The following is a 72,089-nucleotide window of genomic DNA, read 5'->3' on the forward strand; positions in this document are numbered from 1 at the left end:
GGTGCACAGAGCCCAGGCAGGAGGAGGAAACTGTGGTTGCCTCTGTGAGTCTGTAACTGGCTCGTCTCTGCGGGTTCGCAGAGCGGTGAGACTAAAGGAAAAGGGAGCTAGAAAAACATCCCTTTACTGAGCAGATCTCAGTGTGAGGTGGATCCACTCTAATAGGATCTTTGTTCTCCGGGTTCCTTATCTGGAGAAAACAGTGCCCATCTGATAAAGTGATGCGTGGGAGTAATCACACAGAAGTTACTGTGCATAGTAGCGGGAACATAGTAAAGACTTAAAAATATTTACTGCCATCATATTGTTTGTTGCTTACATTTTAAACATTTAACTAATTCGTCATAACCACAATTTTATTCTTTTTAATTTTTTTTTTTTTTTTTTTTGCTTTTTTGGGGCTGCACCCACGGCATATGGAGATTCCCAGGCTAGGCTAGGGGTGGAATTGGAGCTGCAGCTGCCGGCCTATGCCACAGCCACAGCAACATGGGATCCGAGCTACGTCTGCAACCTACACCACAGCTCACAGCAATGCCAGATCCTTAACCCACTGAGCAAGACCAAGGATCGAACCTGCAATCTCATGGTCCCTAGTTGGATTGTTTCTGCTGAGCCACAACGGGAACTCCCTTAAAAAAAAATTTTTTTTTAATACAGATGATTTACAATGTTCTATCAATTTCCGCTGTACAGCAAAATGACCCAGTTAGTCATATATATTCATTCTTTTTCTCATATTATCTCCTATCATGTCTATCACAAGTGATTGGATATAGTTCCCTGTGCTTACAGCAGGACCTCATTGCTTATCCATTCTCCACGGAATAATTTGCATCTACTACCCCCAAACTCTCAGTCCATCCCACTGCCTCCCCTTTCCCCTTGGCACCTGCAAGTCTGTTCTCTAGGTCTATGAGTTTGTAATTTTATTCTTTGGCTCAACAGTAATTTGATGATTGAAATGAAAGATGCTGTACATTTTTATGACGGCATCAAAACACCAGATATTATTTAATTGGAAACTAAATTTTGTGGAGTTTTCTTCAATTGAGATGAATGCTCAAGACCTCCTTGTAAACAGTATGCCCAGGGCCCACTTCTCAGGGCTTTTATTTACTAATCTCTTTTACAAAGTATTCAGTACTAACCTACTTTTTCCTGAATTTCTCTCTACAGGGAATGGTATTACCTGGCGTTTGAGCACAATGTCTTTATTTTAACCTGTAGAAGAAATAAAACCAGGCACAGTCCCGCACTGAGAACAAGTTCCGTAACAGGCTGACCGAGTGGCCCTGTGCTCGGGGGGCTGGAGAGGAAGTTAATATACACAACAGCAGTTTGTATCAAAAGAAATACCTTTACAAAATCTTTTAAAAAGCAGATTTCATTTTCCTTCGGAAAGAGTCACAATTTCCTACTACTCTTAAGAAAACACCTCGAAAGCCAAGTTTGCTTGTCATAGTCTCTTGTCACTCAGTGTGTGAGAAAGCTTATTATTTCTCTCCCTTTAATATGTCTGGGAACATTTCCAGTTTGGGCACAGTTACCCATTTAGGGGCTTCTCCTATCTTTATACTTATTTCTAAGACAATGTTTATTGTTTTTCTATTTATAAGTTAATACATGCTTCATGTAGAAAAATATAAAGAAGAAAAGAAAAACATCTGTAATCCTTTCATCTGGAGATATATCCTGTCAACATTTTGTGTTTTGCTTTCAGTCTTTTTTTTTTTTTTTTTCTTTGTCTTTTTAGGGCCACACCCACAGCATATGGAAGATCCCAGGCTAGGGGTTGAATCAGAGTGGTAGCTGCAGGCCTAGCCACAGGTACAGCCACATGGGATCTGAGCCACATCTGTGACCTATACCACAGCTCATCGGTCTTTTTTTTTTTTTTAATTCCTTTTGGAAAAAAGTGTGGAAATCCCTGAGTCAGGGATTGAACCTGAGCCATAGCAGTGACAATGCTGGATCCTTAATTGCTAGGCCACAAGGGAACTCTGCTTTCAATCTTTTTAAAAATACATTCGGAGTTCCCATTGTGGTGTAGCAGAAATGAATCTGACTAGGAACCATGAGGTTTCAGGTTCGATCCCTCGCCTCGCTCAGTGGGTTAAGGATCCAGCATTGCCGTGAGCTGTGGTGTAGGCTGCAGACTCGGCTTGGATCCTGCGTTGCTGTGACTCTGGCGTTGGCTGGTGGCTACGGCTCTGACTCGACCCCTAGCCTGGGAACCTCCATATGCCAAGGGAGAGGCCCCAGAAAAGGCAAAAAGACAAAAAAGAAAAAAAAAATACATTCAGAGTTCCTGATGTGGTACAGCAGAAACAAATCCGACTACGAACTATGAGGTTTCAGGTTCAATCCCTAGTCTTGCCCAGTGGGTTAGGGATGTGGTGTTGCTGGGAGCTGTGGTGTAGGTTGCAGCCATAGCTTGGATCCCGTGTTGCTGTGGCTGTGGTGTAGGCCGACAGCTGCAGCTCCAATTCCACCCCTAGCCCAGGAATCTCCATATGCTACGTGCATGGCCCCAAAAAGCAAAAAAAATAAAAAAATAAAAAATACATTATTTTAATGTTACAAAGGTGAAGTTAAAGGATACATGCAATTTTTAACCTGTTTAGTTCCCTTAACTTTACATCATAAATATTTTCCTAGGTTACTAAAAATTCTTCATATTTAAGGGCTGCCAAATAAACCAATGTACAGATGTGTCATTATTTATGGAATTAGTTCCCTATTGCGATAGTTGAGTCTCAATTTTTTGCTATGGTAAATAAGGCAGTGGCGAACATTTTTGTGCCTAAACTTTTTGTCAAATTATTTCCTCAAGGTTGGTTTCCGAAAGGGGAAGGAACGGGTCAAACTGTGTGAAAACTTCCAGGGGTTTTGATGTACAAAATCCTTTCCAGAAAGATTGAATCTGTTTGCCCTCCTTGAGACTTCAAAGCACCATGGGCTCCCTGACAGTTATTGTTTTAGAATAAATGAGTTTCTAGGGTTCCTAGGGTTATAGGTGGAAATGGGGAGAAAGGTAAGAGAAGGATCCAGAGCACCGGTTGAGATGGGCCTAGTAGGACCCTGGGAGATGTTGCAAGCTATTCCCCTGTAGAGAAATTCTGGGAAATGTACAAGACTCGAGGCGCCAGGCACGATCTTAAAATATTTGAGAGTTGTTTTTAGTGCCCTCTGGCTTTCTCTCCCTAGGTCTGTGTTTTCTGTCCATCCACTTCCGGGAATGTGGGTGATAATTAACTTATCGCTTGCTGAGACCCTGTCCTGCTCCCTCTTGAAGAGCTCAGCGGGAATTGCACCATTGAATTCCACAACTATAGGAGGAGAATGTGGCCTTGTAAGAGCAACTAAGACTCCGAGAGGTAAAATAACCTGCCCCACCTCGCGGAGATAAGAGTCAGAGGCAAGTCAAACCAGCCTGCCCTGATTCCGGAGGCTGTGCTCTTCCTCGCAGAGCAGCGGTCCCCAGAGGGATGTCTTTAGGCGCCGCCCCCGGTTGCCAGAACTGCCTTCCTCCGGCCTTAACCAACTCCCCTCTCTGGCTTATGATCTTCGATGCTCCTGGCTCTGAGGGTGGGGCGTGGGCGGGGGAAATAGCTCCAAGGGGGCTAGTGAACATAATCCAGGGTAACCTCTCTCAGGATCGTTTGTGCTTAAATGCAGGAAGCTCAAAGAGGCATTTCTTCACTTGGTAACAATTTGCAGGTGGCTTCTCTGGCCGTATAGCAGCTGATGGATAAGGTATTCTGGAGTGGATTCAGGGAATCTTTCTTTTTCTTTTTAAAGTTTTATTGGCATCTAGTTGACTTACAATGTTGTGTTAGTTTCAGGTATACAGCAAAGTGAATCAGTTATACATATATCCATTCTTTTTTCCCGTATAGGTTATTACAAATTATTGAGTAGATTTCCCTATACAGTAGGTTCTTGTTATCATCTATTTTATACAGTAGCATGTATATGTTATTCCCACCCTCTCAATTCCTCTTTCTCCCTAATGGTTTCACTTATGGTTACCATAAGATTGGTTTTGAACCATCAATAACTTTTCAAATCATGCCCTTAAGGCAACAGCCTACCCTGCCCATGCGTAAGGACAGATTGCTTATGTGCTTTGGGCGCGTGTGTGCGTGCGTGTGCAAGTGTGTGTGTGTGTGTGTGTGTAAAGGGATCATTGTGTGGCTGATGAAGATTAACCAAGAGTGAAAATTAGCTCTCATTTTTGTCAGCCACTTCCTCCTCTTAGTCCTTGTGAGATTAGCATTCACAGAACTAAGAAAACACTGAGCATTTGCTAAGCACTCAGTAATGGGCATTGGGATACAGAAACTGATGAAATGAAATGATCTAGTAGGGAAACTAACGGTACCACCCTGTGTAACTTTGTTGGAACAGAGATGGCCGTGTTCACAAAGACTTAGGGAAAAGAGGAAAGGGACCCCCATTCAGCTTGCAGGTTCTCAGAGGAGGCGTCCCAGGTGGTGGAAGTAATACGCTGCTTATTTTTGAAGAATGGCTGCAGGTCGGGGCAGAGAACATGGCTAGAGGCACTCAGGCTGGGTGTGTGGGGACATGAAGCATTTTGCTGTGGTGAAGCCAGTGGGGATGCAGCAAGTGGGAGGCTATTAAATGCTTTAAGAAGAGAAATGACCAGAGTTCCCATCGTGGTGCAGGGGTTAATGAATCCGACTAGGAACCATGAGGTTGCGGGTTCGAACCCTGGCCTTGCTCAGTGGGTTAAGGATCCGGCGTTGCCTTGAGCTGTGGTGTAGGTTGCAGATGCGGCTTGGATCCTGCGTTTCTGTGGCCCTGGTATAGGCCTGCAGCTACAGCTTCGATTAGACCCTTAGCCTGGGAACCTCCATGTGCCATGGGAGCGGCCCTAGAAAAGGCAAAAAGACAAAAAAAAAAAAAAAAAAAAAGAAGAGAAATGACTAAGGCATTTTAGGTGTATAATCTGACAAATGAGTATGAAGTTTGAAGAAACCAAATGAGAGGGAGAGATACTGCAGTTCATCATTGGTGATCAGATCCTGGGGACAACACACCTACAAAACTGTCATTATTTGTATTCTGAAATCTTGAACTCTTCAACCCACTAATTTGAATGGCTTTTACTATACTCTTAATTTTTTTTTCCTTTGTATGGCCGCACATGCGGTATATGGAATTTCTCAGGCCAGGGGTTGAATCAGAGCTGCAGCTGCCAGCCTACGCCACAGCTTGTGGCAACGCCGGATCCTTAACCCATTCAGAGAGGCCAGGGATCAGACCTGCCTTCTCACAGAGACAACCTCAGATCCTTAACCCACTGGGCCACAACAGGAGTTCCCTAAAATGTTCTTTAAAAATCAAAGATACGCACACAGTTATAAGCCATAGTACCCTGCCCTCCCTTACTCAACCACGTCTCTTTGAGTTATTTCTTCTCGCAGTTCTTTCTACACCTCTTCTGCCCCTACCTTGTGATTTATGAATTCTAGATATTATCAGTGACCTTCCTGTCATATTACACAAAGATAGAACATACCCTCTCTGCCTCTTCCATATTTCCATTATACTCGTATGACTTCTTTATTTCCTCTTGGTTCCCAATCTATTTACACAGGTCTTGACCCAAAGTCCTTGGCTTCTACTATCTAGACCCACTGACCAGCATCCCAGTGGTGGAGACAGAGCCTGGTGGGAGAGGAGAGGGTTGTTCTTAAAAGGTTTCAGCCAGGGCGCTTCCTACCATAGAACCGGGGAAATGTTTGTTAAAGAGCTATTAGATTATTCTTTCTAGGGTGACAAAGCAGTGACGAAAAGTCAACCTTTTGCTTGTTAAGGTAGGAAATAAAATCTCCACTAAAAGGTTTTTTTTTTCCTTTATCTCCAATCCTCCACCCCCGCCCCCACAGCCCGGATGGATCCCCTAATCTCCCCTAGTCAGTTGAAATTTATTATGAACCAGCAGTCTGGAATGCTTTTCTGTGATGTGTTATGGCCTGAGGTGGGTGGGAAGAGATCTTTTTTTTCAAGGCAGGCAATATTTTCTTTAGCCTGTATAACAAGAGCTGCTCCCCCTTAGCGTGGTGGCAAGCAGAGCTCTCTCGGGGTGTGACTAATTCACGTGACTCAGTCACAGTCTCGGACTTTGTTGTGGAAAGAGAGTCAACTCCTGTTGAATTCAGATTTGTCCTGATTTTTTGCCCTAAAATAGGATCTGAAGGGGCAGTGAGTAACTTTTTAATTTGCTTTTAATTTTTAAAAATGTTTTTATTTCTTTTTCTTTTTAGGGCTGCACCCATGGCATATGGAGGTTCCCAGGCTAGGGGTTGAATCAGAGCTACAGCTGCCGGCCTACACCACAGCCACAGCAATGCCAGATCCTTAACCCACTGAGCGAGGCCAGGGATTGAACCCAAAACCTTGAGATTCTTAGTTGGTTCATTTCTGCTGCGCCACGAGGGGAACTCCAGTGAGTAACTTTTTAAAGTCACACATTTAATAATCTCAAAGATTTCTCATTCCATCCTTTTAATTTCAAATTTAATTCATGGTAGTCAGAGAATATACTTTGTATGGCTTGAACCTTGAACATTTTTTGAATTTGTTTATGAGTCAGGTTATAATCTAATTTGCTAAACATTCCTCAGGCCCTTCAAAAGAATGTCTGCGTTGTTTTTGTGGGGGAGGAATGTTCTATAAATGTCGATTGGGTCAAATTGATGAATGATTCTGGTTGAATCTTCTATATTCTCCCTGATTTTCTATTTGTTCTATAAGCGATTGACAGAAGTTATTGAACTCTTTCACTGTAATTATGGACTTGTCTGTTTTTCCTTGCACTTCGATCACTTTGGCTTCATGTATTTTGACACTTTGCTGTAAGAGGCATAAAAATGTAGGATTATTATGTTTTCCTGCTGAATTGACACCTTTATCATTAAGAAATGACTTTAAAAAAAAATCTCTGGTAAAAATTTTGTCTTGCGTTGCTGTGGCTGTGGTGTAGGCCGGTGGCTATAGCTCTGATTCGACCCCTAGCCTGGGAATCTCCATATGCTGCAGGTGCAGCCCTAGCAAAAGACAAAAAAAAAAAAAAAAAAAAAAATTTGTGCTGCCATTGATTTTGCCAGATATTATTATAGCCACTCTGTTTTTCTTTTGATTAGCTTTGGCACGATGTATTTTTCTAGCATTTACTTTTAATCTTTTTTTTGTCTTTATGCATAAAGTATGTTTCTTATGGGACATATATACTTGTCTCACTTTTTTAATCCATTCTGAACGATGTTTGCCTTTTAATTTGGATGTTTAGATCCCACTTGCGTTAATATGACTAGTGATAAGGTTAGGTTTAAATTGGTCATCTTGCTATTTGTTTTCCTTTTGTCTCATCTGTTATTTAGTCCTTCCTTTTTTTTTTTTCTTTTTTCTTTTTCTGGCTTCTTTAAATTAATTACATGTTTTTATGATTCCATTCCATCTTCTTTGTTGGCTTGCTAGTTATAATGCTTTGCTTTGCTATTTTGGTTCCTTTCAGGTTTTTGGTATATACCCTTTCGATCTATCACAGTCTACCTTTAGGTGACATTTTACCACTTCAAATATAGTATAAGCACCTTACAAGTGTGTATTTTCACTTCTATTCCTCCCTCTTTTTGTGCTATTATGCTTATATATCTATATACAAGTTTTCATGTATCTTTAAGCTACATTGTTATTTTTATTTAAACAGTACATTAATTTTCTTTTAAATAATAATAGCAAAAAATCTTACCCAAGCAGTTATCATTTCTAATGCTCTTCATTCCTCTCTGTAGGTCTCTATTTCCATTTGGTAGCATTTAATTTTATACTATTAAGATGTTTTCAAAGAGTGTTGTAATTAGGACTAACTGTATCATAAACCGTGTCTCTAAAACTCCCTTTAGGCTGTTTTCAAGTGAAAAATATAGCAAATACCAAAATCATGAATATCATGCCTTTAATTCTGTGGTATGAGTCATTTAAAGGGAATAGATCAGAATGGAAGATAATATAAGAAAAGGAATGTTTATGTATGTGTGACTGGGTCACTTTGCTGAACAGCAGAAATTGGCACAATATTGTAAATCAACTATACTTCAATAAAAAATTTAAAAAATAAAAATAAAAATAAAAGGAATATAAAATATAATAACTAACTTATTCTGTACGGTGAGTGCATTTAGATTCTGTTATTTGAATAAGAGTTCTGTATGCTAATGAAGCAGGCTTCTATTTTTGACAAGGTAGAGTTTTTTTGTTGTTTTTTGTCTTTTTACCTTTTCCGAGGGCTGCTCCTGCGGCATACGGAGTTAGGCTAGGGGTCTAATCAGAGCTGTAGCCACCGGCCTACGCCAGAGCCACAGCAACACGGGATCCGAGCCGCTCCGAGCCGCGTCTGCAACCTACACCACAGCTCAAGGCAACGCTGGATCCTTAACCCACTGAGCGAGGCCAGGGATTGAACCCATACGTCATGATTCCTAGTTGGATTCTTTAACCACTGCGCCACAACGGGAACAAGTTAAATCTTTCATAATCTAGTTTTATGTCTTAAAAGTATAATATTTCCATTGACCAAAAGCATTGTTGGAGACATGAGAGGACCTCAGTCCAAAACTCAAAAGTGTGGTGGAATCTTGCACCAGAGCCCAGAACCAACAGTTTTCTGGGTGACATGAATAAAGAGCAGTGCGTTTGAATTGCTGAGGCTGGGTGATCCTGCCTTCGGTCATCCAGAAGTCTCACAGGACAAGCGACATCAGTCCAGCTTAAATTCTAATCACGTATCTCATTCAAAACTTTCCCACACCCCCACTGCAGGTCAGACTTTTGGCTAAAAGAGCTGTGAGCAAGGAAGGAAACTGTGTGTGGGCTTGGTCTGTCTGTTCCCTTTTTCCCATTTCATTTCCAGGGACAACGGGAGGGAGGGATACAAAGACCATCTGCTCGTTTTCTTTTCTGCTGTTGGTTCCTTTGCTAACATGATGCCGTCTTTGTGCCAGGCATCCCAAGGCTGATTCTCTCATGGGATACATAAGTCAGCACGGGAAGCTTCCTCCCTGCACAATTCCCTCTTAGGAAGGTCTGGCCCTGGCCCAACCTCAACCAGCCTCCTCTAGCCCTGCCCTGGCAGTCTGCCCTTGCTGGTAGACCTCACTTGGTAGCCCTATCTTCAGAGTACGGCACTAACAGGGCAGATACCTCTTGGCACCCGTCCACAAGAGCCACTCAAGTGTCTCTTCCCCAGGATGTAAGCCACGGGGAACTCAGGTATCGATTCCATGCCAGTGCTGCTCACTGCTCCTTCTTCTCTAAGACCTCTATCCACTAGATGACAGTTGCGACCGTCACAAGTGTCTGCAGAAATTGCTGAATGTCTCCTGGTGCTAGGGTGACTGACTTCCCTGGCGTTATGCCTAAAAGCCCCATGTCTTGGTGTGGTGCACCTGCTGTGGTGCCCCCAAAGCTGTCCATGTGAAAATCCTCCACACCTGCGAATACATGACCTTCCATGGCCAAAGGGACTTGGCAGATGTGATTAGTTGGGTGTCTTGAGTTGGGGTGATTATCCTGGATGATGTAGCCTGTTGTAATCACAAGGGTCCTTAGAAGAGGGAGACAGCCATGCTAGAGTCAGAGAAGGAGATGTGACGCCAAGAGCAGAGATCAGAGGGACGCACTCGCTGACGTTGAAGATGGGAGGGGGCCACGAGCCGAGGACTGCAGTCAGCCTCGAGAAGTGGAAAAAGGCAAGAGATGGATTCGCCCCAAGAACCTCCGGAAGGAACCCAATCCTGTCGCAACACCTTGATTTCAGTCTAGGGAGACTCCTGACTTCCAGAACTGTAAGATAATAAGTACGCATCATTGAATCCACTAAAATTTATGCTTATTGGTTATAGCAGCCATAGGAAACTAAAACATGCAGAAAGTCCTCAGTCCCAACCCAAACCAGGATTGTGGGCCACCCTACCCGGGGTGCAAAATTGCCCTGGAATGAGAAACACTGCTCTGGTTTTAGGAGTATTTTTTTTTTTTTTTTTTTTGAGCTTTACTCCTTTACCTTTGAGAAGGGACACAGCCTTCTCCCTTCTCCCAGGATGAGGAAGGAATTACCCCTTACCACAGAAAATTGCATTCCCCACAAGGCAATTACTCAACAACTTCCTCTTACCTCTCTGTCAACTCAGTCTTTGGAAGGTTGAGGGTGGGGCTGGAGGTGTGTAGTACTGGCTTGGTGGGGGCGTCTGACACAATTGATGCTTGGCTCCCTCTTTTATGCCGTTTTTTCCCAACTCTTTTTGCTCATTTGAAAGCAAGAGAAAAATCATCCATTCAACTTTCTATTAACCTCAGAAGTGACTTCAAGCAAAGGCTTGCGTAACTTCTGCTTTCTGGTTGTCCTGAGTAAGAAGATCTGATTTTAACTATGACAGCTCCATGTTCTATCTCTGGTGGATGGCTACTGTCCCCTAATATATCCTCTTCCATAGTAATAGAGTTTTAATGACACCACTTGGCTGCCCAGCTAATGAATATACTTTCAAGCCTTCCTAGCAGCCAGCTGTAGAGAAGTGACTAAGATGTGGCCAAGAGGATGTTAGTTAGTTCTGGGTCATTTCCTAAAAAGGAAGTGGCTTGCCCTCTACTTCCTCTTTTCCTTAGAGTAGGAATGCAGATAAAATCATGGTGAATGAGCTTCAACCAAGCAGAGGAAGACAATCTGCCAGAGATGATGGAGCCACAAGATTGAAAGAACCTGGGCTCTTGAATAACCCCATGCAGTAGAGCTGCCTACCCATTCTTAAGTAAGCTTAAGCTGTGTACAGTATGAACTAGCTCACTAGAGAAATGATTCACATCCCTGCCCATACTCTGTGTTCCACATAGCAGGGATTCCCAAACACTGTCACGCCAATGACATTCTTGACAATATTTTCAACTGTCCAAGTTGAAATGAAAAAATAAGAATAATGCATTAGCTAAGAGACTGAAGAGAAAAGCCCCAGATGGGGAGCTGATATTTGCAAAGCATATATCTGATAAAGGAATTGTTTCCAGAATATGTAAAGAACCCTTAAAAATCAATAACAAGAAAACCAAACAAGCCAGTTAAAAATGGGCCAAAGAGGAGTTCCTGCTGTGGCTCAGCAGAAGCAAACCCAGCTAGCATCCATGAGGATGCAGGTTCTATCCCTGGCCTCGCTCAGTGGGGTAAGGATCCAGTGTTGCCATGAGCTGTGGTGTAGGTTGTAGATGTGGCTCAGATTCCACGTTGCTGTGGCTGTGGTATAGGCTGGCAGCTGCAGCTCCAGTTCGACTCCTAGCCTGGGAATTTCTGTATGCACCAGGTGAGGCCCTAAAAAGCAAAACAAAGAAACAAAAAAACAAACAGAAAAACGGGCTAAAGAATTAAACTGACTTTTTTTAAAGAAGATATATAGATGGCAAATAAGCACATAAAAATATGTGTAACATTGCTAATCATCAGGGAAATGCAAATCAAACCGCAAATACCATCAAAGACCTATTAGGATAGTTAAACAAATGTATTGTTATCAATCTCTGCCTAGGATAGGAGCCATTGGCGTTCCCATCTATTGCTGGTGTGACCACAAAATGGCACAGCCACATTGGAAAACAATTGGCCAGTTTCTTGTAAAGTTAAATATACCCTTATCATATGACCCAGCAATTCCTCTCCTAGGTATTTACCCAAGTGAAATAAATACCTATGTTCACACAAAAACCTGTGTGTGAGTGTTTGTAGTGGCTTTATTCAAACACTGGAAACAAACCAAGTGTCTCTCAGTGGGGTAACAGATAAACATAATGTGATACATTCACGGAATGAGATACCACTTAGTGATAAAAGGAATGAGTTACTGATGCCTGAAACAACATGGCTAAATCGCAAATACATTACACTACGTGAAAGAAGTCAGACTCAAAAGTTGATGTCTTGTAGGATTTTCTTGTATGATAATCTTGCAAAGACAAAACTACATATCAGATGACAGAAAACAGACCTATGGTTGCCAGAGGCTAGAGAAGGTGTTAGGGGTTGATTGCAGAGGAATTTTTTAGGGTCAAGGAACTAGTCTATTAACCATTCTGCTGTGGCGGGGTCATACGACTCTATGCATTTGTCAAAACTTGAAGAAATACACACTAAAAGAGGGTGAACTTTACAATATGTAAATTATAATTTAAAAATGGAAAAAAAGGATCATTTGTAGTAAGTTTTATTTTTTTTATTTTTTTGTCTTTTGTCTCTCTTTTTTGTTGTTGTTGCTGCTATTTCTTGGGCCGCTCCCGCGGCATATGGAGGTTCCCAGGCTAGGGGCTGAATCGGAGCTGTAGCCACCGGACTACACCAGAGCCACAGCAACGCGGGATCCGAGCCGCGTCTGCAACCTACACCACAGCTCACGCAACGCCGGATCGTTAACCCACTGAGCAAGGGCAGGGACCGAACCTTCAATGTCATGGTTCCTAGTCGGATTCGTCAACCACTGCGCCACGACGGGAACTCCCCTGTAGTAAGTTTTAAATAAAACTACTCCATTTTAAAATGTTATCTCTTACACATGTGTTACAATTTGTAGCACTATGTTGTGGAGGGTACCCTCTAATATTTCTTGGCTTTTATTTGGAAGAATAAGAAGTTGGCCACTTTATACAGGAATCCCAGCCTTTGGGTGGACATCTTCCTGGCATACATAATCTCAGCGTAGGATTCCACTGCCTTAGAAGGCCAGGCACTAGAGATGGAATCAGGGATGCGATGCAATAAAATAAAACCCACTCGACTCATATCAAGAAAGGAGTTTATGAGGCGATGTAGAGAATGTATGTAGACCCCAGATGCGAGAGATCTTCCTGCTCCGTGGAAACGAGAAAGCCTCTGGCAGCTTTCTCCCCACCCACTGGCTCCCTTTTCTCTCTGTGCTTACCAGGTCCCTCCAACCTGCTGCTCTCTGCATACAAGAAGCTCCTCTGCGCTGGCTCTTCTGCTTATACATGGCCCAGCCTGGCGATCCGCCCCAAGTCCTAAGTGACCCCTGACTCAATCTCAGTTCAAAGGAGGCAGAATCTGGCCAGCTCAGCTCATCGTGGGTCAGCTTTTCACTTCAGTGCAGGCAGCTGTGATCAGAGAAAGGCTGTGTTATGAAGAACAGAGATGCCAGGGCTACGGACATCAGTTATAAGGGGGTATGGGGGTTGCCCCCGCTGGTACTTTTACTACAAATGACTTGTGTTTATAGTCTGCTCTGGTTAAATGCCTGGCCAATGAGTAAAGCAAACCGAGAACATTTCCAGTCTTCTCCCTAAATGTCAACCAAAGCAGGTCCCACACTGTGAAACTTCAGTCGACTGAAAGGCTGATATTTACAATATTTTCAGAGGAGGCACCATTTTTCTATATCACAGAGACAAAGGAAGGCAGCTTTTACTTAGGTGTTATGCCTCGGACTCAATTCTTGACCTATCTTAGATAAAACTAACCTGTTATGTCTTTATGGATCCAGTGAACACTAAATAATTGGACTTTCCAGTGTCCCTGAGAATTCTTATTTATTGCTCAAGGAACCTAAAGAGTCAGAGAGGTAAAGAAATTGCAAAGGCTAAACAGCAAGGGACTCTCAGTGCTTTGATAAGGAATTGGAAGTTTCTAGTTCCCAGCCTCATGCTCGGTCGACTAAGTCACTCTCTGGGAAAAAAAAAAAAAATTGACATTAAAGAGATTGACTCATTCTGTAACCATGAGAATTGGAAACAGCTACTGTACTGTGCTTTTAAAAAAAGTTTTTATTACTCGAGCAGTACACGTTCCTTATAAAGAAATTAGAAATTATGGATAACCAGATAGGAGGCATCACAGATGCATGTATTTTTATTTTCAATGCAGAAGGGAAGATTTGTTTTTCTAATCACTGTGGTAGATTATCTGGTCTACATTCAAAACAGCACCAGCAAATTCTTTTTTCAGAGACGGAGAAGGGAACATTCCCTCCTCTTCCCACATTAGAGCCTCTCCTTTGTCCCTTCAGAAAGGGGATCTCTCGCCTCAGCTAGTGGCAGCCACTGTACTTCCGGTGCAGGAGCTTCCAGTCTTCATGCAGATACAGCAAAATCACCAGCCAAGTCTGGAGGAGGCTGGAAAACAAGCACCATGAGAAACTTGAAAAAAGCAAACCAACCCCAGCATCCATATGTATTTATGATTCAATGTAGCATAAGCTAGGGAATAATAATAACAGTCTTACCCTATGCTGGATACTTACCCTAACAATTCAATGTGGAAGGACAAATCTGTTTTTTTTTTTTTATCTTTAATCTTTTGGGGGCCACACCATGGCATATGGAGGTTCCCAGGCAAGGGGTTGAATTGCAGCTGCCGCTGCCAGCCTACACCGCAGCTACAGCAATGCAGGATCTAAGCTGCATCTACGACCTACACCATAGCTCCCGGTAATACTAGATCCTTAACCCACTAGGCAAGGCTAGGGACCTAACCCATGTCCTCATGGATACCAGCAGGAATGGTTCACTGCTGCTGAGCCACAACGGGAACTCCTAAATCCGTTTTATTTATGAGGACACTGAGGAATTTGAGAGGTTAAATAACTTGACTAAGGAACCACAGCTAGTGAATAATAGGGACAGAATTTGAATCCAGTCAGACCCCAAAGTGGGCTACCTTAACCAGTATTCTCTGAAGGGACAAAAAGGAGTTCAAGAATGAAGAGGCAGAATTCTTAGATTCATTAAACCAACATTTGGGGGATGGGAGGAGGAATTTCAGAACCACAGAAAGTACAGTGGAGAGGTTAAGAATCATTCCTATCTCTACCACTCAGAATTAACCATGCACCATATTTGTTTTCAGGATTTTTTTTAAAAAAGGAAAATCACATGCTTACCATACATCATTCAAACAATGGGGAGATACACAAGGTAGCAAGTAAAAAATATCACCCACAGTTCCCACCACTTCAGATAAACATCACCGCAGACATCTTTTTTTTTTTTTCCACTGTACAGCACGCAGACATCTTTCTATCTGTGTATTCAAATAGGATGGCAAGCCCTTTGCTCAGTGCCTCTAAACTCATCCTGAAGCCCTGTTCAGTGATAAAGCATCACAAGAGATATTTTTCCTACCTTTTTTCCCCCAGTCTTCTTAAATTCATGTTGTGCCTACTTAGGGTAGAGTCATCTTCCTCTCTCACATCCCTCCCCCCCCCCTTCTTTTTTCCTCCCTTCTTTCCTTCATCCATGCACCAATTCAGTGGTTATTGTATACCAGGAATTGTACCCTGGTGGGGAAACACAGACACCTGAGAACAATTACAAGATATTAATGGTACTCTAATAAAATACAAAGTACTCTGCCAACACAGAGATAAAATGGCAATAGCAAAAATTTACGCCTATTGAGAAATTACCATGACAGGGCCCTATTCTAAGTGTGTTATATTCTATGAATTCATTTGCACTTGAGGAGGTCAAGGAAGGCTTCCTGGAGGAAGTGATGTTTGAGTTGAATCATGAAAGGTGAGGAGTCACATAACAGAGATTCAGGTGAAGAAAACATATCCCAGGCAGAGGGAACAACTCGTGCAAGACCAGAAAGAGTTCTCTGAGAACACCGTAAGTGGTTCGCTGGCACCATAGTGGCAATGGATGAAGCCAAAAAGGTCAAGTCATAAAGGAGCATCATGAAAAATTTCAAGGGAATGTATGGCATCATCAGATATGTAAATTACAAAGATCTCTCTGGCTATAACTGTAGGGTAGATTGTAAGCAAATAAGGATGAAGGCAGGAGAATGAGTAAGAGAGACCTAACAGTATGGAACCAGCTGAGAATTGACAAGGGCCTGAATGGAAGCTGTGCCTTGCTGAATGGAGAAGAGGGAGGAAATCTGGGAGCTATCTAGGGGTTAGAACAGTCAGCGGATAATTATAATAATAGGAAATATTTCTTTAGCACTTAACTGGTGCTCCACAATCTCCACCATAGCCTATGGGGCAGACCCCATCATCAGTTCCATTTGACAAATGAGAAAACAGAATTAAGTAAACTGCTTAAGTTTGTTTGTTTGTTTGTTTGTTTATTTATCTTTTTGCCTTTTCTAGGGCTGCTCCTGCGGCATATGGAGGTTCCCAGGCTAGGGGTCCAATTGGAGCTATAGCCACTGGCCTACACTACAACCACAGCAACTCGGGATCCGAGCCACATCTGTGACCTACACCACAGCTCATGGCAACGCGGGGTCCTTAACCCACTGAGCAAGGCCAGGGATCGAGCCCGCAACCTCATGGTTCCTCGTCGGATTTGTTAACCACTGTGCCACAACGGGAACTCCAGCTTAAGTTTATACAGTAAGCAAGTTCTGGGACTAAGTATTGAAACCAGGTTTTCTTTTTCTTTTTTTCTTTTTACAGCGGCATGGCAGCATATGGAAGTTCATGAGCCAGGGGTCAAATCAGAGATGCAGCTGTGACCTATGCCACAGCTTGCAGTAATGTGGGATCCTTAACCCACTGAGCAAGGCCAGAAAAGGAGCTGGCATCCTCACAGAGACAATGTTGGATGCTTAACCTGCTGAGCCACAATGAGAACACCTTGAACCCAGGTTTTCTGACTCCAGAGCCCTTGCATCTAACCCTGTGCTGTGCAAATGCCTACCATTTTCATCAGCATTGAAATCAAGACAGAGACTCACACAACACTGGATGTAAAAGTAAGAGGGTGGTGCCTATGGTGACTCCTTGAGTCCCACATTGGACCAATCCAGGGAGCAGCTGCAATTAGTGTAGCATTCTCAAATAATACCTGGAGCACTGTTGCTTAGTAAATCACATTTACCTTCTTCCTTTATATATGTGACGGAGAGAAAAATTATGCAATGTTCACTGTGACAGAGAGTGCCATTTATCTCTCATATCCATTCTCACCTTCTTTAGTAAATAACAGCCACTATTTTCAGGTGGGCTCATGGCCACAGAGAATATCATTTTGCTCGGCTATATATGGGTGACATGACAAAATGTAAAAGGAGGCAGGGTGAAAAACTTCTAAGTTCCCTAAAAGGATAAAGAACAGTAGTTCTTATTTTTTTCTTTCACCTGGCTGGAATGCTGATGTGATGGCTGGAGCTGGAGCAGCCATGTTGAACCTTGACATGGAACTGAGGGTAGTGGAAAAATGACAAAGAAGGAGCCTGGCTCCTTAACACCATCGAAGGCTACATCAGCCCTGGACTGATGATGTTTCTTGTAAGTGCTTCTTTGTTTAACTCACTACCATTTTGATTTTCCTGGTAGATGAAGCCAAGCTATTTCTAACTAGTACATTGATTATGATATAATTTGGAAAGTATGTTTCTCTATAGCCTTTAACTTTCACCTTTTGTTTTGGGTGATGATACTAATTCGCTTAGTCATTTGATGTATATTTATTGAGGTCTTGCCATTTGTGAGAGACTATTCTAGGTGGTATGGCAGTGAACAAAACAAAATCCCTACCCAGTTGGAGTTTACTTTCAAGTGGAGGAGAGAGACAATTAACAAAAATCTGTGTCTACAATATAATGCCAGTTATTAGGCTGTTGTCTCAGCTCTGGACCATCCTTCCTCAGCTCTATGATACTGGAGTGAGTTAGGACTTGACAAACCACTTTTCTGCTTTTCTTGTGGCATCCTTGTTAGGTTTTACCAGTGGGGGCCCAAGAGAGAATTTGGAATGCAGGAAGACTAAGAAGGGCTATGCAGGATCTCCCATTGTGGCTCAGTGGGTAAAGAACCTGACTAGTATCCATGAGGATGTGGGTTTGATCCCTGGCCTCGCTCAGCGGGTTAAGGATCTGGCATTGCCCTAGCTGTGGTGGAGGCCAGCAGCTGCAGCTCCAATTGGACCCCTCGCCTGGGAATTTCCATATGCCACTGGTGCAGCCCTAAAAAGAAAAAATAAATTAAATAAAATATAAAAAAAGGAAGGGATATGCACATTCTTTCCTGTTCGCCTGCCATGCCAGCCTCATCAGTTTCCCTCAGAAACATCAGCACCAGCAGCAGGTGTCCTAGTTGTCTGAATTCCAGCTTTGCAGGAACCCCCTCCTTCCTACTTGTATTAGTTTGCCAGGACTGCCTAACCAAGAACTACTTTTGGACTGGGTGACTCAAATATTAGAAATTGATTTCCTCAGAGACTGGAAGCTAGAAGGCCAAGATCAAGGTGTCAGCAGAGCAGGCTCCTTTGGAGGCCTCTCCCTGTGGCTGCCTTCTCCTTGAGTCTTCACATGGTCTTTCCTCTGCATCCACCTGTGTCCAAATCTCCTCCCCAGCAGGACCCTGTGGGGCCTTCCCTGCACAGACCCCCACCCATGTCCTTTGTCATGGGTAGTAAAACTGTAACCTCCTAGGCCTTCCCCAAGTTCTAAAGATTACTTTTGATCACGGAAGTGAGAGAATGCAGAGACAAAGGAAAACAATCAAGCATGACAAATTAATAATAGCTTAGCCATTAAACAGAGTCAAGGACCATCTTTGTTCCTTCTCCAGGGCTATTGATAATATTTTGAGCAAAATTCTTTGAGTTGTTTTTGCAGATATTGAAACTCCCACCAGGTGGAAGAAGTTAACTGTATGTGTGCTGCCCACAAGCACGTGGACCCCAGACCTATGGGGACCCGAAGGTTGATGACGTTGACTCTTGACTGCCTTACCTCCAACCAATCAGAAGAATGTCCATGCATCGGTCATGCACCCTTATCGCCCCCGTCCCTCACCGTGTCTTTAAAATCCTTTCCCTGAAACCCACTGAGGAGTTTGGGGCTTTTTGAGCACTGGCTGTTCCAGACTCCTTGCCTGGCACCCAGCAGTAATGCTGCATTTTCCTTTGCCATAACCCAAGGTCAGTAGATTGGCTTTATTGTGCACAGACAAGCAGACCCAAGTTTGGTTCAATGACATAAAAAGACACTAGTCATATCAGAGTAGGCTTACTCTAACTAATGAACTCAATTTTTTTTTCTTTTTTCTTTTGTGGCTGCCCTTAGGCATATGGAGTTCTAGGGCTGGGGGTCAGATCCTAGCCATAGTTGTGATCTAAGCCACAGCTGTGGCAACACCAGATCCTTAACCCACTGTGCTGGGCCAGTGATCAGACCTCTGCACCAGTGCTCCCAAGAGCCACTGATCCTGTTGTGCTGCAGCAGAAACTTCCTAATGGCCTCATTTTGACCTAAAGGCCGTAGCTACAAATACAGTCACTTCTTGAGGTCCTGGACTTTAACATGCAGATTTTTTGGCGTGGGGGAGGGCAGAATTTAGGCCATAACACTATCCTAACTTCTATATTTTAATAATTCCCATCTCTTTCCTTTGCTACCCCAGCCCTAGAGGTGGGAACTCCTTGCAGTTGTTACATCCATGAAAAGTTGGTGTTCCCTTTTTGCATTTCTGCTGCTTCAATATCTAGTGTTCAATTCTTTATATTAGTTCCTCTCTGTTGAGATAACTGGGGTGGGTCCTCACTCTTAACCGCACCCTGGCTGGTGTCAGGGAGAACATGTGGCAGTTGGAGGGACAGGAGGGTGGTGTCCCAGGGGGTCAAGCTGGCCTCCCCTCCCACACAGGGCTCAGGGGCACTGCCTCTGAGAATTACTACATTTGTGTTCTGGCTCTTAGCTTGTGAGATTGACAGACTCGATCTGGTCAGTGTGCCTCCAGCTGGCCAGGCTCTCAGCAGTGGGTGCCTGCAGAACAAACTCACAGAAGGTGATGGTGTAGAGTTTATACCCGAAGAGCGTTCGTTAGATGATGCGGGCTTGAGCTACACACGCTCTCTGGTTAGTTAGCCCTTTCTTCCTTGAGGAAACTTACCTAGGAATTCACATGTGACCAGAGGTTCATGGGTGAGCATGAAATTTGAGCAAAGGCAGAGTGGGTGGTCTCAGCATCTCCCGAGGTGGCCAGATGATGGTATTCTAGCATATGCATCTCTGCTAAGGGACAGTCTTCCAGCTGGATGAGAGAATTCGTGTCAGGCAGTGGAGATGCCCTCTCCCCCGGAGAGTGGGAGAGACACACGAACAGTCTGTTGCTCCTTGGGCAATGTTGAGCTCCCTCTTTCTATATTCCACACAGTGGATTGGTTTTATAAAGCAATTTAGATTATGGTGATTTAGCAGAATGCAGGAAAGCAAGGAAATGTGTTGCCCTTACCCCAAATTAAGGATGCGGGGTTATGTTACAAATCCATGCAACTCTGATTTTTTTTAATACTCTCTGCCAAAATAAACTTTATTCCCTATAACTTAAAATGTGTGTGGGTAATCCTTTTGCTATTGTTGTTCACATCTTCCTCCTGCATGTGGACCTGACTCCTGCTCTCTTTTACATTCAACTAACACCAGACAATATTTTCCATGCCTTTTGTTTATTTATTTATTTATAATGGTGCATCCATGGCATGTGGAAGTTCCTGGGCCAGAGACTGCATCTGAGCCAAGCTGTGACCTACGCCACAGGTGCGGCAATGCCGAATCTTTTCACCCACTGCACTGGGCTAGAGATCATAACCCGCTCCTCCGCAGCGACCTGAGCCACTGCAGTCAGGTTCTTAACCCACCGTGCCACAGCAGGAACTCCTCCTTTCCTTCTTTTGACGTAAAGATCTTTTAAGGTGATTTTTTACTGAAAGCTAAAATCCCTTAATACATCCTAGTTTTAACTGAGGGTGTGGAGTTCCGTGGTGGCCTAGAAGTTAAGCGTTCGGCGTTGCAGCACAGGCTCCATCCCAGGCTCAGAAATTTCTGTAGGCCGGCAAGTGAGCCAGAAAATAATAACTGAAGGTATAACCTTATTTCCGAGTTTTAGTGTGGTAACCCATCGTAACCCCCTTGAATGGACTTCAGGTCAACAGAATCTCTTCAGAGAGGGATGTGGCCAGTATTGTCATCCAGCGGAGCCTGGAGCCAAGCACAGAGAGCAGGGCTGAGCATGCCCAGTTTGGGGAACGACTTCCCAGTTGGCAGGAGAAGAGAATTTATGTGGCTGTTGCGGTAGAAGGCCAATGCGGGTCAATGTCAGATTGTGGAAAACTCTGAATTCCAGGCTAAAGAGCTGTACCTTATATAGACATTAGGGAACCCTTGAAGACTCTAGTGAGAGGCTTGGGGGCTTAGCATTAACCCTGGCCTTAGGACTCCAAGTTCAGTGCTCTGTAGACAACCAGCCTCTAGGCATAAGCCCTTGTTATATTCCCTTTATCTTACTTGTCAATACATTTTACTTTCTGTCAAGATGCTGAGTGGAGCAGTGCTTGAAGGGGTAAGTGGTTGGGGAGGGAGGAGGGGGCTGAGGCAGCTCAAGGAAGAAAGAGCAAAAACACAAACATCAACCACAGAAGAGGAAAGTGAGCTATTGGTTATTATTTCCATTCCTGTGGATATGAAATACTATCCCAATTGTGGGAAGCTGAGAAAGGCCACAGCAAACTAAAAGAGAAGCCTTTGCATGAACAGTGATGTTCAGATGTTGGAAAAGAGCTAAGGTGTAGACTTACGTTATGGAAACATCCTTAACCTCAACCAAATTGCAAGAACATTCTGAAAGAGAACGCTGGCAAAGCTGGATCTGCTTTGTAGGGTCTTCGCCATTAGAGACCCACAAAATTGTAAATCTTGGAAACTGCAGCATTCTAAAAAAACCCTCGTCATTAAACGACATTCTTCCAGCATCATTTTAAATGAGTCAAAACGCTCTCTTTTTAAGCCTCCAACTCACTCCTTTTGTCTAGATCAGATTTAGAAAGGATGCTGTTCTAAAGATGAGTCTATCATAACTTCTCAAGTCACCCCAGCTTGTACTGGGGTAACATGTTTGAGTACAAACAACAAAATACAACCAGCTGGGCTTTTGGACCCTTCTGACGCTGCCTCTCTCATGGCATTCCCTGGAAATGTGGCCCCATTCCAGGCTTTCCTGCTGTGGGTCACAGTTTCTCTTTCTCCTTGAAGGAGAGCAGCATACATCGCTCCAAAGCCTGCCACTCCAACATACTGATGATTTTGGTTTAAGGTTACTTAAGAAACAGCTGGTACACAAAGGACACTCGGACCCTCCCTTGTCCCCACTAAAAGCAGGAGATCGATCTCCCATTGGAAAGGTACTGTCCTTGTACCCCGAGGTAGAGAGACACCCTTATCATTAGAGACAGGGACATTAAGGCCGAGAAGCTTGTGCAAACAAGACTTGTGACTTCTTCACTCACTTACTATCCTGATCCCAAACTTCTTTATCTTGTCAATTTTTATTTATTTATTTATTTATTTATTTATTTATTTATATATTTAGCCTTTTTCTAGGGCTGCACCCGCGGACATGGGAGGTTCCCAGGCTAGGGGTCGAATCGGAGCTGCAGCTGCCTGCCTATGCCAGAGCCACAGCAACGTGGGATCCCAGCCGCGTCTGCAACCTACACCACAGCTCATGGCAACGCTGGATCGTTAACCCACTGAGCAAGGCCAGGGATAGAACCCGAAACCTCATGGTTCCTAGTCGGATTCTTTAGCCACTGAGCCACAACGGGAACTCCATCCTGTCAATTTTTTTCTGGAGTTCCCTGGTGGTTCAGCACGTTAAGGGTCCGGCATTGTCATTGCTGTGTCTCATGCTGCTGCTGTGGCATGGATTTGATCTCTGGCCCGGGAACTTCCACATGTCACAGACATGGCCAACCGCCCCCCCTGACAAACCCAAAACAACACAAAAAACAACTCCCCCAAACAAAAACCACATATCATTTCTTTGTTCAAAAGCTTTTATAAGCTGCGCATATCCTTGATTCTCATATTTTTATGAGTTCCCAAACACACAAAGTGGAATTTGTTTTTCTCCTGTTAATCTGTCTTAGGCCTGTTTAATTATTAGACCTGCCAAAGAACCAAGAAGGAAAAAAGGGAGAAGTTTCCTCCCCTACATCATTAAGTTCTTCTCCAAGGCCAATGCCATTCACCTGGGTCCAGTTCTCGTGCCCTCTGCCTTTTCTGTTGTGGCTCACCTTGCTGGGTCAGGGGGTATGGTTGCCATGCAAGCACCATTCCTGTCACCATCTCTGCAGGGTCACCTATGCTTATGTCATTCCTGCTTTCCTGCTCTGCTTCCTGGTTCCCTGTGTCTTTAGTGTTACTGCTCTGGTGGAGTAAGAGCTCTCGCCGTGTTATAGTTTTTTTAATTAGGCCCCTAATGAAGACGTCTTGCCCCTTCTATTAATCATGACTATGAGTCACCCGCTGTTCGCACCGGTGTGGGAACTCTCATTTAACATGGTCTTTGTTTTCATCAAACCCCTCTGTGGGGGACCCTGGTACGCATGCCCACAAGGAATGGGCAGATGTTGCCTCTGCAAAGTAGAGACTGTGCCTCCCTATTGGTGGTCACCAAGAGTCCCTGTCGAAAGCATGGACACGTCCATTCCTGCCTCGCTGTGACGGAGGGAATCCCAGGCCTCCAGGCCCTGCCAAGGAGGCTGAAGGGCGGCCTTTGTCCCTCTTCCTGTTCTAGAGACTCCCACCGGGCACTCTCCCTGCCCCTCCCGCGGGGGTCCTCGGTCAACACAGCCCGCGGTGCCTGCCTGCGCCTTTCTGAGTCCCCATGATGGGCGTGCAGAAAAGGTATCGCCTTCAGCACAAACTGAAAAACATTCACTTGATCCTCCTTGAAGCTGGCAAGAGGCAGTCTGGGAATATGCCATGGAAAGAAGAAAATGGCCCTGCCAGATTCTCCAGTTTCCAAAGTCAAGAAGAGATCTGGTTGGTGCCCAGAACAGCCTGCCGACCAAAGAGCCCGCAGAGATGGCTCCGTGCGGGAGGCGTGTCCACCACGGAACACTTGGGAGAGCTCCTGGGTACAAAGACCGCGGCCGGCCCAGAAGAGCCCGTAGCAATTCCTTTTAGGGAAATTGTGTGCCTGGGGTTGTGGAAGTGAAGAAGCCTATTAAGTTACTCTGTGTTTTCAGGGCAGAGGAGGGACCGGGTTTCACCATTTAGGGGAAACTTGGTCATGCCATTCATTTGGAATAGTCTGTCAGTCTCCATAAGTTGAGATTCTAGCAATCCTTTGGTTTGGTGAAAATGGCATTTCTCCTTGACCCAACTGCTCCTGAACTCACCGCCTGCACACAGCTTTCATACTATAAATTCCTGCAGGGTGGGGACTGGGAAATCTTGGCTCCCACGCAACACGAACATAATGTTTTGTGCATAATCGGTAGCCAAATTAAATTGAGGTTTCTGTGTCTGGATAGTAATAGGAATTTGTTAAACTTAGGTTAAAAAAATCTGTTTTGATATAGATAACTACCCATTTACTTCTAATTAAAAACATCTGTTTTTTTTTTTCTGTTACAACTCTGACTCCTTTTCACTCATAAGCCCCAATATTTCAACAGCTCTGAAAATTAGATATCTTTATCAAAACCTGACAACATTTGGGCTTTGTCTAAGTCCTGGAGGAAAATACATAACTAATTTGATCGGTTGAATATATCTTTCACAAAGAATATTTAACGCTTCAAAAGAACTAAGAGCATACTATGTCTTCAATATGAAATTCAATTTTTTTTCCCCTCTTGGATTTAATTTTTACATCTGGGACAAATTCATGGTTGAAGCTCATGGCTGATGCTGAAAATGATGGATAGTGATGTGGGTTTGCTTCTTCTCGAGGTCATGTTGTTTTCTCAAAATGGCAGGGATTTTGATTCAGCCAAGGAACACAGTCCTCTCAAGTTCCGCCCATTAGCTCCAGAATTTATTTTGCCAGGTGACAACTCCAGTATCTAAAATTGTTACCTAGAAAAGCAGACCTAATCACAGCTGATGGCATGTGAATGTCGCCATCAGTTAGAGTCTTAAAATCGTCTTGCCTTTTCACTTATCAAATTTCTTTGTTAAAAGTTTAGACACCCTTAAACATCCAGACCCTCTTGCCAGATGTGGTTTCCTTTGCTCACAATTTCCTGGTCAATATTACTTTTCTTCAAGGAACAGGGATTTCACTGAGCTTCAACTGATACTCAAGATCACCTTTATTTTTCTTTTTATTTATTTTTTTTTTTGCTTTTTAGGGCTGAAACCATGGCAATTGGAGGTTCCCAGGCTAGGGGTTGAATCGGAGCTACAGCCATTGGTTGAGGAATGCAGGATCTGAGCCCAATCTGTGACCTACACCACAGCTCATGGCAACACTGGATCCTTAACCCCCTGAGCGACGCCTGGGATTGAACTTGCAACCTCACGGTTACTAGTCGGAGTCGTTTCCGCTGTACCACAACAAGAACTCCAAGATCACCTTTAAATTGCCTTTGACAAGCCAAGTTCTACCTGCTTAGAGATGCGAGTCCTGACCTGAACTGGTGTCTTTGGAATTTGGACCTGGAGCTCCTGCGGGGCGCTAAGTGTAGTCCCCACGGACTGCTACAGTAGCCTGGACTGTGCAGGCTATGGAGGGCTGGCTGGGCTTGATCTCTGCAGTCGATGAGCGGTTATCTTACCCTGGAAGCTATTGTCTTGGTTGGATCAATTAACTTCGCTGTTCTTTGGTGATGTGGGCCTCATTTCTCTTTTTCCTTCTTCGTCAACAGTCAGACATCCACGGGCTCTCACACCCCCAGGCATCCGTTAGCTATCATTACATATAATTCGGAGCTTTAACGATGCTGTCAATACGCCGAGGTGTTTTGTCATCACTTTGATCTTCTCTTTTTTTGTTATTGCTCAATGAATTTTATTACATTTACAGTCGTCCAATGATTGGGCGGGGGGTTTGGGATGCAAATGCTATAAACTCGGGTCGTGGTGATTGTTGTCATCACTTTACCATTGGTGGATCCCTTTCACTTATGGAGAGTTCTTCCCCCTTTCATCTCTGTGGTTGCCAGACTTGTAATTTGTTTTCTGTTTAATAGAAACCTTAGAATCATTGGTAGAAAGTATGCTATGAAAAACACATGCTTTTTGAAATAGCTCTTTTCGTCTTTAAAAATTAAAATATGTTTTCCTCTGTTCCAAGACCACTAAATGCATAGTTCATAGCATCTCCTTTAAACTCTTCAACAAACTCATCAAAAAAATTTTGTGTGTGCACCAAAACAGTCAACTCCCTGAAACCACGTTTTTATATCTCTTCATTTCCCCGTATACAGAGGAGCTAGAGGACAAAAATGCACGCAGTCAAGAGGACACTGAAAAATCTCGAAGGCTGACAAAGATTTTGGCTTTTTATCGATAAAAATATGGAGGAACCAAAATGGGGGCAGCTCTTTTAAAATGTCTAATTCTTACCTTGCCTTTCCTCAGACAAAAAGGGGCCCCTTTGGAGAGAGGGATGATATAAGGCCTTTCCATTAGATCTTTCTAATTGGAAAGTAAATTAAAGTTGAGAATTGTAATTAACCACGATGTAAATGAAATACTTTTCAACCTAAGCAAGAGTAAATATAGCTTCTAGGAGTTCCCACCGTGGTACAGTGGGTTAAGGATCCAGCATTGGTACAGCTGCCTCGCAGGTCACAGCTGTGGCTCAGATTTCATCCCTGGCCTGGGAACTTCCATATGTTGCTGGTGTGGCAAAAAAAAAAAAAAAAGGGAGTAAATTTAGCTTCTAAATTTCTAATTGTAAGGATTTCAAAGCTCTAAAACTAGAAATACACCTTCATTTATAGAAGTATTTGGAAATTATGCACTTTATATGGCAAACAAGGATTTTGTTTTAAATGTGGAATAACATACACATAGTAAAGTTCACAGCTCTTAACCACAGGCCCAAAAATGGCTTTCCTGTGTATTCACCTGTGTAACTAGTGCTCAGATCCAGGCCAAGCATGGTTTTAGGGCCCTCGAAGTCTCCCTTGTGTCTCTTTCTACTCAATACCACTCCACTCCCTCAGCTTCTTCCCCAGTAACTGCTATTCTGACATCAATCCGGATTGATGGATAAATTTTACCTGCTGTTCTTGATCTTCATGGGCAATGTCTTCTGTGTCTGGCTTCTTCTGGTCAACGTAAGTTCTGTAGGATGCTTTGTGTTTGGCTGTGTAGCCATCGTTCATTGAGATGTCAGCAGTACTTTACAATTAGCTGAGCAAGCGCCCAGCAGGACCTCTTACCCTGCATTCCACTCCAAAGCAGAGCTCACGGTGGGTCAGGTCTATCTCACCTTTCTCCTTTGGCCCAAACCCCATCACTGGGCCAGAGGCTTGATACTGTGACTGGAGCGATGCTGGGAGGGGTCTCAGGGAAGAGGTAGGTCCTGGGCTACTTAACTTCTTTCATATGGAAAATACAAAGTAACCATGCCTGACATTTAAAAAGCCAGTGATTCTTTCCCCAGAATGAAAGTGGCCTGGTTACAATGTGCAGTTGAAATCCATTTTAGCATTGCTTCTTAGGGGAAGATTGACAGAGCGGGTAGGGAAGGAAGCCAAAGTAAGGGGCAGGGAGCTAGGAGTTCCTTCCTATCTAATGTACGCCTACGAAATTTACGCTTAGTTTTCAGAAGAGTCCTATTTGTCCTCTGACTCTTGAGGACAGAAGGAGCCCCTGCTTCCTCTTCTTTCACAGAATCCACGTCATGGCCTCAGTGCAGAAACCAAGGGCCGGGAAGAGGGGCCAGGCTGTGGTCTTGGTTCTGATGCCAATGATCTCAAGGCATGCCTTTGAGCGTTGCCCTTCATCTCTTGCGTTCCTCTTCTGCAAAATGTGAATATTCGACTAAGGAGCCTCGTAGCAGTGTGGAGATTTTTTTTTTTTCTTTTTAGGGCTGCAGGTGTGGCATATGGAACTTGCCAGGCTAGGGGTCAAGTCCTAGCTGCAGCTGCCGGCCTATACCACAGCCACAGCAACGCCAGATCAGAGCCTGTCTGCCACCTCCACCACAGCTCAGAGCAATGAGGGATCCTTAACCCACTGAGTGAGGCCAGGGATTGAATCCACATCTTTATGGATACTAGCCAGGTTTTTTACCCCTGAGCCACAAGGGGAACTCCCGTGGAGAATTTTTACAGACTTGGAGAGAGTGTATTTTGTAGATCAAGTCTCTCCCGCCCTTGTCTGAATAAGCATCTGGAAGACAGCCTGTCTATTCCCCTGGAGATTTCTGAATACCCTGCCTTTGGCTAGAGAGGGCAGTGCAGATGTTAACCTCTGACAAAGGATCTTGATTTTAGGGTCTCCAAGTGACATCATGTTGAGATGAAACAATTCTCGGAGGACAGTTGACAAAAATGGTAGGTTTAAGCTTCCTAGTATCTTACATATTCCTTAGAGTTGAGCCCTCCCTTAGGCTTAGAAGACCCAACCTATGTGTGTGTGTGTGTGTGTGTGTGTGTGTGTGTGTGTGTGTGTATGAGAGAGACAGACAGACAGAGAGAGAGAGAGGGAGAGGGAGGGAGAGGGAGAGGGAGAGAGAGAATGGGGGAGCACCATGGACAGGCTTTCCCTGTCTGTTCTCAGTCCAGTGTGGTCAGCACTTCTAGGGCCATTTATGGCTTTCCAGTTACACATCTTTTTCTTGCTTTGTTTTGCTTCTTTCCTGAAAAACAGGCTCTGTTAGTTTCCTATTACAGCTGCCAAAAATTACCGCAACCTTAGTGGCCTAAAACAACACAGATTTATTATCTTCAATAATAAATTCTGGAGGTCAGAAGCCCCACATGGGCCTCTGGGCTGAAGTCATGGTGGGGCAGCCACATGTTCCTCTCTGGAGGCTGTAGGGAGAATCCATTTCCTTGCCTTTTCTGGGGTCTAGAGGGTCCCACGTTCCTTGGCTCATGGCTTCTTCCTCCATCTTCAAAACCATCAATGACCTGTTGAGTTTCTCTTCTATCATGTCCCTCTGACATTGCTTCTATTGCCTCCCTTCCACATTTAAGGACTTGTATGATAACATGGGGCTCAGATGAATAATCCAGGATAATCTATCTTAAAATCAGATAATGAGCAAACTCAAGTTCATCTTCCACCTTAATTCCCTTTTGCCATGTAATTTAACTTAACAGGGTCTAGGGATTAGGGCTTGGACATCTTATGAGGGGGGCATTATTCTGTCTACTAAGTACCATTATTTACACAAGCATATGGTACTTTCTTAGTCCAATGTAAAAAAGAGAAGTAACTGCAAGTAACATTTTCCAGATTCAAACTTTATTTAATTAGGGAAAACCCTCTTCTGCATAAAAATGGATGCTGTTTTTACATGTGCATTATCAGCAAAGAATAGCTATATGTTCAATTATAGGACAGGAGGGACACTTTTCTTCTTTTATTTTATATTTTTATTTTATTTTTTTTTTGTCTTTCTGTCTTTTCTAGGGCTGCACCCTCGGCATGTGGAGGTTCCTAGGCTAGGGGTCTAATCAGAGCTGTAGCCACTGGCCTACACCACAGCCACAGCAACACCAGATCTGAGCTGCGTCTGAGACCTACACCACAGCTCATGGCAATGCTGGATCCTTAACCCACTGAGCAAGGCCAGGGATCGAACCCGAAACCGCATGGTTCCTAGTCAGATTTGTTAACCACTGAGCCATTACAGGAACTCCTTTTCTTCTTTTAGACATAGAGTATGGGAAGGAAAAATGATACAAAGATGAGGAGTGTCTTTATATGAGGTGTGTGTGTGTGTGTGTGTGTGTGTTGAGGCACCCTTGTGCTGGAACTGGCTTGTATTGGCTTATGTGAGCCATTTTGTGCCTATTTTCCTAGGCCCACATTCAATGATACCTTGTGTTAAGTGGCTTGAAATTAGCCATGGTGGGAGAATTTACACCATGGAAATTGGCAAATACTGCAAGTCAGAGTTTTATTTTTCCTGGAGCCCCGGCTGTTAAACAGTAACCATTAACACCAGCAGAGGAGAGACACACTGACCTCAGTTTATATGCACAGCAACGCTGTGTGACGATACGGCACCCATGGGATCCCCAGCCCTTTAGCTGGAGAAGGGGCAAGTTTCACTTTGCGTCAGGACTGGCTGGCAGTTCTCCCATGACGCCTGACCTCCCCAGTTGCTGTCAGGGGCTGGACAGGGAGCTCAGCTTTCTCTCATGTGGAGGCAAGTTTGCTTCTTCTTACTCACTATTATTTGAACTCTGTCTAGCATTTGTTTAGTTGTTTGACCTCACCAGTTTGATCTCCTGTCATCACATCATTATTTGCACTCACCCTTGCTGGCCCTCGCTGCATTTATCTTGCTCTTTCAGTAGCTATGAGATCCATGGTGTTCAAATTTCAGGGGCATCTGTTAAAATGCAGGTTTCTAGGCGCCGTACCCAGAGAGTCTCATTCTAAAGGTCTAGGGTGAGGCCCAAGGTTCTGCACCAGGCGATTCTGAAGAAGGAAGTTCATGGACACTAACTGTGCCAGCCCAGAAAATTCTGGAAGTTTGGAAGCGCTTTCAGTTGCCTTCTGTCCTTATGCTGTGGATTCTCAGTGGGGAATGAGCAGAGTCATTTTAAAGAAGCAGAGTTCCCAGTTTCTAGGGCACTTTTTTTCCCATCTGGTGTACAAGCTCTATGATGATCACACATGTTGGTAGGCTCAGAATACCACGTCCCCAGGTTTCCAGAGAGGAGGACACGTTTTGAAAATTTTTTAGATGGAACTATGAAAAATTCCCATATTTGCCGAGATTGGTCCTCACGAGCTTAAATATTCTGAATGTTTGAAACCAGCGGAATGGTTATTGAACTTTTCCCTTTCCATGATGTGTTTACTGTTTATTCTGCAGACATAAACCTCCCAGCCACAGACAGGATCTATTGAGAGGAGGATTCAGTCTTTACCAAACCCAACCCCAGCTTGTCCTCTTAGCAGCAAACCATTCTGACTGTGGCAATTTTCTTAGCAGGAGAATTTGGGGATGGTTGTGTGGTTTCCAACTTTACTCTTTTTCATTTTACATGTGAACTTTTCAGCATCAGATTGGTTTTCTTTAAAAATATGGTCCAAATTAATTTCTACCGAGTTGATTAAAAAAGGGAGAGCAAGAAATTACTACCTTAAGAGACTCTGGCTTCAAGCCCTTTGATATTTGAGACAATTTTTTTTTTCATCCCCTAGGATGCAATCTTTCGGTAGCATGTAGGCAAGTTTCAAGTAAAGGAGAGTAATGAAAATTCTAATATAAAGGCTATAATTTTCTAAAGAAATCTGTTCCTTATTAAGATCAAGTGCTTGTCAGTCAACTTATATTTTTGGAATATCCGCTGAATATGGAGACTGTGCTGGGTGCTTCCATGTGTGGGTATTTTTACCCGGTGTAGTCAATTTTTCTAGCTCAAGAAAAAATATTAAAAAAGCAAATGAGATATTTTCTAGATCTCATCTGCAGAATAATTTGAGTATTTTAGTAGACGAGACCGCTGATTGTATATGACTTGGGTTTTAATCCTAGCCCTGTCTCTGTGGGTCTCATTTATAGGAAGACCATGGAGAATGAGGAGGGAAATATTTGTCCTGGGTCCCACAGAGGGAGGTTGTGAGAATCAAATGCAATGATGTGTGTGAATATTTTATAGAAGAGTAAGAAGAGAACAATGTAGTTTGTAATAATACAACATGGTTTTTGAATAAAACTTTTTTTGGGGCCTCGTCCATGGTGTGTAGATGTCCTCAGGCCGGGATGGAACCTGAGCCACTGTAGTGACCAGAGCCACAGCGGGGACAACGCCGGGTCCTTAAGTTGCGAAGCCATGAGGGAACTCTTAGAATTTTTAATATTAGGTTTTATAGATAAGTAGAGTATTCTAGCCGTAATCATTCCAATTTCTTTTCCTTTATTCCAATTCCTCTTGAATTATTGTATCATCATTTTGAGATTAAGTTACTAGATTCTAAGATGAATGAATTGTATTATCCTTTAAATGCTAACTATGTTTCATCTTCCTTTCCACTTCTCTGTCTCCTTAACAGTTGCTTTCTTTTAAAAGGAACATCTTCAGATATGTTTAATGGAAACACCTCAGCCTAGTGGGTTTTCCCCATGCTAGTCTGTCCTGGAGTTAAAGGCAGTCAGCTGCTCCCTACAAGCTGGGATGGAAGGAGTGAGTATCTCTCGCTATTGAACCCCCAGGTTGCTGAGTCTCATGACACACTCTCTATTTCTCCTTTTTCCTGCCCCCTTGGAAGCATATCCAGGCTTTTGAGGAATCTGAGCTGTAAACATGATCTGCAGGGCCTGTCCGCTTCTGCTTCTTCTTTCCAAATTTCAAATCGGACATGGAAAGAGGGGCAATTCTAAATGTCAATATGATTTTCGGATCACTTGAAAATATCCCTTTCCTTCGTTCTGTCTGTAGTTCATACACACAATGACCTTGTGTAAATCTATATTAAACATCAAGGCTCATTGAAAGAAGACATATTCGTGAATCATTAAAGAATATTAATGAAAGAAGAAATATTAATGAATGAAAGATAATGGACACTTTAAGATTTATTAAATTTATCAAGGACACCAGCATGACTTCCTTCCTCCGGTAGTTTTCCTACGTACAGACATAACAGGAATTAATCATAGAAAATGTGATAGCTGTGGAAAAGAACCAAGAAAAGAAATGGTTCATTATTCCACTATTGAGGGATAATTTTTATGAATATTTTTAGAATAGCTTTCCAGTCTAATTTTCCATGTAGATATGTGTATATATGTATACACACTCATTTTTCACGTATTTGAAATCATACTCTAAGTATGTTCTATGGCTTGTCTATATTTAGCATTTCCCCGTATCATCAAGTATTCGTCCATAGCACAGTCCTTGGAACAGAGTAGGGGTTTTTGCTGAATTAATAAGTACCTTATTTTTTTATTTTTTAAAATTTTTTATTTTTTATTATTATTATTATTTTTTGTCTTTTTGCTATTTCTTTGGGCCGCTCCCACGGCATATGGAGGTTCCCAGGCTAGGGGTTGAATCGGAGCTGTAGCCACTGGCCTACACCACAGCCACAGCAATGCGGGATCCGACAGCCACAGCAATGCGGGATCCGAGCCGCGTCTGCAATCTACACCACAGCTCATGGCAACGCCGGATCATTAACCCACTGAGCAAGGGCAGGGACCAAACCCGCAACCTCATGGTTCCTAGTCGGATTCGTTAACCACTGCGCCACGACGGGAACTCCAGTACCTTATTTTTAATGGATACATGATATTCGGTCATATGAAAATACCATAACTGATTTTATCAGTTCCCTCTGTTTTCCATTTTAAAGTAGGAGAAGCATGGAGAAAGGTGAGAAGTTGCTTGGTAATTATGGCCACATTGAGGGCGGGAGAGACATCACCTGCAATAAAGGCAGTTGAGCCCTGGGAAGCTCTCTATGGAGAAAGCCTGATGGAAGGAGTGTGGAACTTTTGATAAAGACAATGAATATTGTTCCTGGACTTTATTTCAGATCACTCAGAAGCTTCATCTATTAAATCTGAAATAATGTGGAAAGAGGGTCCTGAAGTGAGCTCAGAAATAGTCATATGGTCTGAATTAGCTAGGAAGGGTTCTTTTAGCTGCAAGAAGCCCCAACTTAAACTGGTTTAAACAATAAGGACAGGTACTGAATTAAATAAATGAAAATCCAGAGGTAGGTCAGACTTCAGGTGTGGTTTGATCAAGCTCTTTGCTTTATTTTTCTGCTGTCGTCATGACTCTATACTCCTCCATTGACAGACTATATACTCAGGCTGGTTCCCCTTGAGGCCTTTGGATGTCAGCTATTGGCCTTCAGAGATATACTACTTTCTTACAAAGAAGTAAGGAAGATGGGAGTTCCCGTCGTGGCGCAGTGGTTAACGAATCCGACTAGGAACCATGAGGTTGCGGGTTCCATCCCTGGCCTCGCTCAGTGGGTTAAGGATCTGGCGTTGCCATGAGCTGTGGTGTAGGTTGCAGACGCGGCTCGGATCCCGCGTTGCTGTGGCTCTGGCGTAGGCCGGTGGCTACAGCTCCAATTAGACCCCTAGCCTGGGAACCTCCATATGCCGCGGAAGCGGCCCAAGAAATAGCAACAACAACAACAAAAAAGACAAAAAGACAAAAAAAAAAAAAAAGAAGTAAGGAAGAGAACAAGAGAGAGGACATGGTATGTCTTATAAAAGAAAGGAAGGACTTCCCCTGAAGTGTCCAGCAAATCTCTTATTATATTTTGCGGCTGCAATGAGCCTAGACATTGCCATTCTGAAGCTAATTACTGACAAGTGTTATTAGGATCAACTCACACTAAACATCCGGGTGAAGTAATTGCTAATGTGTGTAAAACATTGCTGTGTAACAAATAACCATAAAATCTCCACAATAAGCATGCATTTAGTTCATATGTTGGTATGTTGGCTGAAGGTTGTCTGATTGAGGGTGGGCCTTGCTGATGGGCCTGGCTGCCTCTGCGCACCTATCTCTCCATCTCTGCTCCATGTAGCTTCTCATCCTGGGACCATAGGAACAGTCTTCTCATGGTCATGGAAGAAGTGAAAGAGGGCAAGTGGCAGCATGCAAGGTCTTGTTCCATTTGGAAGTAACACGTCATCATTACTGTCTCTTTTTATTGGCCAAAGCAGATCACCTGGCTAAAGTTAAAGTAGAGGAGGAGAAATATACTCTGGCAGGTGGAAGAACGTGAAAATCTTATAGCAGAGGCCGTGGGGGCAGGACTAAGAGGAGGGTGAAGTCAGTGAGCTCTTGTCTTCAGTGAAAAGTTCAAGGGGAACCAAGATATTGAATTAAGATTGATTATAATTTAAAAAAATATTTTAAAAAATCAAAATTAATGCAAAAAAAATCCATCATGAGCAATCTAACAAAATTTTAAATCAAGACAGGATCGGTCCAGGGAAGGGTAAAGAATTAGGGCCCCAACCACCAACCACAATGTTCCCGTTATAGGACTCTCATGCCTCAGCCTTAGGGGCCTTAAAAATAATCTTCCCTCCTGAGGTTTTCTGCTTTCTTCCTTCTAGGTCTGTAGCTCGAGCATCTGGTTATCCTGGAAGTCTCTAAGAAATTTAATAGGAGTCATTTTCAGAAAATATCCTGGCAAATAAAAAATTTCTTGAGACTTCTTTGGTTAAAAAAAAAAGAAAAGAAAACAAGGAAAGAAAATCGAATTCCATTCAATAGTTCTTGTGCATGAATCTACTTCTTGTTTGCTAGTTTAAGATTTGATACAATTGCCATAAAAATGAAAATTAGGAGGGTTGGACAATGATTCTCTAGAGACTGAGTTTCGTTAATATTTTTAGACTTTAAATACAGTCCGTGTCTTGACAAAGTACAGAGACAGTCTTTTTGAACCCATCACAAGTTATACCATGGATGCTTAACTTTTTACAAATGAGAATGGCTCAGGAATTCAAGAGTGTATGTTAGTGTGGGGAGAGCTTTCTCCTGCCTGAGTGGTGAGTGATGAGCTAGTACTGAGGATGTTGGTGGGAAGGAAAGACTTCCCAAGTTCATAGGACTCATTCTATGAACTTGTGTGGAACTGCCATTGGTCCATACGGGCTGCCATAGAATTATGTGGCAAATAGTTTTCAAAGAAAGAAAAAATATTGGATCCAAAATTCCATCGTGTTTTATTTAAAAAATAAATCTCTTCTTTGGCGTGAGATGCTAAAGATAAACTTCTTTCTTCCAAAATTTGTCCCGGTAAAAATCATATACTAGGTCCAATGAGGTGACAATCACCTTTCCACCTCATCTGACACCCCCTTGTCCAGGTGCTCTCAGAGACTAATGGAGAGGAGGGGTTGGGTGGGGCTGGCACCAAATAAAGGACAAATAGGAGTCTTGTCACGTCATGAGAACTGACCAATGCTACATGAACCATTAGCCCCCAAATATTTCCCAGGATGGTCTGACAAGGAGCTGGAAAGACTCACTTTCTAGTCATTTATATAAGTGATTAAGGCACTGCATCTTCCAGAGTGGGTCAAAAGGCCAACACACAAATTGAAAGAGGTTAACTCAGGCAGTGACTGCCTCGTGGTGACGAAGCTGTGCATCGAGCAGGATTTGGAGTGGAGACAGAGGAAGAGTGAGTATAAATCCCTGAAAAGCTGGTGTGGAGGGCAGCAAGGGCCACTGAAAAGGAAGCATGAACATGAGTGAGAATTTTGGAGAAAACCATTTGGAGAGGCAGAAACAAAGTCAGCGGTTTCAGAGGCCTCTATGCCAACATATCAAGCCTCAGCATGAAGCGAATATTTAATGTAGGGTGGTAAAGTGATTTCCAAATGACAAAGATGAGTTGGAGAACATGCAGAAAAGGAAAGGATAATAAACCTAATCAAAATTGATGATCCATTAAAGTATTTAACTAGTGTGATGCTATAGTCCCCCCAAATTTCTCCTTTGAAATCTATTTTATACACGATCTTGAGTTATCCCTTAAAAAATCTTCCAGATTTATTTATGCCACTTTCTTGATTTAAGAATGTCTGTTGTTGGCGTTCCCATCATGGCTCAGTGGTTAACGAATCCGACAGGGAACCATGAGGTTGTGGGTTCGATCCCTGGCCTTGCTCAGTGGGTTAAGGATCTGGCATTGCTGTGAGCTGTGGTGTAGGTTGCAGATGCGGTTCAGATCCTGAGTTGCAGGCCAGCAGCTACAGCTCTGATTAGACCCCTAGTCTGGGAACCTCCATATACCACAGGTGCAGCCCTAGAAAAGACCAAAAAAAACCAAACCAAACCAAACCAAACCAAAATGTCTGTTGAACGCTTACTGTTGACAAACTAAAATTTTGACTTCCCTGAATGGCATAACATCAGGATTGATCCTACGTCATTCAAAATCCAAAATAAACATTTACGGAGGGCCTCCTACGTGCTATTTCAGGATCTGTCTGCCCTGGCAAACAAAGCCACTCCCTTGCCCATGCTTCCCAGATGCTCTGCTAGCCTTTCCTGTGTAGTGCTGTGCTCAGCCCTTGCCAGTTCCTTCCTGTCCTTCGCCGACAAACTCCTATTCATCCTTCCAGACCCAATTCACATATAGCTCTTCTCTGTAGCCTTCCCTTATAGGCCAAGAAGAAATAATTGTTCTCGTCTCTGTCCAAATGCCTAAGTCTATTTGTCACGCGTAAGACTTAAAATTTTGTTATTGTTGTTAGTTGATTATCTATCCCTTGAATTGGTTTGTCAAATCAGTGACAAGTGAGGGTCTGAAACAGAGTAGGTAAGAACTGACCATAAGGAAATGAGGAAAGAAAAGCGTGGAGGAGACACCCATCTGCACAGGAAAGCAGAAACCTGAGAGGGAGACACCGGGTGAGCACGGGAGCAAAGGGCAAGGGAGAGAGAGAAGCCTTCAACTGGAGTTGGCTGTTAGGGCAGGTCCTGGGTTTGTAGGTCCTGGGGGCATGTTTTTGGGGGGCCCAAGGCTCAGGAGAGGTATGGAAAAGAAACTAGGAGGTGGTACTAAAGTGTCAGGAGCGGGGTTCTGCCTGCTTAGTACTACAGATCAGCCACAGGCACTGTGCTAAACTCTGGGGAGACACAACATGGAATTGTGCTGGTAGACTAGGTGCCTGTGTGCCTGTGTGCATGCATGTGTGCATGTGCGTGCGTATGTGTGTGTGTGTGTGTGTGTGTGGGTGGGTGTGGGTGTGGGTGTGTATGTAAGAGAGAGAGAGTATTTGGGGGGGAGTAGGGAGATGAGACTGTAGCATAGCAAAGTTTGAAAACAGGTGACTAAAGAGAAAATTAAAGAAAATATAAGAAGGCATCTTGAAAATATGGTTGTGCCCATCTGGCTCCCTCTTCTGTGTAATTCAGCATGTGTATGCGTGTGCATGTGTGTGTGTGTGTGTGTGTGTGTGTTTGTGTCTGTGGGTGGTTGGGAAGATGGGGTGAGGAGCGGAGGAAAAGCTGCCACATGTCCTTAGAGAGACAGAACTATGGCAGAAAATGGATGGAATTGATGGTGGCTGAGACAAGAAAGAAAGCATGGCAGGTGCCCCCAGCTCAGGTCAGGAAACAGGCCAAGGAGGAGCAGCGATGGGACCGCCCCTGGAGGTCTCGCTCCTTTCACAGCAGAGCTCCAGAAAAAGTCTTGACTTAGCTTGTGGATCACTTCATTTCCCAGAGGGAACAGGGAGAACGAGGAAAACTGCTGCCTTCGGTAATTTTTAATGAACAAGGCAGGAATCGAGTTCACGCAGTGCTACTTATGGGCCTCTTGGGAGAGAGTCTGTAATCGCCGGCGAGGCAGCGTACAATTTTTATAAACTCTAAATTGGTGGAATGCTGGGTCGCTGGCTCAGACCGTACAATTTTTATAAACTCTAAATTTGTGGAATGCTGATTTCTTAAAATTCAGGGGAAAGATGGACATGATTCCATTGCCTGGGACTTTGGAAGAGAGGGAGGCTTCACAAGACATAATAGACTCACACCTGGGACTCACAGAATGGAGGCACCAGGAGCTCTGTACCCAACTTTCCACCTAAAGGGCCAAGTCCGAAAGCTGGTAAGAAAAGCAAATACCTAAGACAGAAAGAAGGAACAGGGGAAACCGAAGAAAAGTGTCAGGAATGCCCAAATCCCAGATGAGCTGAGGGCTGCGAAAGGGGCTGAAGACTGGACTGGTCAGAAGTTCAAGGGGAAAGCTGGCATGATGAGAAAGCCCAGTGGTTAAAACATTGGCTTGTATGTCTTCCATATAAGGAGTACCATGCCCTGCAGTTGTTTGAGAATGGAATGAAATAAAGGGTATGAAGCACTTGGAACTGTGGCTAGACCGCAGTGGGAGGCACATATGAGGGCCTGAGGCCACCTGTGTCCTTGCAGGCACCAGGGACATGGCAGTGAACCAGGCGGGTGTAGTCCCCCTCACGGAGCTTCCATTCATGGGGGGAGAAGTACAGGCTACCATGAGAGTGGCAGGGGGTGTCGGGGAGAGAGAGCTCTTACCTGAGCAAGAGGGACTTAAACTGAGACCGTAAGAGGGGCATGGAGAGGACGTAGGAGCAGCGGGGGAGGGGAGCCTGCCGAGGTAAGGAACTGAAAGTCGGCCACACTGGGGGGCGTTGACAGCAGAGCCAGTGGCTTAGAGAAAGCAGAACTCTGGCCCTTTCTTTCTGTTTTGTTTTAGACTTTTTGGCCAATAAGAAATAATTGTTGTCGTCTCTGTGTCCAAATACCTGTCTACATGTCACACGTAAGACTTAGAATTTTGTTATTGTTGACATGGAAGAGGCCTTGATAGTGGAGAGGTGAAATCAAAAGAGAGCCTTGCTCTTCAAGAGGAGAGCAAGGTCCTTCCTTGAGCCTGCTGGCTCTTGTCAAACTGGCCAAGCTTCATGCCCTCGGAGCACCTGTCAAACTTGGGACTTCTTTGACGTCCTGACTTTTATTTTAAAAAGTTGCTGTTGGGAGTTCCCTGGTGGCTCAGCAGGTTAAGGATCTGGCGTTGTCTCTGCCTTGGCTCTGGTTACTGCTGTGGTTTGGTTCAGTCCCTGGCCCAAGAACTTTTGCATGCTGCGAGAGTGGCCAAAAAAAGTTGTCAAGCAGAAAACATAAGAACTTCCAATGAGTAGTCTTATAAAAAGCTTTGTTTCAGCAGTGCACACTAGGTATGTAGACTGAGAAAAATCATCCTGGAGAATGTGAGTTTACACTTACTGGAAACTGTTTCCCACAACGTGCCAGAAGTAGACTATGGAACATAATTACTTCTCTATGCCTGGACAGGCCATTTGTTTTTGGGAGCAAATTTTAGGCAGTCATTTCCCTGTGGGATAGGAGCACATCACTGATTTAAAAAAAAGTTCAGTGGCCACTGTATAACTTTTAATGTGTAAAGGCTCAAGAAAGGGGGATGGCTATGCAGAGAGATTTGTTGCAGCGTTGCTTGGAGAGCTGCAAAGCTGGAAGCCATCCATCAGGAGGGAAGGGTGAAGTACCAACAGTGTGGACACCGTGCTGAAGGGTAGACGGTGAAGGATACTTAAGTGGGCAAAGCAAGCGACGCAATAAAGGATGTGCTGCTTGCACAGTTGTCACAGGAGCGACCAATCGCCTCGAGTTTGTGCACAGGTATTGTTATCTCCTTGGACAAGCGTGGATAAAAGTATTACCTCCTCAGGAAAGTAAGGTTGGAAGGGTGTTAGGAGGAGAAATAACTTTTAATTGATGTAACTATGGGCTCTCTTCTTGAGTTAGACAAGTTTGCATTACTTCTGTAACGTGAAATTTGATTTTCTAAATACATTAAGGAAACAATTTGAACCAGATAGCAAAAGGAAGGAGAAACAAAGAAAAATGTCATGGTGCTGTCGCATCCTATAGTATAATATAAAACTACATTTTTTTGGGCATGCGGAAGTTTCCAGGCCAGGGATCGCGCCTGCATCAAAGCAGTGACAACTGTGGATTCTTAACCTCTGGGCCCCCAGGGAACTCCGAAACTGCAATTTAGAGTGATGTGCTGTGAGATAATGGCATCCAAGCTCTTCTGTCGTGAATGTTCAGGAGACTTAAACAACACGCCACGGTGATCTGATGGCCATGAGCCCTCTGGTCATCACCACGTGTGCCAAGGGGGCTCTTCGCCTGGTTTGAAAAGCCAAAGGCCCACTCCATCCAATCACCATCCACTTTCCGAAAGCTGAATCTTTCAGCTCCACTGACATGCACCCCGCCCTCCAATGTCACGCACTCCCTCTGTCACTTCCCAAAGTCCATGACTCGAACCCTCTCCCACAAAAGGCACTTCACACCTGCCTGGCAAACTCTTAGCATCTCGGTGAAGGGTGGGCCCCTGCAGCTGGATGCCTGAGCTCAAACACCAGCTCTGTGACTGGGAGCTCCAGGATTCATGCCCTCAGGTTACCCAAAGTCTAAGAGTGAGGGGTAAGGGTAGAAGTTTTCATCGAGAGAATCATGGACGAAATATACCCAGGACACTGTGCAGGCAGCTGAGGGAACAAGAAGGCAGGAGTCAAAAAGCCGTGTCCTGGGAAGAGGTGGTGCCCAGACGGACGAGGGAGATGAGTGGGAGGGAAGGCAAGCAGTGTCTATAGCAGGACATAGCAACTGGCTCCATCTCTCTGTGCTTTAAGACATAGGGATCATACTGGGTCTATACACAGGTCTTAGGAGAATGAAACAAGTTAATACATTAAAAAAGGTTTAGAGAAGAGGCTACATTGATGCTGGATGGGTGGAAAGAACCCTGGTTGGAGAAATCCCTATCAGAGACCCTTCTTTATTTAGGCTGTTTCCAAATACTCTAGGAAGCCTCAGTGCTAGTGTTTGCATATTGGTACACCTGGAAGTACTCACACGTTATGGGTATACAGTGCCTCATTTATTGTTCTTTATATAGTCACGTTCCAACTTAAATTGTGTGCTTCTCGGTGCATGGTGTGTATTTACCTTCTCTGATGTTTTATTCTGTTGCCCATTAAGAGAGCCTACGCCTGACTGTTTTGCCTAATGAGATGGGGGACTCCCGGAGGGAAGAAGCATAGAGTGATTTCTCTTGGGGTCTCCTAAAGACCGTGACCCCCATTTCAAGGGCTTGTTTTCAGAGTGCACAACATAATGAGAGAAAAGGAACTCACCCTTAAATGAAGAACCTTCGATCAGCTATGCCCAGGTCCACGTTTCAGTTTCATTTCCTTTCACCGACTCCTCCCCTTTGATGGTGTACCAAAGTGAAAACAATCAGGAGAGGTAGGATCCTTAAAATGAACTCTTAAAGGGACGTGGTTAGGAAGAGATTCCCTTCAAAGAACAGCCCTTTAGTTTCAGGGAACCCTTTCAGTCAAGCCAAAAGCTTGGGTTAAGTCAACAAGTTGCAAAGACAGATCATTCCTATTCTGTTTAAAGAGAAAACATCACATGATAGGGTAGAAGGGCTCCGATGAAGTGTCTCCTGTCTTTTAGGTTATGGGGGCGGGGAAAGGTTTGCGCAAACCTATTTCCGTTTCCTAGTACACAGAAACTAGATACAATATCAATCTGTTATAAATAAACATGATATCCCCTCCAACATTCGTCAGTGCTTCTGACCAGTCAACTTGATCCGTGCAAACGAGATGCCTTGAAAACCCTGTCCTGGATTTTAGAGCTGAAGAAGATATACTGATTATAAAAATATTTTTATGTCATTATATATCTTAATAAAACAACACTCATGTCTGGAGTGTACGTCAGTCTGGAAAGCCTGCCCAAAGCCAGATCTATTTATTTAAATCCGGAAAGGCAAACGGCCATGCTGGCAGCCTTTCAGCTCATCATGCTCTCATGGTTGAATGCAGATAATAATAATTGGGGTGCACCCCAGCAGATTTCTGAAAGGAGGGAATTAACCCCTATGTTTACGTTATGAATCAGCAGGGAACTATTTCAGACTCTGAGACCGACAGCAGGCACAGCTGATTCTTCTCTTTAGACTTCAAACACACGTGGAGTTCTTACTGGAGTTTCAGACTCCGATTCTAATTTCTGGGAATGCCACTTTATAACGAAGTGATGAAAGGGCTGGGTTCCCAGCGTTAACAGTTGGCTGTTCCTCCTGAGGAAGAGACCTGGCCACCCTTGGATGGTTTGTCCAGGAATTTAATGGCTCCTCTTGGTCTAACAGTCTCCTGGAGAGGAGATGGGCCATCCTAATGTCAGACCATTTTCTCCAAGGCAAAACAGCCCCAGACCAGAAGCTCGCCCCAAGAGAAGCGTTACATGGTCCCCAAGAAAATGGTGTTTATTTCACATCAGAAGTTCTCTTAAACCATTCATTTGGGGACACTCCAACTTTGTTGGCAGCTCAACCCCAGAGGAAATGTCTCCTGCTGGGGATTGTAGATGTTATTAAATCTTCAATTTACTTTCATCGGGAGAAATTCGCTTCTTATTTACTCAAGGACAACTTTAGGTACCTTGGCATAACACACACTAACTGCTATGGATTGAACATTTGTGTACCCCCCAAATTCCTATGTTGAAGGCTTAACCCCCAAGGTGATGGTATTTGAAGGTGAGGCCTTTGGGAAGTAAAGTTTAGGTAAAATAAGGAGTATGGGGCCCCAATAATGGAGTGAGTGCCCTTATAAGACGAGGAAGAGAGCAGTAGGTTAAAGGATCGGATTTAGTCCTTGGCCCGGGAACTTCCATATGCCATGGGTGTGGCCATTAAAAAAATTAATAAAAACAACAAAAAAAGGAGTTCCCTTTGTGGCTCAGTGGTTACCACACCCAACTCGTATCCATGAGGACACAGGTTTGATCCCTGGCCTTGCTCAGTGGGTTAAGGATCCGGCATTGCCGTGAGCTGTGGTATAGGTCGAAGATGCGCCTTGGATCCCATGTTGCTGTGGCTGTGGCATAGGCCAGTGGCTACAGCTCCTATTGGACCCCTAGCCTGGGAATCTCCATATGCTATAGGTTCATCCCTAAAAAGATAAAAGACCAAAAAAAAAAAATTAAGAAAAAAAGAAGAGGAAGAAACTAGGATGCTCTCTCTCTGTCTTCCCCCCTCTCTTTCTCTCTCTCTCCCCTCCACCATGTAAGGATGCAGCAAGAAGACTGCTGTCAGCAAGCTGAGAAGTGGTTCTCAACAGACACCGAATCTGCGGGCATCTTGATCTTGGACTTCTCAGCTTCCAGGACTGTGCGAAATAAATGTGTGCCGTTTCAGCAGCCCCGTCTATGGTCTTTTCTTATAGCGGCCCAAACAGGCAACAAGCCAGTAAAAATAAATAGCAAAAAAAAGTGGTTCATTTAGATTTCAAAATGCAAATTGGTTTTGATTTATATTTTAAAACTACTTCTTATGGACATTAGCATTCATGGGACCAAGGGTGATATTTATCTCAAACCTTAAGTGACTCTTGTGGTATTATATTCCTGTGGGGGAGGAAAAAAAAGAATTAACCAAATTGGATAAAGGTGATTATTGGGTCGAATATGACTAGAGACCAAAGACTAGAACTGGCGTCGTCAAGCGGATTGTGTAAATTTAAGCCTGGTCTCTGCAAGAGCCTTGTTTGAATACAGATCTGTTTAACTGGCCGGAAGGAGGCATGAGTTGGGTAGGGACCCAACCACTGCACAGAGATTAGTTTATCAGTTTCCTAACGGAAAGCGGAGCACAGGCAGATGGTATGTGATAGGGAAGATGACTGAAGAAAGAAGCCTGGGGCAGGCGGCAGAGGATGTGGTACCTGAGGAAGACCTCAGGGCCTCCAGGAGCGCTTCTGAGCCATGCAGAGAAGAGGCGCCGGTGAGAAGGCAGGTCAGCTTCAGGTCAAATTTGCTTCTTCCCTGTTCTTTCTGTGTCTCATTTGTGTGTATGTGTTCGGGGTAAGCCATCCTGAAGTCTGATTGTGTGGCTATGTGGGCATGCCATCAAAGTCTGATTCTTTGGTTTGAACTCTAATAGAAATCACAATTTGGTTTGTAAATCACTCTGGATCACATGTTGTGAAATTAACTTCTGATAGTGTTTGTCTGGGAGTCTCATATGTTCTCTTGAAGACTGCAGTCAGTCTGACCTTCCTTTCTGATTTATCTCATTTGCACTGTAGTTCTTTATCTGCCGTGTTGAATCGGTGGCTTGTGAACAGAATTACTTTGCCTGTTCAAACAAAAATACCTTGGCAGGAATAGGCATGTATATGTATAACTGGGTCACTTTGCTATACAGCAGAAATCGATAAACATTGTAGATTGACGATAATAAAATTTTTTTTAAAGTAAAAAAAAGAAAATACCTTTGCAGATATTCCAGATTTTCAAACATTTACTGGATTGGTGCCTGACAGAGCACATAAGACAAATATGTTATAATTACTTGCAATGGCCATTTTACAACATTGAAATCATTTCTAGTTCACAGAATCAACATCCTACTGATTAAAAGAATTTAGGCAAAAAGTTCCCATTTGAAAACAAAAAGCCACCATCTGAAAACAAACAAAAGCTGGAAAAGTGGTTAGCTTAGAGATATTATCCACTGCCTGTATTAAACGCAGTCGAAAATGTATTGTTTTAATCTGCTCAGGCTGTCCTGACAAAATACCTTAGACTGGGTGGCTTAGCCAATAGAATTTTATTCTCTCACAGTCCTGGGGCTAGAAGTCCAATATCAAGGCCCTGACAAGATAGGTTTCATGCTGAGGTCTCTTGTCTTGGTTTGTAGGTGGTGGCCAACTTTCTGTGTGCTCACATGAGTGCTTCCTTGTGCAGCAAGGAGAGAGCCCTAGAGTTTCTTCCTCTTCTTCTTCTTAATGGCCACACTGGTGGCGTATGGAAGTTCCTGGGCCAGGGATTGAATGTGACTCCAGATCTTTAACCCACTGAGCGAGGCCAGGGATTGAACCCATATCCTCATGGATATTAGTTGGGTTTGTAACCTGCTGAGCCACAACGGGAACTCCCTGCAGTCGGATTCTTAACCCACTGCATCACAGCGGGAACTCCTCTTCCCCTAGTTGTGAGGGCACCTGGCCAAAGGGATTAGAGCCCCTCCCTTATGACCTCAGGTAACCTTTCTCATAAGCCTTTTCTCCAAATACAGTCACAGTGGGAGTTGGGGCTTCAATAATTGAATTTTGGGGGAGGAGTCCCATTCACTTAGTCCACAATATGTACCATAAATAAATGTGTAGCTCTAAATGTTTATATTAGTTAAATATCACTAATATATTTATGTGTTGTCTTATGTGTTAAAACAGCTATTTGACTTTATTAGCCCAAGAGTAATGAACAAAACTTGACAGATATTACACTTAAAACCTGTTCATTGTATTGTAGATAAAATACATCACAATGAAGAAAGAATAAAAAGATAATGGAAAGAGTAGAAAAATAAAGTTATAATGATTCTTGATTTGAATTTCTCTAGTCAGCAAGCCTAATAGGGGTGTTAGCATGATCATTTAGTCATGATAACATTAATAATAATAATAATATCCTGCAGTTTTATGGCACTTTTCGGTTTATAAAACATTTTGATCTACCTGACCTTATTGATAATGGGACTCTAGACTGCTCCCTGAATGCCCGTGTTTAGTGACGGGAGGTAGGCCTGGTTCCAGCAGAGAGGCACTGTCTGTCTGGAGATGCAAGAGGGTCCCCACTGTTTCGTAGCCTGGAGAAATCCTGCCACCCCTGCAGGACATATGTAACAAGCGAGAAGACTTCTCTGGCAAAAGGGACAGTAGGACTGAGCTCTGTGATTCCTTTTCCCCTCCTCTCAAGCTAAGTAGGAAGAGCCCTGCAAGGCAGAGAAGCAGGTTACATGGGTACAGTCCTTAGCAGAGGGCAAATCCCCTCTAGAACCTTCCATAAAATGTAGTTGTTGTAATAGGGAAGAACAAAACTGACTCTGTATTGGATCTTTTTATTTTACTCTAACCTTTGTATTCTATTGCTTTTGTTACAAGTTGAGAAGGTTGCCTATAGCTGAAATATACAGGAGAGCCCCTCTGCAAGACTCTGACCTTTAAAGGTATAACACTTCCAGTCCCATAGAAACAAAACGTTGCCGAACAGAGAATAATGCCTTGCTGAAGGTTTGCAGGATCATTGTGACCTGACTTAGAGGGACAGTTGCAAGAGCAGAAGATTCCAACACCAAGAAGCCTGCAACAACCAACCACACCTCCTTCCCTTTTGGTATAAAAGAAGCCTGAATCTAACACGAGTCAGATGGTTTTTGGGGACAGTAGTCCATCTTCTTTTTCCACCAGCTGGCTTTCTGAATAAAGTCACTCTTCCCTGTCCCAACAATTTGTCTCTTGATTTATTGTCATGTTGTATGGTGAGCAGTATGAGCTTGGACTCAGAAACATTATTAAAATTATAATAATAAAAAAAGCACATCCAGGAACCTTGGCACAACCATAAGCAGGGCAAGTTTGGCTACTTTGGGCTGCTTTCCAACACTTTCAACCCTGGGGATATCCATTGTGTGCTGTCAGTTGTGGTCACAGGGGCCCTTTCACCATTTGGGAGCTGCTACCAGTCCTGTGGCTGAGGATTCAAAGAGATTGTGCTTGCCGCTGCGCAGAAAAGCCTGACGATAGGCCAAGTTCACCTCTAGGGCACACTGTCTGGTAGCCTGTCACCCCTGTAAGGCAGGGGATGCCTCTGCCACGTTCAGCATTGTATCCCTGGTGATTCACTCAATGTCTGGCACATATTAGGTACCCAGTGAGTCTTCGTCAGGCAGGGATCCTACTTTGCAATTCTAAGCCTTGGGGAGGTAGCTAAGGGCCCAGCTCAGGAGAACATCCACCACCTGTTAACACTGTTAAAAGCAAGCAAACAAGAGAACAAAATAAAGAAGGCTGTAAAATGGAATACTACTCAGCCATGAAAGAGTGTAATTTTACCTTTGCCATAACATGGGTGAACCTTGGGGCATCATGCTAAGTGAAGTAAGAAGGGAAAAGACAAATACTGTATCATATCACTTATATGAGGAATCTAATAAAAAATATAGCAAATTAGTGAACATCACAAAAAAAGAAGCAGGCTCACAGCTATAGAGGATAAACTAGTGCTTACCAGTCAGGGGAGTGAAGGGGGAAGGGGCAGAATGGTTGCAGGGGAGTAAGAGGCACAAACTAATATGTATAAAATAAGCTACAAGGATATATAGTACAACGTGGAGGATAGAGCTAATATTTTATAGTAACTATAAATGGAGAATAACCTTTACAATTGTGCATCACTCTATTGTACACTTGTAACTTAGGTCATAATATGTCGATTATGCTTCAACTCAAAAAAGAAGCAGCCTGTAGACGCTGCTTGAATAAAATGCAGTCTGACTTTTGTTGCCTGTACCTAAGCTCACTAAATTTAACTGAAATGTCCCACCACCACGTCAAACATTTACATATGCTTTTCTAATCAAAAGCCTAGGATTGTGGCAAGGCCTTAGCAAGCTTAGAGCACCTGCTTTGATCACCAGAAATTCCAGGCTTGCCCATGACATTGTTTTGACGGTGATTTTATGGCTGGAGCTGGGGCCTGCCCATCAAATGGCTTAGCCTCTGCTTCCTGGCTCAGTTACTGGCTCGGTGACCTCTCCACATAATCCCAGGAAGCTCTGGCCATGGAAACTCTGGGCAAGGTTTAAAGTGATGGTGACCAAGAGCCTAGGCTCAGCGTGAGTTTGGGTTTGTCTACCAAGCGATCCTGTGACTTTTGTGTTGATAACAGTCAGACCTGCCAGGCTCGCTAGAAACAGATGCCCCGTGTGTGTGACATCTACAATGATCCCTTTCTAAGAGTCACTTGAGTTTCAGACAGAAATGCATTCAGAGCCGAATCTCAGTTGGGGAGGCACCAGCACTCCAGAGTCAGTTGAGTTAATCCCTCGTAGAGGTCCCGGAGGTATTTATTTATTTATTATTTTTAAAAATTCCATGTGTTCCATTTTTTTCCATTATAGCTGGTTTACAGTGTTCTGTCAATTTTCTACTGCACAGCAAGGTGGCCCAGTCACACATACACATACACATTCCTTTTTCTGTCCTGATGATGCTCCATCATAAGGGACCAGACATCGTTGCCAACGCCAGGAGGTATCCACTGCTACTGTCTTCTCCCAAACGGATCATCTGGACATGATACATGCAAGGTTTACTGCTAAGATTAGCTTCTCCCTCAGCCCTTGCTCTGTAACTTGAGGTGGTTTTGAACACGCACTTTAAAGAAGGGAGAGAAAGGAAGGCAGGCCTTGGCTGTGCCATCCGAGATGTGGTCACACCTTCCTTTCAACAGGAAATATGACTGTGTTCACAAAGCCCACATGAGGTGCAAATGCCCACCTGGGTTTTAGGAAGAAATGATAATGTGCCCCTGGAAGTCTTAGGAAGCTTCCAGACTGTGCAGGTGTGTGTGTTTCAGGTCTTCTTCTCATAGGCAGAATTACCTTTATTTTTTTTTTCCTTTTTATAGCTGTATCTGTGGCATACGGAGATTCCCAGGCTAGGGGTCCACTCAGAGCTACAGCTGCCAGCCTACACCACAGCCACAGCAACTCGGGATTCGACCTACATCTTCGACCTACACCGCACACAGATCCTGAACCCACTGAGCGAGGCCAGGGGTCAAACCCGCATCCTCATGGATATCAGTCGGGCTCATTACTGCTGAGCTGTGACAGAAACTTCCAGTTCTGTTCTTTCTTGTGATTCCACTCATACCTGTGATTTGTGCCTCACTGTCCTGGGTGCTGGGGATGCTGGAGTGATGAGGAGAAGGCCCCTGGCCCAGGAGCTCACTAGCTGGTGAAGGGTGTAGAGTGGCAAACATCAATAAATGCTGGTAGAAACCTGGTCTTAGCAGGACAGAAATAGAGGGAACAGGGCAGACCAAGTGCCGTGGGGACACTGAGTGGGGCATCCATGCTGTGGGGGGTGGAGAGGGCACAGGAGAACTTCCTGGGGAGGCAGGTCTGAGCTGAGAAGTCCAGGCATGGATGCCTTTTGGGTGCATGGCTTTGACGGGGGAGGTGTTTGAGGTAGAAGGACCGCTTTAGCCCCTGGGAATGGGGATTGTGCCAGGGGACTGGCTGTGCTGTGGAAGGCCTTTAAGTGTCCCCAGGAAGAGAGGGTAAGTTCTTAGAAGGAGTCCCTGCCGGAAGTAGAGCAGGGGCCACAGAGTTAGGCTACAGGTTTGGGTTTGATAGTGTAGGTCTTAGGAAGCCCAGAAGGCTTTGTAAGCAGAAGAGACCTGGACTCCAACGTCAATTTTAGGAAGATCAGCCTGGGCAGTGTAGAGACCCTGCTGGAGGAGGTGACCGTGATTAGCCCAAGCTCAGGCGGGGTGACCGCTTCTCCAGCACAGAATTTGGTCCAGATTTGGCACCACGGTAGCTCCACGGCATCAAGGGTATGCCTGGTGGCCCTGGGAGGGTGCTGCCTGGGGGACTGTGGGTCCCTGGAGAAGCAGCAAGAATGCTAGGTCTCTTGGTGGAAGGAGGCTGGAGCCAGAGAGGAGGAAAACAGCAAAGGGGACCATGTGGCATCTTTGGGGACCAGCTCCTGAGCACATGGAGAATCCCCTGAGGCCTCCAGAAGCGCATTACAACAAAGCCCAGAAACAAGACTTTGCAAAGAGTGCTGCTGTATGAGTAACAGTGAGTAAAACAGAATGAGAAAAATTTTTTGGTATAAATTTACTTTCAAAGAAACAAAATGGGAGTTCCCGTCATGGCTCAGTGGTTAATGAATCTGACTAAGAACCATGAGGTTGCAGGTTCCATCTCTGGCCTCGTTCAGTGGGTTAAGGATCTGGCATTGCCGTGAGCTGTGGTGTAGGTTGCAGATGCAGCTCAGATCCTGCATTGCTGTGGCTCTAGCGTAGGCCAGTGGCTACAGCTCTGATTTGACCCCTAGCCTGGGACCCTCCACATGCCGCGGGAGTGACCCAAGAAATCGGAAAAAAAAAAAAGAAAATTGAAGGTCGTATATTACATACGGTTTTGTCCCATACCCTGTTCATTTAGCATTATTTCAGGAGCATCTGCTTATGCCCTTAGGTATGTTGTTATTTCTCGCTAAATTCCAAAGAATTTTTTATGCTCAGGAATAATGCTTCACAGAGCTTAACGCAATCTGCAGAAGGGCCCGCCATACAAATAAATTAAAATATTTTACTTAGGTCAATTTAAAAAGTAAAGAGAGTCGGAAAGATTAATTATTTGGCTCCGCAGTGGCATGTTGGACCAAGTATAATATAACAAAATATCAGTCTTACAAAAAAAGTCAAAGGAAAAGATTATGTTCAAAATTGCTCCTGGCTGACTGGCCTCCTGGTTATTAATTCAAATGTCCCTCCTCTTGGTGCTGGTAACAGCTTCAAACAGATCTTGTCTCCTTTTATGCAAGGGGAAAATTGGAGTCATTCCAAACAAAATAGCAGTAGCAGAAGGAAGCCAACATTTGCAGCATTGTTAGATAACTCCAACTATTAATTTTCTTCAACCAAGTCCCTTTTCATTTTTCACAGATATTTCTTACATCGCTTAACTCTACAAGTTAGACGTTCCAAGTGCTTAAAACGATTTTTAAATGAAAAAAGAATTTTCCCACTTGATTAGCATCCGGTCTCCTTTTTTGGGGCTATTTCGCCCACACGAGGTCCTGACTGAGCAGTCGAAACCTCACATGTGATGTGGTTTTTGGTTCTCAGCTAGAGATAGGAGATGAGGGATGGGAAGGGGGCGAGAGAACCTCGGGGAAAGGGAGCAGAGCCAGGTAGAAATCATGTGAAAAAGCTCCTCCCATGATTCTGACTATCCCCAGCTTGCAAACGCCTTAGAACTGTTGCATCTTAGAATTTAGGGGCTCTCTAAGTTCAGCCAAACAATACCTCCTCCTTCAGGTCAGACCCTCCCAATTGATCCTGTGATCTAGCTTGAATATCTTGAATGACTTTTTATTTTATTTTATTTTATTTTATTTTATTTTATTATATTTTACTTTATTGTATTTTATTTTATTTTATTTTATTTTTGCTTTTTAGGGCCACACCCCCGGCACATGGACGTTCCCAGGCTCGGGGTCAAATCGGAGCTGCAGCTGTCAGCCCAGGCCACAGCCACAGCAACGCAGGATCTGAGCTGTGTCTGTGACCTACACCACACTCACGCAACACCAGATCCTTAACCCACTGAGTGAGGCCAGGCATCGAACCTGAATCCTCATGGTTCCTTGTCGGGTTTGTTAACGGCTGAGCCCCAAAGGGAACTCCCTGAATGACCATTTTAATGTTTAGCAAGTATTTCTTCATCTTGAACGCCATGTAGTGGTCACTTTTCATTTTGGGGGTACGCCTCAAGCCCAGTCCCCACTTTCTAAGAGTACCATGATTTTCTTTGGGGGCATAATGCGCCTTCCATGGGAGCGGCCTATGTGGCACAGTGAAGGCTCTCCATGTGCTCCTGCTGTGAAGTCAAAGAAATCTCTGGAAGTTCCTTCTGCCAAACTCACCCCATTTCCTGGGACAGTCAAGGCGCAGGCATGTGACCTAAGCATGTCTAGTAAAACTCATCCTTCTGGGACTTGATACAAAGAGATACAGAGACCATGGAAATGGTGGTGCTTTGTTTTGTTTTGTTTTTAATTCTGGACACAGCTCCAGGCAAGACTGTCAAGCAGTTCCTCATGCCAAGATCTTCTAGAGCCGTCTCTTTCTTTAGGCCCTCCGTCTTGTTTCTCGATGTTTCCAGTGCCTGGGGGGAGGCCTCTATTCACGTCGGGTGATTTACGTTGCTCACGACCAAGGAATGCCAGCTGATGTCATGTGCCCCTTGAACTACCCTCCTGATCCTAGTTCTGCTCTCTGCTGTTGCACAAAATACATCAGTTTCCCCTCCAAGGTGACCTCTGAAAGTCCTCCTAAGAGTTCTCTTTCTCAACTGAACATTCCTGCTTCCTCGGACACTTCCTCACCTATTGCGGTTGATAGAGTCTTCATTCTGTTTTCCTTGGCAAACAGCCCAGTTTATCAAGGTCCCTCTTGTGTCATCTGGGATTGAAACCATGGTCTCGTTTGGTACTTTGACCAGTTCAGATTATGTTTAGAAGTTTCTCTTCCTTAACCTCTATACTTTATTTATATGGTTGCAAACAGAACTTGCGTTAGATTTTATTAGTTTTATGTAACACTCAACTCAGATTTAAAAGGCTGGGGTTATTAGTGATGATAAACCGCCTGGCTTTTTCACAAGAATGGCTGAAGTCAGGGCTCCCATTTTGTATCTTTGCAATTGATGTTGAAAATCTAAAAGTGTTATTTAGCATGTGTTCTTGTGAAATGCTGTGCCTTTTGCTTTTGATCTCATCTTACACCAAAGTTATTAAGACTTCTTCGGAGTTTCCATCGTGGCGCAGTGGTTAACGAATCTGACTAGGAACCATGAGGTTGCAGGTTCGATCCCTGGCCTTGCTCAGTGGGTTAAGGATCCGGCATTGCCGTGAGCTGTGGTGTAGGTCGCAGACGTGGCTTGGATCCCATGTGGTTGTGGCTGGTGTCTACAGCTCTGGTTAGACCCCTAGCCTGGGAAACTCCATATGCCGCAGGAGTGGCCCTAGAAAAAGGCAAAAAAAAAAAAAAAAAAAAAGAGAGAGAGAGAGAGAGAGAGAGAGAGAGAGATTTCTTTGACATGTTCTAATCTTAACAGTTCCCATCCTTTTTTTTGGGGGGGGGGCCGCTGTGCCCACAGCATAGGGAAGTTCCCAGGCCAGATGGGACCTGCACCACAGCATCAACCTGACCTGCTGCAATGACAATGCTGGATCCTTAACCTGCTGCACCACAAGGGAACTCCTTCCCACCTCTTTTTTTGTCATCTATTCATTTGGTTAACATGCTGCTGATGTTTCCTTCAGGTCACTGGGAGACGTGCTGCTCAGGTCCAGGGTACAGTGTCAGAGACCTCCCCCAAGGTGGAAATCAACTCATTAATCATCCCAGCACAGCGTATGGCTTGCTGAGAATCCAGCCTCACTCTACTCTATTTTCCCATCTTGCTCGTCCACAAGAAGGTGATGAGCGGCCCTGTAGGATGCCTGGCTGAAAGCACCATATGCAGTGTGTACGTGTAGGAAGTGGGGTGGGCATCCCTGAACCCAGGAAGTTGATTTTCTATTTTCTTTTTCATAATGGCATCAGGTGCCCCAAACAAAGCCTTAGGCAAAACCCCAATACGTAGAAGGTAACAGTGGATTAATTTAGGGTTAAGTGGGTGGGGTGGTGTGGGCAATGTTTGGCCAGGGCTCAGCAGCCTTTAGCCAGCTCCTCACCCCCTTGCATCCTCCTTGCACCACCTTGGAAAGAAATGACCTCTAGGGGCTTATGGTTTTAACATTCTGATTTAAAACATCCCGAGCAGCAACAGTTCCCTTTATTATTTCTTCTGCCTTGGTGCCTACAAACAACAGCAGGAAAAGCCAAGACGTTATCAGTAGGTTTTTTAGTAGGTTTCTATTTTCTCTTAAAAGTGTTATTGAAAACCTCCTGGGCGGAAAGCTTTGTGTTAGAGGCTATTGGTGAATCTCGGGTGTCTTGCTCAATACCTTTGTTATAGACTTAGAGGAAAATACAAGTGACAGATGTGTGAGTGATTATGATTAAGAGACAAAATTTAAAAAACTTCAGAAAACAAAGTGGAAGACTGTTGGAATTTCATACAGATAAATGTAAAAATGCTATGTTTAGGCTTGAAAATGTTACGACATGAATTATGCAAAGATAGGATTGAGAGATGTGACTTAATGGCATTTTGCCTTTTTTCCTTTTGTGGGGGATCACAGGACAAGGACGGCGAAGTGTTTTTTTCTTTTTACAGCCCCACCAATGGTCTATAGAAGTTCCCGGGCTAGGGGTTGAATCAGAGCTGCAGCTGCCAGCCTATGCCAGAGCCACAGCAACACTGGAACTAAGTGGCATCTAAGACCTACACCGCAGCTTTCGGCAACGCTGGATCCTTAACTCACTGAGCGAGGCCAGGGCTCGAACCTGCATCCTCACAGAGACAACACCAGGCCCTGAAGCTGCTAAGCTACAACAGGAACTCTGGATGGTGAAAATTATGTTATCGTTTATGGAGAGTCTGTTGTGGGTCTGGCATTTGATATAATAGATCAAGGTTAGTTTCTGGCCTCGAGAAACATATAAATGAAGGAATAGCTATGTGATGCTGCCCAGGAGAGCAGGACTAATCACATGGAGAAAGCCTTCCTGGGGGACTGTCATTCGAAGAATAAGACCCACAGATCATTTGGTAAACAGTTGGCTACTGCTTCCTTGTCTTAGTGCACGTCTCGTGTTGGTGATTCAGGGACAGAAAAGCACTTCTGGCCTTTAAGAGGCTCACGGTCTAATGCAGGTGGCAGACAAGTGACTCGACATGACCTTTAGATGTGCCGAATCCAACCAGGCTAAATGGAGGGTTGCTGGGCGCTGGGCAGCTCCAGATCAAGGCAGGAAGTTGGGTTGGTTTGCTTCTCCCTGGGGGCGGAACTCCCAGGCTAGGCTCCTTGATGTGTCTCAAGATGGAGAAGCAGGGCAGGGACTTTGGGAGGAAGAAGACTTACTGGGGACACTTGGATGGCTGAGATTCTGTCCCTGCACCAAGTACCCCCAGCTGTAATTTGTGCCAGAAGAGCCCTGCTGCTCTCCCTTGGCCAGGGAGTCACTGCAGCATCCTGTACTTTATTGGTTATTTCCTCTCATCATTTACCCCCACCCACAAGCTCTTCTGCTACTTCCACCTTCCGGTTCATGAATTTCCATACAGGACACCCTTCTCCTGGTATGACGTGTGGAGACAAATTGGCTCCCGGCTTACCTCAGGATAAATGGGGCTTATTGTAAACCTCCTTACTGTGGACTGGCAAGGAAGTGGGTTCTTCTGGCTGAGATCTCAGCGGTGGCTCCTGTCCGGCTTCAACTCCAGCACAACAGCCTGCTTCACAAAGGACCGATGGATGTGACAGATATTCTGAGGCATGTTCGGGCCTGGCGTGCTTTCTCAGAAGGCTGAAGGCAAGGGCTGTGATTCCAGTGCTTATCAACTGAGTCATCCTGGACAACTCCTCTTCTCCAAGCCTCAGTTTCCTCATCTGTAGAATGGGACTCTCCTTCATTGGATTAAAGGAAACCATTAACAGAAGACAGTGAGTATAATGCTGAGTACATAGTAAGAGCTAAGTAAATCTAATTCTCTTTGTTATTCAATATAGTGATACCCTCTCACCACTTCTGTTATTGGAACAAGACTTGTCTCCCCCAAAGAGATCCCTGTCAGGGACCTAGCTCCATGTCTCCATGACCCTTGGGAGGTCATAGTTCCACCTTGTGTTAAAATATCAAGCTCTCTTTGCTTCTGAGTCAGTCTGTATGTGACCTACCGTCCTCGGAGGCCAGCCTCGTACCCCAAAGCATCCCTCCTATTCTCTGCTGAACAGTAAGGGGCACCTCCTCCACCACTCTTTTCTCTCTAGCACTCCACTTTCCCTGTCCTCTAAAGTTCAAGGTTATCTTTGGGTAGTTTTCTCCCTTCCCCTCAAACTTCCATTTCTGGTCCTCCTGGTTGGGTCAGCAAGTTTCATTTTTCTCAGAGTTTATAGATGTGCCCTGTCCTTTGCCCACCCGTGGGTCAATGTGGTGAGTCCTGGTCCAGAAACCCAAACCAGCATGGCACTGGAAAAAGCCAAGCTGTTCACTCCTCATGTCTTTTCTCTTCCAAAGTGGTGACTCTTCAGCTGGGAGAAGAGATGCAAACACCTCCTCTACCCTCAGACGTGGAGCTCCCTACCGAGGGCTGGAGATACTGCCTAGAGACCTTCCCAACGGTCAACTTTCCAAAAGAGAATCTTACATGCAATTAAAAAAACTGCCTTGATTGACTTGAATTGTTTTAACACAGGCGCTCAAACTTCACTTAATTAAATTTTTCCTCCCAGAGAAATGAAGCTCATTCATGTAGTATACAGAGAATGTCTTAAGTGCTTTTTTCAGATGATCAATATTACACAGGAAAGATACTGAAAGCATGTTAAACTTACTTTGAATATAATCCCCAAGCCAAGTTTCAAATGTAATTTGCAGGAAAATTAGAAGAAAACACCACAAGAGCTTGTTCAACAAATGATAACTACCTATATACGTGCAATGTACAGAAGGCGGTTAAGCATCTAAGCCCATCAGTTTCTAGCCACAAATGCATGTCTGTTTTCTTAGTCCTTTTTTTCAGCATTTTCTGTGGAACAGAAAATGAAAGCCTTTGGTGTTAAAGCGGTGACTGTTCAAGTTCGCAGAGCATGTGGTCGTTAATCATTGGCTCTCTTGCCCTTTTCACATGTGTAATAAAAGGGGTGCATTGTCTCCATTTCATCTCTCCTCCCTCGTGTTCCCCAAACGCTGATGGCAAAGTTCAGAAGTATAAGAACTGAAGGCTCATGTCAAGGCCCCGAGGTCAGGGGCCGCCTGGTGTTAGACTAGGTGTGTCCTGAAGGCAGGACGCCCTGCCTTCTATTTCCTGCAGGCGGCCTTCTGCAGCGGGCCACTTGCTCGTTTGGTGAGCTGGCCTGCTTTCTATTCCATGTCACCTCTCTCTCCTGCAGCAAAACCATGGGCCGTGAATACACAAAAAGCTCCAGGGAGCTAAGTGGTCTGTTTTCAGTTCCCCTGAGCTGCCAGAATATCAACCTGACGGTAGAAAAACACTGAATATAATTACCTAACCTTTATTGTGAATGCCAGTGTGTTAAAAGTGGGGTCAGATTCCTAGGACGAAAATAGACCTTCAAGCTCACGACACAGCTCTTCCTTATGGCCTTGTCCAGGCCGGCTTGCTTGTGGGCTGGTGAGATGGCCCAGTCAATTCTGAGGGCAGATTTCCTTGTGCTGTATGGGTTATGGCTGGCTCAGTCATCTATGAGCTTATCATCAAGGAAATGGAGTCAGCCATCACACGGATGAGTGAGATTGGCGCTGATCCCCAGTTAGAGAACTTGATATATTTATTTATTATTTATTATTATTTTTTTAGGGCCACAGGTGCGACATATGAAAGTTCCCAGGCTAGGGGTCAAATGGGAGCTGTGGCAGCTGGCCTATGCCACAGCCACAGCAATGCCAGATCTGAGCCATGTCTGCCACCTGCACTGCAGCTCACAGCAATGCCTGCTCTTTAACCCACTGAGCAGGGGCCAGGGATCGAACCCGCATCCTCATACTCGCTGGGTTTGTTTCTGCTGAGCCACCATGGGAACTCCGATACATTTATTTTTAAACTCTATTTCTCGCTCCAGGCACTCGACCTAGGCAATATACATTAGTGACCTAAGCTGGACCGAGACCGATTCCTTAGTCCCTTTGGTGAAACAACTCAAGTCCCGCAGGGCAGTAGGAGACTGAGAAGCAGCACGCCTTCCATGTCTGGGTGGAACAGGACATCTCAGGCTTGCAGAACTTTGGGCTTTTCCACAGTCCTGAGATGAGGGAGGGAAGGTCATTGTTGATAAGAGGGTTTCATCACTCTTCCTGTCATGACGAACACATGGGAGGGGCTCCGTCGTTACATACATGAGAAGATGAATTTCTGAATGATCCCCCACGTTCATGCAGCATGAAACAGAAGAGATCTCCATTGGTGCGTATCAATAGCCTGTTGCAATTAATTCTCCTCATCAACAGAATGTTGCAAGACATACTCAAATCCCCTTGCTTTTGCTGAATTTCATCAGTTTCCTCCGGTGTGGATTTGGCCTGGAATAGCAGAGGGGGCAGCTGAGATTTCATTACACAAAGTCCATTCAAGCCAGACACGGGCTTTTTGACATTCCACTGAACTCGGAGCCAAGCCTTTCCGTTATTTTAACTTCTTACCCACTCCTGGGAGAGGCGTTCAAACATATTTTCAGAACTTGAAACTAACCAATGTCCTGAGCCACTAGCAATTAGAATTGGGGAAATTTAAAACTTGGGTCCAAATGATAACATGATCACTAAGAGAACAAATAAACCAACACAACAGCCTTCGGCTTGATGGCTTGAAAACTTAAACTACTGGGGCGATGTTGGCATCAAGGCTGACACAGCAGGCCCCCAGCAGTGCACACAAGGAACTGAAGAGCAGCAATTGCGGAATTTGCAGACCAGAGTCTTACTGAGCCAGCTGCGCGGAGGTGACAAGTCTGATTGTCCACAGCACCCTCTAAGTCCCCAGATTCCTGTTCCTTTGGGTAGCCACCCACTGCCAGGCCTCCTTTCTGGGCGCAGCTGACTGTGCAGGCTCTCGTCTCCCCCATGGAATGAAGCCCGTGCCGCACTGATGTGGCTCCTGGCGTCCCCGGAAACCAAACAACACCTCTGTGTACTGGCAGCCCGGCTCCCGCACACAGGGTGGGTCCACAGTTCTCAGGAGGAACAACCATGTGCCAGGGTGGTGGTGAAGGCTGCCCATTGTTGCCATCCACTCCCCCCCTCCGCCCCCTGCCTTAAAAAATACATGCAAGCCTTTCTTCAGGTTTTCTGGGTTGTCTACAAAAAGCACACATTTTCTTTGTTGGCAAAAGCACCGGGCCAGGGCAGGGTTTTTTCACTTTGCATCGTTGTCAGTTTCATCCTTGCTCTTGTGTTTGGTTTCTGACACCACCGCCCTTTTTCTTCCTTCTTAGTTTTGGCATCTCTTGTGTTTTCTTCTTTATCTGTCTCTGCCGGCTCCCCTGCCTCATCCACTCTAAGTCGCAGATGGCTGAATGGTTTGCTTTCTTTGTGGATTATGTTAAGAATACTAGTTTTAGTTTCACCCTTTTAAAGGTCTCCGCTGTGCCAACCTTTCCCCCTCTGTTTTATTATCCGCGTCAGTCTTTACTAGCATCTTCTCTCTGACTATTCCTTTCCCCTTTGTTTCCCTCTCAAACCAAAAAAAGGAACAGTTCAGTTCTATTGGGGGGTTATTCTGCCCTCTCTCCAGGGGGCTCTTTCAGCATCTGTGTTGATTCTCTGAACACACACACACACACACACACACACCCACACACCCCTCTTGCTTAACTAATTGGCCATGGCTATCCTGGGGGTTTTTGTGGTTCTTAGAGGCCAGTGTGATTGAATTGGCACTTTGGGACTCTTAAACTGAGCACATTTAAAAGGTTGATTTAGAGGGAGCTTTGACAAAGGCTCTTTTAATTATTTTTTCCTCCGCTTTGCCAGGACACACTGCTGTAGCCTGTCAGAGGCCAGTCCCCGAATCGTTAGGGGGCCAGGCCATTAGGTGTTCCTGCTTACTCTGCAAATATAACAGGCTTATCACGTAGAACTCTGTCTCCAGCTGGTTTAAAATGTAGGTGGTGCCAGTGGGTAGCAGCTGTTACGGGCTGGGGAGCCAGGAGACAGTGGGGACATTTTATGGCTCGAGGAGGTCAAAGTTGACGGCTGCCTCCAGCCTAATGGACCCTTCTATTCTTCCACCCCTCTGGCTGAGGATTCTGAAGGGCAACCTGCTTCCCAGAGTCCCCAGATGCCACCCTCTCCTGGCCAGCCAGATCTTAGGCAAGCTTAGTGCTGGCTTTCAACACATGGGCCCAAAACACTCAGCCGCATTGCAGATAATGAATAATTCATCCATTTGTAATTCAAATAGTCATGGTGACGCATAATTCAAGTGGAACGTTGTTATTGTAAATGCAGGGGGAATGGATTCATTTCAGAGATTTAAAAAAATTAAATTATCATTTTCCTTAGGTTAGGTTTCAGGGCTGGAGCCACCTCTGTTTTTGCAGCTGTTTGATCGGAATTGGTGCTGGGCTTAATGGCTTTGCCACGGGGTTGATCAGATAGGACAGTGCTTAACGGTTGGGCTATTTCGGCCAATAACAGGTACTGATTTGCTTTTTTCCTCCTGAGAAATGAGGTTAAGTGTAGACATTCTATGTGTTTTCTCACTATGGCCATGCTTGCTTCCTGCCCCAAGCATGTTAGCAGATTTTTCAAAAAAACATTTTATTAGGAAGCGTTTCAGCCACACACCCCACATAAAGAGAAGAGTATAGCAAACCCCATGTGCCCATCATCCAGTAATAATAATTATCGAGGCATCCATTTTTACCCCCATAGGTTACTCGAAAGCAAATCCCACATTAAAAAGTCATTTCAGGATTTTCCACTGTGGTTCAGTGGGTTAAGAACCTGACTAGTATCCATGAGGACACGGGTTCGACCCCTGGCCTGGCTCAGTGGGTTAAGGATCCGGAGTTTCAGATGCCACTTGGATCCGGTGTTGCTGTGGCTGTATTGTAGGTCTTCAGCTGTGGCTCCCATCCAGCCCCTAGCCTGGGAACTTCCATATGCTGTGGGTGCAGCCCTAAGAGGAAAAAAAATCATTTCATTTGTCTCATTCAGTCCACATCATGATAACAGCTCTCACTGCAGTTTAGGAAGCAGGACCCGCATGGCCCATATTGTACCCGAGCTTCAGCAAAGCCTCATTGGTGACGGGCCCCAGGGCAGGTGCAGTGCCATGGAAGTGGAGGGCAAGTAGCAACCTGGCCTCGGCCGGCGGCAGTGACATCACATAGGAAATCAATCCCTTGAAGGAATGCCCTGAAGTGCCCCCTCCTCCCCCCACCCCTCGGCAGCGGCCTGGCATCATGGGAATCTGCCTTGTCTGCTTGTTGGTGGTAATACGACTCTCTTTCTCTCCGAGCCCATATCAGGTTTTTAAAATCTCTCATCCTAGCCTAGGGGTGGGACACCAAGGAGCTCGATTTTTCACGAGCAGCCTTCACACGCTTTCCCTGTTTTCAACACAAAGTAGACAATCCGTGGTGTGGTTAGGATGATGCAAGTTTACTGGAGCAAAGAAAAGAGTGTCCTTTTAAGAGAACGCCCCTGGACATAATACTTAATCGTGTACAGGAAAAGGCTGACAAACTTGTTTATCATCTCTGACGCCTGTCATTCAGATAACATGGCAGGAAAAAACCCCTCTCTCATTCTAATATTAAACTCTGCGTACATGAGGTGAGCCTTACTTTCCATAGTGTATGTTCCCGAAAAACTACACACTCTTCTGTTTTGTGGTGTTGGAGAGGGGGTGCTAAATAATTTCTGTTGAATCTGGAGTTCTCCACGGGGATTTTGAAATGAATCTTATTGGACAAGCAAAGAGTTCTTTTAATAAGTGTGTGAACACCTGCTTCATTCTTCCTTCCTTCCCCCCTTCCTTCATCAAACCATTTTGAGCTCAAAATACTTTGTTAACTTGTATAGTTTGTCAAGTGGGATTTGGGTGTGTACAAAGCATCGTCTAGCTGGCCTTTTTGCCCCTCGCAACAGTGGCCTTTTTGAGGGCAGTAACAGACACGGATCACATGGGATAAAACACAGCAGTGTTAGGAAAACACGAATGCCTGGTGTTTGTCTGTACACGTACTGTCTCCCAAAAGCAGTGTTCAATGCAAAGACATGGCTCTGTGGGGGGCTTTGAAGGTTCAAAGATCTCTCTCCATAGCTTTCTACTTTCAGACTTGTTCTAGAGGAGGCTCAATCCGGAAAGCATTTCCTGGGAAAGTGAGCAAAAAGCATTATGTATTTCCTCCCTTCCTTCCTTCCTTTCTTCCTTCCTTCCTTCCTTCCTTCCTTCCTTCTTTCTCTCCCTCCCCCACCCCTTTCTTTCTGGCTGCCCTGCGGCATATGGAGTTTTCTGGCTGGGGATCAGATCCAGCCACAGTTACGACCTACCCTGTAGCTGTGGCAATGCTGGATCCTTTTTTAACCCACTGTGCAGGGCTCTCTTGGTGCTGCAGAGACGCTGCTGATCCCATGGTGCCACATCAGGAACTCCTGTATATTTCTAAAATAGCAAATGACCCTAAGTAAGTGTGCACGAGGAGAGCTGAGGTTGTGGGGACTGTTCTCAGATTTGGGGACTGCAAAGGATCACAGGTGTCAATATGGTGACTCTGCATGGACACACGCTTACTGCTGCACATGCAGACACACACACACTCACTCTCTCACACCCATACTCACACACACACACACACACACACACACACTCTCTCTCTCTCTCACACTGAGGGCTGATAGGACCGTGTTCTCTGGTGTCACTGACAGACAGAAGCAGGTTCTCATACCTGCCTTGACACCCTGCTCTTGGATTCCCTCTCGTTCACAGCCATGCCTAAGCTGGAGGTATCTTCCTGGCCCTCTAGTCAAGAGCAGGCACGTGATGGGCTCCAGAGCCAGGCCCCCGTTCCGTTGCAACCTTGTGTGGACCGTCTTGTCATGTCTCACCCGGGTTTAATTAGAGCCCTGTCCGCTCCTGGTGGCTGCTCTTTTGTGCTTTCGTCCAGTGCTTTTGCACTTGGTCGGCCTGGCCCCGCTTCTGCCTTTGGAGCTTCTGAAGGGAAAGGCCTCAGCAGGACGGAGTCCTTTTCACTTCAGCAACCACCCCGGGCCTAGTGCCTGCTTATTTTCCCTGCTTATCCTCTTGAACTTTTAATGCTTTGATCTTGGCTTCTTAGCTGTTAATATTCTGCTTCTCAAATTCTGCTTGTTTTTGGAATGCCTGAAATGCTACGCTTTATTTTCTCCCAATTCTTAAGCAATGGGAGGACCTAACACCAAAACTTTTTCATTCCCAGGCTCCAGCAGGGTGCACGACCTGCTTTCTGCTGACTCCCTGGTGACGTTAATAGTGGATGAAGTTGACTCGGTGGGGGGATGATGGATAAGACCCTTCAATTTAAAATTTGTGACCCCTGCTGTCCTCAGCTTTGGGACAAATAAAATCCCCATTTCTCGTCTAAAAGAGTGATTGATCCGCAAGAGGGTGAGAAGTCCTAAGGGAGGCAGCCAGCTGCCTTGCAGCCCAGCTCTGATCCTGCCAAAAACTGCAGGAGGACAGTTTGCTTTGGTTTCTTGATCTGCCTTGGGTCCCATAGGCCATGTCAAAAAACTTCAGGCTCCCTTTGGAATCTGGAAGATCCTGAATATTTCCCTGAGACGTTGTCCACTTTTTCACGAACAGATCCATCATTTTCCCCTCCCGGTTTCCTGATGTACAAATTAGATTTCATGATAGTAAAACTTGAAAACCCAGATGGATTTTTTTAAGACTCGAAGCAACGTCTCTGGTTGTCATTTCTGATATTTCAAAAGATACGTGTCCCAGTTGCCCTCCTTTTACAAATAATTACAAATGCTCCATTTCTGCTGTGTGGTACGTACACACTTGAAAGCCGAGAAATTGTCCATTTGCTGTTGTTCTGTTTGGCTTTAATGTACATAGCACCTTTAAGTTATAAATACATTTTCGCTGCAAATACTAGCTTTAAAAAAGTCTTCAATAGAAATTATAGGCACTTGACCAAGACACAAATTCCAGAAAGAGACCGATTAATCCCAGCATCCTGTATCTCCATCGGAATGAAAAATGGCCCAAGAGCATCGTACGCTATCAATTACACTGACACATTCGAAAAAATATGTATGTAGGAGAAAATACCTTAATTCTTTTGTCAGTTCTCCTTTTACTTTTTAAGAGTCTGCTTGACTCCCAAATAAAGGTATGTAGGGCAGCCTTAACCTATGTATCAACCTGTCCATGATTTAAAAAGGCAAAGCAGGGAGCTCCTGTCATGGTGCAGAGGAAATGAATCTGACTAGGAACCATGAGATTGCGGGTTCAATCCCTGGTCTCGTTCAGTGGGTGAAGGATCTGGCGTTGCCGTGAGCTGTGGTGTAGGTCGCAGACACGGCTTGGATCTGGCGTTGCTGTGGCTGTGGTGTAGACCAGCAGCTGTAGCTCCGATCGGACCCCTAGCCTGGGAATATGCCGTGGGTGCGGCCCTAAAAGGACAAAAAAATAAAAATATAAAATAATAATAAAGGCAAGGCAAAGAGCACTCTTCGCCTGCCATTTTAGGACTAGTTTCTTCCTGTTGCTCTTTCCTGCTTTGAGACACTTGTGTTCTTCCTCCCCCCTTGTGGCACTGTGGGCTGGCACGCTTCCCAGGATGGGCACCAGATGAGCTGGCTGAATGTTCCCTCCATTTAATCTGAGTGAGAACCACGGTACGTGGCGCTGCAAGTTACCCTAAACCAAAGATTACCAGGAGCAAAAGGAAAACAGGATCCATCATTTTTTCGGGAGTTCAGCCCGGGAGCCACAGACACGCACGTCAGTGTTTGACAGTACAGATAGGAAGATTTATGGGAACAATCCATGTGATTTGACCTGATCCAGGAAAGAGTTTGGGGGGAGTTTTAGAGGGCAACATGAATGCATTTTTTTTTCTAAAAATAGAGTTTCTCTTCCAAAAAGGGAGACTTTGGTGAGCTTCCAAAATGATTGGGTCACCATACTGTAAGATAATACTTCAATGCAATTAGCTCCTTGTACTGTCCGAAGTGTGTGCCAGAAATACATGACTATGGCTCGTTCATTATCACCTTTCCCAGCTCATGGGCCACGATAACCATCATTTTCTTCCAAGGTCAGCTGTGGTTCCCGCACTGAGGACTGTCTAGGTATATTTAACTTTGGGGATGGGTCCAACATGCCACTTGAAAAGAAGATCGTATTGTTTTTCCTGCTTTCCATTTCTGAAAAGGCGAGGCTTTGGCCAGTGCGTACTCGACATATCTGGCTGCAAACAGATTACTAGGAGCCAGGAAATGTGGTGCCCAATTTCAGCGTTCACTTAAGTAAAATTATTTATGACAGTCCCTCCCGTTTTTTTTTTTTTTTTTTTCTTTTTTCTAACAGGGGAGATCTGTAGTCTCAGCCAGATTGAAGGAATATTTGCATCTTGACTCAGCTACTGATGCATTTGAAGTATGGCCTTGGAGGTTTAGACTGGCTACGGTATATAAGACATTGAGCGAAGTGTCCAGAAAATGGGACGCATTCATCTAAAACATCACTAAATCAAGTTCTTGAATAATCACAGAACTTAACTTTTTTTTTTTCTTTTTTCTTTTTTCAGGGCTGTACCCTCAGCATATGGAAGTTCCCAGGCTAGGGGTCAAATTGGAGCTGCAGAGGCTGGCCCACAGCACAGCCGTAGCAATGTGGCATCTGAGCCGCGCCTGTGACCTACACCACAGTTTATGGCAACGCCGGATCTCTGACCCACCGAGTGAGGCCAGGGATCGAAACTGTATCCTCATGGATACTAGTCACATTCGTTTCTGCTGCAACCATGGGAACTCCACATCTCTTTCTTTCTTTCTTTCTTTCTTTTACGTAAGCGACTGAAACAATGACCAAAGAACTCACCAGAATGATAGGATCCACACCAGGCATTTCATCCCAGAAAACCTGGATGATGGAGATTTGAGTCGAGAGACTTGTCATTTATTACCGCCCAAGTTTGCCTTACAAACGGAAAACATTTTCTAATGGATTGGGATGGGACAGAGAATCTGGACCATACTTTAGGAAATGGCAGGATAAAGAACGACAAGAAGCAGACCCTCCAATTTGGAAGCTCAGGAGGGTTCTAGAACTATTGCATGTCAGAGCTGGAAGAGTCTTAGAGATTAGCCGTTTTGATTTCTCTGGAGTTGCACCGGTTCTGCAAAAGCCAAAAAAAAAAAAAAAAAAAAAAAAAAAAAAGGAAGGAGATGGAGGAAAAGATCATCTGAGATGCTGTCCTCCTTGATGTGTCAGGAAGTTCTGAGAACCAACTTTCACAGCAGGAACACAGAATGGGCTCTGCTGCCTGCACTGAAACAGCTGGTGAAGCCCCATATTCTTACCCTACAGCCCTGTGTGATGAAACGATCTTTTGACATCAATAAGATTGTCTTTTGAGTTTATAATTTCTTGCATGACGATTTTTACTCAGCAAACAAAGAATTTTTTCTTATTAGATTTGATCTTGGTTCAGAAAATGACACTGTTGCAAAGAATAATGATTGGAAGGAGGTGGTGGTCACAGTCTAACAGAGAGATGGATTTTTAATACTCTTGATCTTGCTGTCAACTTTCCTTATTAATTAGTAATTCCTAACAGATGGGATATGGATTACTTAGGGAAAATGATTCCAGCATTCTTTTCTAACTGTACAGAACCTGAGACGTGTGTGTGTGTGTGTGTGTGTGAGAGAGAGAGAGAGAGAGAGAGATGCAGAGAGATGCAGAGAGAGAGAGATGCAGAGAGATGCAGAGAGAGGCAGAATTGCACTGTTGCCCTTAGCTAGGCATCAGCAAGAAAACTATGGATAACACTTCTAATTATCTGCGAGTTCCCTATTTTCAAAGGGAGTACCTGTTAGATACATTCGTGGGGTCAAGAGGGGGTGAATAATGTCCCCCAAGTCTGTGGATAATGGAAAGCAGGAGTTGGAATCCTAGCATTTCTGAAGGTCAGACCTGGGCTCAGAGAATCAAGAAATCATTTTTCTCCTGTGTTCATTCCAGGATTGATTATCCAGCAGAACCTATTTTACTTTAGCTTGATAAAGAACTTTTTTTACTCCCTCCTCCCTCGAACAAGTAGAATTTTACCCAGTACGTTAAAAGCTGCAGCTGGAGAGTGTGTTATTGTCTCATGGCAAGAGGGCAGGGGTAGACAATGTCCGGCTTCGGAGGGCTCACCCCAAGTTCAGAGTAGCTGTGGTTCTCCGGGTGTGATCTGTGGACCCCTGGGTGCCCCCGAGGCCTTTCAGGGAGATTCATGAGGTCAAACTACATTTTATGACACTGAGATGTCCTTTACATTTACCCCGGGTTGGCTTTCACATCCGTGATGCACTAGCACGATGGGTAAAGCTTCAAAGTCAAGGCAGTGGTACCAGCCTGTCTCAGCAATTGTTGCAAACTTTACTGTCCTTGCTTGTAAAATATGCTAGTTCCATTTAAGAGTGCCCTTATGAAGCAGTAAAGTGTCTTCATTGCACTGGTCTTGATTCTCGGTGAAAGGTCTTTTTTAACATTTTGACATAAAGCACTTTGCTACCTACAGAAGTACAGTCACCATGGTACATTTTCTGGAGGAAAAATAGCTGCATAGCTGTTTGAGTCACATGCTTAACCAGCTGCTTTTTTCATGAATCCCATTTTCACTTGAGAGAATGACTGACAGGCAAATGGGGGCTATTCTGCCTTGGATACATGGCAGGTGTATTTTTGTAAAAGAAATAAAGTGAGCTGCCATTTCATGGAAAACAACCCATAGCATCTGTTGTCAATGATAAAATCCAAACTTTCAAGTGAATATTAGATGTTTAAAATACTTTTATCTTCCACGGTGGGCTTGAGAGTTTCCCCACACTCCAGTACTTTTCTGATGAGATTTGTAGTCATAATAATAATGTAATTTTGTAAGGATATTATATAATGAAATGCGCCAACCTTTGGAAGATCTGGATAATTCAGTAAGTTTCCAAATGACCGGGACATGATGTTACATGATCACACATTGGTTCACAGTGAAATATAGCCCAATAACAGAGTAGGAACAATTCATCGATAATGGATTCAAATTCCACTATAATGTGAAAGTAACATTTTCTTTTTTCTTTTTCTTTTTACAGCTGCCTGTGTGGCATATGGAAGTTCCTGGGGCAGCGATTGAATTGGAGCTGCAGCTTCAGTCGTATGCCACAGCCACACCAACCCCAGATCCGAGCCACAACTGCGACCTATACCTTATGGCAATGCTGGATCCTTAATGCACTGAGTGAGCCCGTGAATCAAACCCTCATCCTCATGGATACTCTGTGCAGCGCTTGACCCAGTGAACCACAGTGGGAACTCCAAAACTAACCTTTTTGAAAAAGAAACTCTCGCCAAGGTTTGATATGGCATCAAAGAGGCATATCCAAGGTTATTTGAGGGGTGTTGAAAATATTTCTCCCTTTTTCAACCACACATCTGCATGGAGCTGAACCAAGCCAACATATCGCAACAGAGTGAATTCAGAAGACATAAGAAACTGGACAGTCATTAAAGAGATTTGTAAAAATTATATTCTTTGCTAACTTTTTTTTTTCTTCTTTCTGCCATTTCTTGGGCTGCTCCTGCAGCATATGGAGGTTCCCAGGCTAGGGGTCTAATCTGAGCTGTAGCCACCAGCCTATGCCAGAGCATAGCAACGCGGGATCCGAGCTGTGTCTGCGACCTACACCACAGCTCACGGCAACACTGGATCCTTAGCCCACTGAGCAAGGCCAGGGATCAAACCCGCAACCTCATGGTTCCTAGTTGGATTCATTAACCACTGAGCCACGACGGGAACTCCTGCTAACTTCTTAAGATCATGATTATTCTTCACGAAAATGTTATTTATGTAAACTTGCAATGAGGTTATTATATTTAAATGAATCAACCAATAATTAAGAATTTTTCGAGTTGAAAATTCTAAAATGGCCAAATACCAATAGATAGAACCCACATCGACAAAAGGTCTTTGAGGTCCTCAATAATTTTTAAGAATATAAAAGGGTCTTGAGTTTTTTGGCTGCATGTGGAAGTTTCTGGCCAGGGATTGAATCCGAGTTGCAGTTGTGACCTGTGCCACAGCTGTGGCAACAGCAATGCCGGATCCTTAACACTCTGTGTCACGAGAGAACTTTCAGATTTTTAAAAATTGATAACTACTGTTCTACGGGTTACAGTTACAGTCTCTGGGGCTCTGAGATCTGTTAGAAATACACTGGGAAACTATCCAAAGTAACAGAAGAATTTGAGGACTGGGGAGATGGGGCAGAGTTTCTTTGAAGCCGGGGTGAACAGCTCCTAGGATACCACACAAAGGCCTGGGTTTCGGTGAGAATCAGGTCACTGATTGATAATAAAGGCAACATAAAATAGCAGGTAACTTTAAAAAGGCCACCCTTCCCTTCATTGGTCCTAAAATGTTTTCCAGCTCTTCATTTAAAAAAGAATTGTGGGAGTTCTCGTCATGGCACAGCAGAACTGAAACTGACTGGCATCCACGAAGATGCAGGTTCGATCCCTGACCTCACTCAGTGGGTTAAGGATCTGGCATTGCCATGAGCTGTGGTGTAGGTGGCAGATGCGGCTCAGATCTCATGTTTCTGTGGCTGTGGTGTAGGCTGGCAGCTGTAGCTCTAATTGGACCCCTAACCTGGGAACCTCCATATGCTGTGGGTGTGGCCCCCAAAAGACAAAATAAACAAACAAATAAATAATTTTAAAAAATTAAAAAAGACCTGTGATTAAAAGAGCAGGTTTTAATGAACTCAGTTGGAATCTCAGCAAGGTCACTTCACTAGCTGTGTAATCTGAGCCAATCTTCGTGTTTACCTTATCTGTAAAATGGGACAGTAACACCAACATTACTAGGTCTAAGTGTGGCATTGCATTCTTGCGTTCCTGATCCAGTGCCTGGCATACGGTACGGGCTCAACAGAGGTCAGCAGCACACACACACACACACACACACACACACACACACACACACACACGGGCCAGAATATGAAACACTTAGGAAAATGAGAGTTAACTTCGGAAAGATATCTGGCACAATTACGGCAAATAGTGGCCCTTCCTCAGCTGGACAGAGATTTTCTAACTACGGAGCTTCTAGGCTCTCACGGCTTGAGTTCCAAGAAGGGTCCTCGGGCCCCATTATCCTATTATCCCTTTGGCTGTCACTGACAAGCCCTTCCTCCCAAACCTCCCCAGAGATTCCCGTAATTAGTAACCGAGCAATGGCAACAAAAGAAAGTTTATAGAGAAAAGATGAGCGAACCTAAAGAGAGAGGTCATGAGTTTCCTGGACACAGCTCTTTCTTTTCCAAATCTGGTTTTTGCTGGCAGTAGACCAGCGGTCTCTTTTCTTTGTAGTCAGGGATTTTAATGGCATTTTTAAAAGTCCTGGAGTTTCCTTCTCTACTCATTAGGAGATTTCCCAGCTCCCTCGACTGAAACGCAGTTGACTTAGGACCCAGGATCGCAGAGGAACCTCTTCCCAGAAAGGAGGCCAGTTCCCTGTCTTCTAGGCATTGTTTTGGTCGGCTTGCTCCGGGGAACCAAACTTTGGCTCAGGTCCTCCTTGCTCCGGGGAGAGCCAGGTGGTGAGGGGTACTGTCCTGGAGCCAGACAGGCGGGGTCCGAGCTTCATCTGCTGTGTGACCTGGGATCAGTTAGCTTCTCTGAGCCTCAGACTTTGCATCGGCAAGACGACGAAAGCTTTTACTGTTATTTTCCACCCTGCCAGCTCAGAGGGCTTGCTGCTAAGGGGACAGCTCCTGGGAGTGGGGGCCCCGTTTTAACCTCTTTGGCTGCAAGGACCAGAGACCCAGCTTGCATTACTGTGGGCACCAGACGTGGATGCTTGCTTCAGGCTTAACATCACACACACACTCTCTCTCTTTAAATCTCCTTTGAAACCTTGGTTCCAAATTAATCTTTCTTTCCTGAATAAGCATTCTAATAAATCTTTTTTCCCCCCGAATGAACATTAATCTTTTTTTTTTCTTGAATCAGTATAAAACTTGTGCAATGTCCTTTTGGCATTCTGCAAGAATAAGTGGTCTGTGTGGCCAAGAACCAAATTATTCAAGTACCAAATTTACTACAGAATTTTTTTTTAGGTAGTCTATGAAATAGGAGATGCTGAGAGCTAACGAGATGGTTTCTATTCTTCTAAATGGGTTTGGCTAGTCTCTTTATTAGGAGTAGGTTCATCACTGAACGCAGAAAATCCCTAATAGGGACCCGGTACCGCTACCATGTTAGCACACAGGTCTGCAGTGACAAGGACACAGGCTGCTCTCTCTGGTGGCTCTGCCATGAGTAGCCTCCATACTCGAGGTCACATCCTGGTTTAAGACTACTCTTCCAGCTTCAGCTTTGGCCTCCACTTTGCATTCTAGGCACCAGGAGGAAGGGGAGTTAAAGCCTCTAAGGATTCTTTCCAGAAGTTGCAGAAAGCCCTTCGCATTATATCCCATTGGCCAGGACTCGGTCACATGGCTCTATGTGGTGCAAGAGGGTGTGGGAAATGCAGTTTTTATTCCAGGCAACCATGGGGAGGCTGCAAATGGATTCTATTACCAGGGAAGGACAACTTCTGCCGCACAGTTTTTAATGTTACTCTCACCACGGAGGGGGCGGTGCTATGGGCTAAACCAAAGGCTAACAAACTGTCAAGGGCCAAATAACAAATATTTTAGGCTCACAGCTGTATTGTCTCTTGCAACGATTCAATTCCACTATTGTAGTGAAAACACAAATGGACTAGATGTAAATGCATGTGGCTGCCCTTGGCACTTGGGCCTTAGGTTGCCTTTTCCTGAGCTAAACAACGAGACTAATACGAAAACTAACCCTTGTTCTCCATTTCCTGTGTATGTGCTATGAGCTGTGTTGAGCACGTCACGGGAATTTTCCTAACTGTTCCTGCAAAACCTTTTCGAAGTAGGTCTCATCATCATTGCTGTCACCATCTTCATCATCGGTTTTATCTATGAGGAAACTGAGGCTCAGAGGAGTTAAGGGATTTGCTCAAGGTTGCACAGCTGGAAAA

At 44.5% G+C, this 72,089-nt stretch overlaps 1 long non-coding RNA gene across 1 annotated transcript; it reads right to left on the minus strand.

Annotated features, from left to right (window-relative positions):
• Positions 1-13,833: 13,833 nt before the first annotated feature.
• On the minus strand, positions 13,834-41,980 carry LOC146405944 (uncharacterized). The gene is made up of 3 exons (XR_014839481.1): positions 41,670-41,980; positions 19,929-20,069; positions 13,834-14,193 (listed from the first exon to the last, which is right to left on the minus strand). It is a non-coding gene; the product is annotated as an uncharacterized LOC146405944 (long non-coding RNA).
• Positions 41,981-72,089: the final 30,109 nt, after the last annotated feature.

Source organism: Sus scrofa, chromosome 1 (genome assembly GCF_054392235.1).
Source record: "Sus scrofa isolate SSC_HxYL_T2T_F1_AM1 chromosome 1, Sscrofa_HxYL_maternal_Yorkshire_Landrace_v2.0, whole genome shotgun sequence".
In the NCBI taxonomy this organism is placed as follows: domain Eukaryota; kingdom Metazoa; phylum Chordata; class Mammalia; order Artiodactyla; family Suidae; genus Sus; species Sus scrofa.